The sequence below is a fragment of the Carcharhinus amblyrhynchos genome, chromosome 28 (genome assembly GCF_965287045.1).
Source record: "Carcharhinus amblyrhynchos chromosome 28, sCarAmb.v2.hapA, whole genome shotgun sequence".
NCBI lineage: Eukaryota > Metazoa > Chordata > Chondrichthyes > Carcharhiniformes > Carcharhinidae > Carcharhinus > Carcharhinus amblyrhynchos.
In genome coordinates this window covers 23,356,841-23,428,929 of record NC_137351.1, presented here as the reverse complement: position 1 = coordinate 23,428,929, position 72,089 = coordinate 23,356,841, and the positions used below count along the sequence as shown (strand labels likewise).

At 43.3% G+C, this 72,089-nt stretch overlaps 1 protein-coding gene across 1 annotated transcript; it reads left to right on the top strand.

Annotated features, from left to right (window-relative positions):
• Nucleotides 1-36,812: 36,812 nt before the first annotated feature.
• lysmd4 (LysM, putative peptidoglycan-binding, domain containing 4) lies at nucleotides 36,813-70,743 on the top strand. The gene is made up of 3 exons (XM_080214291.1): nucleotides 36,813-37,027; nucleotides 63,894-64,180; nucleotides 67,045-70,743. The coding sequence occupies exons 2-3, from the start codon at nucleotides 63,905-63,907 to the stop codon at nucleotides 67,615-67,617; spliced, it is 849 nt and encodes a 282-aa protein (XP_080070417.1). The 5' UTR covers nucleotides 36,813-37,027; nucleotides 63,894-63,904; the 3' UTR covers nucleotides 67,618-70,743.
• Nucleotides 70,744-72,089: the final 1,346 nt, after the last annotated feature.

Genomic DNA, 72,089 nt, shown 5'->3' with positions numbered 1-72,089 from the left:
GACATGGGGATAATGTGCAGACTCTGCAAGATAGTGACCCAAGCCGGGAATCAATCCCAGGTTCCTCGCACTGTGAGGCAGCAATGCTAACCACTGTGCCAACATGTCGCCTAAATATCATGCAATTAATTCTCTACATCAAGGTAATGTGGAGTTAACCCTCATTTATTACACAGAGTGTACCCTCAATACTGCAGTGTGCACCACTGTGAGAATAACTTTTCTTTCGTGTGAAAGTTCAAATACTAAGTACAGTACATCAGTGTTAATGCGAGACAATGAATAATCCATGAAACAGATGGACAGTAATCCTTCTAATACACACTTATCCTGTGCTTTTGCACTGTAAGTAATTGTAACACAAAGACTGGAGATTAAACACCATATTCAGCAGGCTGCTTTGCAGATACCTTAGCTCCAATGGCTTGTCTTGAGCTTTGTAACATATTAAACCAAAAAAGATATCAGTTTTCATTAGTGTACATATTTTGCAATTCACGAATGTCATAACAAAATATTGTTTGTGGGTATTTATTACCACTGCCTTAGCAAATTAACTCAATGAAAGGTCAACATTTCGGGAATAACAATTTAACTTGCGCACCAAAATACAGCATTTCTTTCACATTTCTCGGGCAGTGCTATTGACTAAGGAGTGGGCCGTCCTTTATTTTTTGCCAACCATAACTTGGTCCTCACGGCAGCAGTGACAATGTAAGCAAATGGTCTTACAGAGCTGTATGTAATCAATACTTGGATGACTGCCAATTATTAAATGCAGCTCGAAAGGCATCGGTAAACCTGAAGCTTTCATACCCTAATAGTTTTTTGGTGGTAAATGGATAGAAAGACTTTTATCCTCATCAGTTTACTAAGAATGCCAACTGAGCCATTCCATTACAGTTAAAAAAGCCAAGGAGTAACTATGCTGGTCAAAATTCAGGTTTGTAATATAACACAAAAGGAAATCATGCATCCCTTGTGTGACTGCAAAACAATTCAACAATTGCAGGCACATATAAGTTTCAATATTTTTGTTCCCTTGGAAAACTTCATCTTTTCTGTCAAGTCATCAGCCTAATCAGTGGCTTTACCCACTGATCCCAGCCATTCAAAGTCAGATAAGGGAGAGTAATCCACTACAGAGGACTTAAAGCTAGAAATCTGCTCGTCAAAATTACCAACTTCTTTAAGCTTCATTGAAATTGTTCAAACAATCTCAGGATTTACTGATTGTGATATAGTCTGTGCTATTTCCTAGTTTAGCTTCTTTCCGCGAATAATCAAATTCTATTAAAGCGACTGACCCATTCACCGATCTTGCTTTATTCTGGTTAAATTCAGTGTTATTGACGCGTGATGACAGGACCAGCTGAGCCAGGGCCGGCCTCGTAATTAGTCGCAATGATTGGACTATTTTAAGCAGCGTGAAACAGTTCCATTGCTGCATGTCATAATAACCAAATTATATCACAAAGTGCAATACACTTCACAAATCAGAACTGATAGCAACTCGCGAACGGGAAAGGAAAGCACCATCATCTCTTGTAAAACTTAATCTAGTTTAGCAGCGCTAAATGGGAACTTTTCCAATGCTAAGTTCTTGTGTTGAAATGCACCATACCTCGCTAATATATCTTTGGTTAATGGTATTGTGCCCTCAAGTCCAAAGAGATGCTGAGAGTGTGGGAATGGATACAGCACTTCTTGTGGTAGGGAATCTTCTTCAAGATGGGCCAACAATGAGCCTCCTTGCATCAATCTCTTACGATGGTCCATCAGAGCAAAAGTGGTAGATTTAATCAGTGCAATTGAGGGGATTAAACACAACAGTGCAGAAGAGTCGCTTTGAGCATTTATAATCATTTCACATCTCCTGCTCTCTTCCACTTGCTTCTGATCATCTCTGAATTGTTGGCTTTGCAGAGAAAGTAGTAAATATATATGGCGGGATTTTCCAGCTGTGCTCATCCCAAAACCGGAAAATTCTGCCCGAGGTCAATGGACCTTTGCATGGTCCTGTCCCACCCACTGTGATTCCCATGGCAAACGGGACGGGAAAATTCTGTCCATAGTCTGTAAACAAAATCATTGCTCTGTCACTATTTTCCCCAATGTTGATTGCATATTACTATTCCAATTCTCTTCCCACACCTAGTGCTGCACTAAGGCAGACTTTCACTTGTTTCCATAGCTAGTAATTCCTGGAACAAGTCACTACTCTGGCACCAGGGGTTTATAGCTTGAGGGGTGCCATTCCACCTCAAACATGGCTGACCATGACCCTCTCCTGTTCCTACTGCCAGCCATTGGCATGTTTGGAAAAATTTGCAAGTTGACACTCAACCCGCTTGACCGCGTTATGAACGCACCTTCCTTGGCCACCAAGTGCTGGGGTGGGACTCGAACCCGGAGCTTCTAGCTCAGCGGTAGGGATGTTACTCACTACATCACGAGACCTCGGCATATTATTATGGCTGGGGTTTATGGGCAGCACGGTGGCAAAGTGGTTAGCACTGCTGCCTCACATTGCCAGGGACCCGGGTTTGATTCGTGGCTTGGGTCACTGCCTGTGTGGAGTCTGCACATTCTTCCCATGTGTGTGTGGGTTTCCTCCGGGTGCTCCGGTTTCTGCCCACAATCCGAAAGACATGCTGGTTAGGTACATTGGCTGTGCTAAATTCTCCCTCAGTGTACCCAAACAGTTGTCGGAGTGTGACTAGGGGATTTTCACAGTAACTTACCTGCAGTGTTATCTAAGTCTATTTGTGCCACTAATAAACTTTAAACTAACTACAACGTTGCACACACTCCTAATTAGGATTTGTAGCCTAGATGCCTACTGTGATTTCAGAATTCAAACTCAGATCTTCAGCAGGGATTACAGATTGCTGTGAGGATCTGCTTCTCTCTCCTCCTCCGCTGATCCCTCTTGTTTCATCACCGAATAAAACAGGAACTGCTCCTGTAACACTGGCCTGTTATAATTTAATTAACAGTTTCTTTGACGACCTGAAGCATTTCTTGTGAAGCCTGTGATGCACATTGTGTTGCTCTGGTACTTAATCAGTCTCATCTTCTAGCCTCTTGTCTCTCCCCCATTCACCAGGAGTTTTTACTAAGGGCACCTATTTATTACCCCCAGTTATTCTATCACTTGTGCCCCTTCTCTTTCTCACCAGGTAATCAGACACGAAGACATGAAAGATGCTGGATAAGAGATTTTGAGACGACATTCTCCAATCATAAGAAAGCAAAATACCTCAAATTATCAAATTTCCAAGAATGATTCTAGCACTGAATGAATTCAATTACATGGATTGTTTGGAGATTGGGATTGTGATATATGTGTATATATATTCTACATTGGGTTTGGGGTACAGGCTGCCCCTTTAAGAGTGTGGATCAGGTGACCTCAGGACAGTTAGCTCCTCCCAGTGTGGGGCCTTGTTGGGCTGCCTTAGTCCTGACTGTGAATGAGTGTCCACCTTAAATAGAGAGCTCCCAGTATTTGAGTCATCAAGCCTACTTTGTGATCCTATATGCACCCATAGTCCATCTGGGCATACACAATAAGATTGTGTTTTGGGTCGCCAGAGAAAGTGACTGAGGGAGGTACAATAGCAACATTTAAAAAGCATTTGGATGAATACATGGATGGGAAAGGATTGGAGGGATATGGGCCAAATGCGAGCAATTGGGATGAAATGGGAGGGCACCCTGGTTGGCATATTTCAGTTGGGTCGAAGGGCCTGTTTCCATGCTGTATTGCTCTGACTTTATGATTCTAAGACTGAGAGGAAGTTTGACCGTGGTGTGCATAATCATGAGGGGGTCTGGATAGAATAGATAGAAAGAAACTATTCCCATTGGCAGAAGGGTTGAACACCTGAGGGCCCAGATTTAAAGTCATTGGCCAAAGAACCCAAAGATAACATAAAGGAAGGAATTTTTTTAAGGCAGTGAGTGACTGCGATCTGGGATGCATTGCCTGAGAATGGAAGGGGGCAGATTTAATCATGACTTTCAAAAGGGAATTGGAGACGGACTTGAAGGGAAAATATTGTAAAAACTATGTGGAAAGAGTGGGTTAGCAGGATGAGCTGAATTGCTTTTCAAATGGGTTGAATGGCTGCCTCCCTTTCCTATAACTATTGTACAGTTCTAAAGTGCAGTCCCACCTTTAACCACTTTGAGTGGTTAAACAGGCAAAACATGGCATCCGAAATTCAAAATTCCACCCAAAAAATAACCCAGGATCAGAAAAACATCTTTGATGTGCTGAAACCTATATCCCAGCTTTAAATGTGCCACCTCTGCCCACTGACCAATTCAGCATTGTGCTTTATTGGAAACTGTATTTTCGCTCACTCTTCAGCTTGTTCTCCAGAGAGTTTCCAACAAAACTTCAAACAGAATCAAAATGCATTGAGAGGAAATCTAGACGAACCACCTGTTACTGCCAAAGAATGTGAACTACATGTTAAACTAAAAGTAATGCAAAGCCATATTGTAATGGGATAACTGGAGGATGGGTTTGAGGTACTAATGAAAAAGCTCTTTTGACCACCCTGATAAGATCGTTGATATTATTAGGCTGAAGCTAGGCTGTCCAAACATTTGATACATTTCTTACAATGAATGGTATTAAACAAAGCCCTGAATTTCGCAGAATCATAGAATCCCTACAATGCCATTTGGCCCATCAAACTGCACCAACAACAATCACACCAAGCCCTATCCCCGTAACCTCATGTATTTACATCGCTATTCCGCCTGACACTAAGGGACAATTTAGCATGGCCAGTCATGGCCTGCACATCTTTGGACTGTGGGAGGAAACCCACTCAGACGTGGGGAGAAATTACAAACTCCACATGGTCACCCAAGGCCAGAATTGAACCCAGGTCCCTGGTGCTGTGAGGCAGCAGTACTAACCACTGTGCCGCTGTGCCACCCACAATTTGTTCCAAGAATTTTCAGGCCCTTTCTCACAACTGTACTGGATGATACCATGACAGAGTGGGTGAAAGTTATCCAAGTACAATTGCCAACAAATGGCAAGTATTCTCAGACCCAATACAATTCAGGTCAAAATGAAAAAGAAGCAATACATCATTCTACCTTTATTCCCAGTTTACCATCCTGTTCCCTGTAATCTATCAGCCTTGGAGTGTGGGGTAAGGAGATCAAAGTTATCTACCATATTACCCCTGGATTGACCTTACAATGAACATAAGATTATGCTGGTAACATAAAGCTGTTTGCGGTGAACAGTTTTGCATGCATAGGCATCATATTGAAGCTTCCCGTACAGTTAAACAAGGAGCTCAATACTTATAAACAGGTCAGTACAGCATAAAACCACCTGTTCAATGTTTAGATCAACCTGGCCAGGATAAAGTCACATTTATGGAGCTGTTGCTTCTGTGGTCCAGTTAAAGTTTTTCAAAGTTTATTTATTAGTCACAAGTAAGCCTTTCATTAACACTGCAATGAAGTTACTGTGAAAATGTCGCCACATTCTGGAGCCTGTTTAGGTACACTAAGGGAGAATTTAGCATGGTCAATGTACCTTACCAGCAAGTCTTTCTAACTGTGGGACGAAACTGGAGCCCCCGGAGGAAACCCACGCAGACATGGGGAGAATGTGCAAACTCGGCACAGACGGTGCCCTATCCGGGAATCGAACCTGGGTCCCTGGCGCAGTGTTAACCACTGCACCACCATGCCGCCTCTATTTGCATTGTCAAATAAATAACTATCCAAAGTATGGTGATCTGAAATGTTCTCCAGTATAACCTGAAGAAAAGACTTAACACTTCTAAAAACCTGAAGCAATTTAGCCAAAATTAGTAAATTTGTCATGAAGTAGATCTGAAATGCATTGAGGCCAACAGAGTGTGAACCTAGGAGAAAAATGAGGCAGCAATAGTTGGCAAACGGACAAGGGAAATGAGATATGTGGCCATTAAAGTGTGCCATTGGACTATGGAGGGGATTTTCAGTGACTTCATTGCAGTGCTAACGTAACTGTACTTGTGACTAATATATAAGTACGGAGCCACACACACAATTAATCTTTCTTACAATTGTCAAAGGTTTTATACATTTGTTAATTAACATTGTCAAATGCTTATTACATTATAGCCGAACCATGCACAGAATAAGATACTTATTGGGAAGTGTCCCGTGGTCAGCAACATACCTTTTATTAAAGAATCTTAACGATACATTAGTTTCCTCAGACAGTAACAACTATGTCCATTAACCAAACAAGAACTAAATTCATTGAACACAAAGTGACGTTGAAGTTAAATCACAATTATCATGCAGGGAAACACAACAGCTAAATATCTCCTCACAGCACAGTTCCACAACTGGCGAGGAAATAACGTCCAGGTGATTTGTTTTTCAGGTGATGTTGTTGAGAGATAAATATTGACCTAGGCACTTATTGGGAAAATATTTCTGAAAGCGTTTACAGAATTTTACGGCCTTGCGTGGGCGAGATGGTAAATCCTGGCCCGAGGCTAATGGAGGTTTCCATTCTGGGAACATTGACTGCCCCAATTCCAGGGGGTGGGGATGTGTGGGGGCGGGCTGGGGGGTCTGTTGAGGGCGGGGCAGGGGAGCGTGTGTGAAGATGATAGAGTTTCAGCCTTTGCCTGGTTAGTTCTGTGGATTCTGTCCTCCATTCATCTGCTTTATCCATTCAATTCTTAGCAGAAGACAGCCAACTGCAGGTAGATGTTTAAGGAGATAATTAAGTCCTGAGAAATTTCTCCCTAACCCTCAACTAATACTGCCAGTTTTACCCTTTGCAAATATCAGCAAGTATTTCTTCCTCTGTGTCTGTGAACACATTCTGTCCTCACTTTTGAGCTGAAATGAGAACGCATTGAATGTCCACCCATTAATGTTGATGCAGTATAGCTTTGAGGCCTAAATACTACAGTGTTGAGTGGGCCTAACAACCTACTTTTCCGAATGGGCAGGATTTTCCAGCCCATCCTGCCGACGGGATCTTCCATCCCTGCTGAAGGTAAACCACCACACCCCCATCCTCCTCCCGGCTGCAGGTTCCCCATTGGCAGAGCAGGCAACCCACACAAATCACCGTGGATTTTGTCGGGACTGGAAAATACTGCTGGCAGCCAATGGCGCCTCCATGATGGAAAACCATGCTGTGAGGCAGCCGGAAAATTCCAGCCAGTATCTCCTTTTTGTTGGTTCGGTGTGTATTGTTGCCTGGTAACCCTCTTGCAAAGTGCCTCAGGATGTTTTATCATAATAACAAAACGACAGTAGCTGCAAATTATTGAGTGTTGTCTCAGTACAGACTACCGAGGCAGCCATTCTGTGATCTACAATCTATATCCTCTTGCCAAAATCTGATTCGAGCCTTTCTCCTGTTTAATTATTGGAGAAGATAATATACTCTATTTTCATTGCAAACATTACCAGGCAAATTTGACAAAATGCTGTGGTTTTAATTTCGGCTTTAATCAGGTGTGTATGCCACTAATTGACATGTGGGTTGCACTCAAATAGCTAATGGCTCCATTATCAAAGTTCAATGTAAGAGGTCACAAGGTCACAATATCCTCTTCATCAGAGATCAATTATCATGCAGTCAGTTTTGGATGACTAAGTCCATCAACATTTCGAAGAGAACTTGCAGCTTTAATGCATTTAACCATGGGTCAACTGCATGGTTAAATATATCGCTGACCTCCTGCAATCAGAGGTCACCGATGTTGGTTTTTCACACAAAGACTAAAGTAATTCTGTCAATTCCAGTGAACTTTGCAAGCTTCGGTCGAAGGTGATGAAAAGGGAGCAGGCTAACATCAAGAGATCCTAAATATCCCTCAGCTCAGGGACTGAGTTCCAAATGAACCCTAGAGGTTTATTGGCAGCTGGAAGATGGGATGTTAGATAGTGAACCTCAAAGATGTGCTAAAAAGAAAATGGCATTTGAGGGCATAATTACATACACTTGGCTCACGTTCCCGAAAAACAAATGGATTTGAATTGAGGATGTTAGTATTGATTTATTGCAGTAATTATAAATGATGGGAAACATTGCCATGCAGTTTTTACATCTGATTGCTCACAACCAGTATCAACACATGTTGTGGGGCGAGATCCATGTTGTAAACTCTGAGAAGGAACTCACTGCGAATGTACACTCCTTTGGGCGACATCTCGGCTCCATTATCACATCTGAGTCAGATGTTGTGGAGTAATGTCCCACTCTAGACTCGAGCACATCAGCTTAGCTGACTCTTCTGTACAGTACTGAGGAACAATGCTTCATTATTGGGTACTTTTTCTTGTTTGACCCCTTAAACCAAGTCCCTGCATGTCTGCTTAGGTGGGCAGCATGGTGGCATAGTGGTTAGCACTGCTGTCTCACCAGGGACCTGTGTTTGATTCCTGGCTTGGGTCACTGTTTGTGTAGGGTCTGCACATTCTCCCCGTGTCTGTGTGGGTTTCCTCTGGGTGCTCCAGTTTCTTCCAACAGTCCAAAGATGTGGGGGTTAAGTTGATTGGCCATGCTAAGTTGCTCCTTAGTGTCAGGGGAACTAGCTAAGGTAAATGCATGGGGTTATGCAGATAGGACCTGGTAGGATTGTGGTCAGTGCAGACTCAATGGGCCAAATGGCCTCCTTCTGCACTGTAGGATTTAATGATTCTATGTTAACAATCCCATGGTACCTTATTAGTAGGAGCACAGAGTACATGAATAAGGAGCTTATGCTGAATTTATACAAGACAATAGTTAAATCTCTGCTGGAATATTGCATACAATAATATTCTGTGAGTCACACTATAGGAAGGATGTGAACACATTCGAGAGAGTGCAGAAGAGGTTTACAGGAATGGTTCCAGGAATGAGAAACCTCAGTTATGAGGATAGATTGGAGAGGTTGGGACAGTTCTCCTTGGAGAGAAGAAGGCTAAGAGGAGATTTGGTAGAAATGTTCAAAATCAAGAGGGGGCTAGGCAGAGCAGATAGGGAGAAACTCATTACAGGATCAAGAATGACAAATTTAAAGTGATTTGCAGAAGAAGCAAATGTGATATCAGAAAAAAGCTTTCACGCAGTGAGTGGTTAGGGTCTGAGATGCACTGCCTGGGAGTGTGGCGGAGGCAGGTTCAATCCAGGCATTCACGAGAGCATTAGATGATTATTGAATAGAAACAATGTTCAGGGGTATGGGACAAAGGCAGCAGAATGGCACTCATGCTCATTTGGAGAACTGGTGCAGTTTCATGGGCCAAGTGGTCTCTTTCTGCGCCGTAACATTTCTGATTCTATTTGGAGAACATGGCATTCCCCTGGGTCCTCAACATTCTTGCCTTCACTAATGCTTTCATAAACAGATGACCTATTAATTTGTTAACTTCCTATCCATAGGGCCCTGCTATAAGTCAGTTGTTGCTTTCACCTACATAACAGTAACTGAACTTCAAAGAAAAGCTGTGACGAACATCACAATGTCCTATCGCTGTAAAAATACAAAATCTTCACAATTAATGCAAATATGCCTGTTTAAAAAAGCAAACCATATTGTTGGTATTAGTTAACATCTTATGTTTCCTCAGTTATATTAACAATCTATTCACTAAAGAAAATGAGTTGCTTTGATGGTTTATAATGTTTGAAGAAGGTTAATCCTCCTACTCCCAATTTTCCAGAGATCGCAGCTGACTTGTAGATATTGCAAGGGGGCACAGTAGCACAGTGTTAGCATTACTGTCTCACAGCACCATAGACCTGGGTTCAATTCCAGCTTCAGCTGACTGTACAGAGTTTGCACATTTTCCCCATGTCTGCTCGGGTTTCCTCCAGGTGCTCCAGTTTCCTCCCACATTCCAAAGATGTGCAGGTTTAGGATTGTCCATGCTAAATTGTTCTTCAGCATCAGGGAGATAAGTAGGGTGAAAATGTGTGGCTATGGGGATAGAGCCTGAATGGGATTGTTGTTGGTACAGGTTCAATGGCTTGAATGGCCTCTTTCTGCACTGTAGGAATTCTATGATTAGTTGAGTATAAACAATGAAAACTATTGCAAACTCCTACACTTTCCTCTCCTATTTTGTATTGTTTGGGATTCTGAAGCAGATCTGCATCTGTCCAGCATAATGCCTGATGTGAAGGGAGACTTTCACATTGAATTAGTACAATGACTAATGCCAACCTTATACAGGTTAAAGTTTGAAAGCCAATAGTCAGCAAGCTAGTTAATTCAGTACCTCCCGGCAGATTTGAGACATCTCTTAACGAGAACAAACCCTGGGGCTTGCTCATGCCTCAGCTCAGTCAGAACAGCGCCAGATAAATTGGCAAAATTGTAACAATAGTACTGGTGTATCAAGTTAGATCTTTGAAATATACGCTTCCATGATTTTGTTTTGTTTTGCAGATATTATACACAGCACTTGCTGAGCTATTTCAATGTATTTTAATATTTCTGAGCTAGGGGTTGGGGAAGGATCTTGGCTGAAGGGATGCCTTGAGCAAGGACCTCATTACAGACAGCCAGAGGGACGAGCAGTGTGGCTTGAGGTAGCACAGGAGATGACTAGTTTCCAGTGGATTTGACATCTTGACTGAAATGAGATGAAATCTCACAATTGGGCTGTTGTAGCTTTTATTTATGAGGTTGACACAACAGTATGGAGTTATATTTACACATATGTGCATATTATTGTTCGTACAAAGTATAAAATACAAGTGGAGAATCTCCCATCTATATGCTTTGTGTGTGCGTGCGTCCAAGAGTACAGGTGAATTCTATCTGTCCCGTGCTCACATCAAATTGAATCATTCCATGTTATCAAATATGGAAAGTCACTGTACATCAACCATTAATGTGAGAGCTTCAAGTTTCTAAGTGTCCAGGTCACCAATAACCTGTCCTAGTCCCAAAAGAGAAAATGTTGGAAAAATCTCAGCAGGTCAAGCAGCATCTGTAAGGCGAGAAAAGAAAGAGAGAAAAGGATCTGTCCTCCACACCGACTCTATAGTTAAAAAAGCCCACCAATGCCTCCACTTTTCTCAGAAGGATAAGGAAATTTGGCATGTTCGCTACAACTCTCACCAACGTTTACAGACGCATCATATAAAGCATCCTTTCCAGATGTATCACAGCTTGGTATGGCTCCTGCTCTGACCATGATCGGAAGAAACTATAAAGGGTCGTGAACGAAGCCCTAATTGCCTTTGTTTACCTTTCAGGGTTTCAGTGCGCCAGTGTGAGCCAAATAAACAACAATATAGAGGGCCTTTAATGTAATAAAATATCCAAAGGCGCTAAGAGGAAACAAAATTAAATATCGAGCCACCTAAAGGGATATCAAGGGCAGGTGACCAAAAGCCCACTCAATAAGGTGAGTTTTGGGCTGCACCTTCAAAAGGAGGTAGAAAGGGGGAGGTTTAGGGAGAGGATTGCAGAGCGGGTCGGCAAAGGCAAATGTGCCAGTGGTGAAGCAAAGAAAATCGGGGATGCTCAAGAGGTCGGAATTAGCCAAGTGCAGAGATCCAGGAAGGTTGAGGAGCTGAAGGAGATGACAGAATTCAGGAGGGGTCGGACCACTGCAGGATTTGAAGGCAAGAAGTTTAAAATGGAATCATTGCAATACTGGAAACCGACATAGGTCAGCGAGCACAGGGGTGGGAAGTGAACTGTGTGAGTTATGGTATGGGCAGCAGACCTCAACTTTAAAAGCCAACCTAAGATAAAGAACTGAAAACTGTACAGAGTGAACAGATTCCACGGGTAATCGTGACATACGAAAAGTACACGGCTTATCACTGAGTATGTTTTGAAGAATTGGAACACGTTAGCCAATTTGTGCTGCATAAAACAGCACTCTCTCTGTGAATTTTAGCCAGGACTATACTCAAGATCATAGCGAGACTTAAATCAACAACTTTGTGACCCAGACACAAGAGCTTTATTAACTGAGCCTGAGTGACATTTATTATTAGCAGTTCTTTTATCCTTTGATGGGATATGGACATCACAAAGCCAGCATTTGTTGTCATCATCCAAAATTTAATTTCCTTTGAGAGGTTTTAAAAGTCAACCTCTTGCTAATAGGGGGTCAGATCACATGCAGTCCAGAGTGGGTAAGGATGGCAGATTTCCTTCCCTAAAGTGCATTAAAGATTTTTTTTTAAGTTTAAAGTTTATTTGTTAGTGTTACAAGTAGGCTTACATTAAGACTGCAACTAAATTATTGTGAAAATCCCCTAGTCGCCATACCCGGCGCCTGTCCTGGGAGAGAATTTACATGGCCAGTGCACCTAACCATCATGTCCTTCAGACCATGGGGAGAAACCAGAGCACCCCCATGTAGACACAGGGAGAATGTGCAGACTCCACACAGACAATGACCTAAGCCAGGAATCAAACCCAGGTCCCTGGTGCTGTGAGGCAGCAATGCTAACTACTATTCCACTGCGCCACCACACTAGTGAACCAGATTGGTGTTTTACAACAACTGATAATAGTTTCAAGGTCACTGTCACTGAAACCAGTTTTATACTGGAGGTTTTTGATTGAATTCAAATTCCACCAGCTGCCGTGGTGGGATTTGAACCCGTGTCCCGAGAGCTTCAGTCTGGGCCCCTGGATGACGAGTTCAGTGACATTACCGTGATGCCACCATCTCCCCTTAAATACATGCAGCACACAAGAAGTGAAGGAAACAGCAACTTTATACTCACAAACTGTACAAGGGAAAAGTACTGCCTGGAAAAATGTAGTTAAAACTTATCAGAAGTGAAAACTATCTCCACTGATCCAATTTAAAAAAGCTCTAAAGTACAATTTCTTGAAACTCTAAACTATTAATGATCACAGAGAACTAAATTCACAAAGTTGCACTTAGGAGAAAGGTCACAAGAATTCCTTTATAGAATCCCTACAGTACAGGTGGAGGCCATTTGGCCCATTGAGCCTGCACCGACAGCAATGCCCTATTGTCATAACTCCATGTATTTACCCTGCTAATCCCCCTGACACTAGGGGGCAATTTAGCCTGGCCAATCAACCTTCCCCGCATACCTTTGGACTGTAGGAGGAAACCGGAGCATCTGGAGGAAACCCACGCAGACACAGGAACAATGTGCAAACTCCACAAAGCGACCCAAGGCTGGACTTGAACCCTGGTCCCTAGCACTGTGAGGCAGCGGTGCTAGCCACCATGTTGAAACATGGCTCTTTATTAATGTGTCTCTGAGGACCAGTTTTCTCCTTTATCCATTCCTCCATGAAGGATATAAACCCATGAGCGCTGGCCCTCATTACGACATTCAAGTGACCCTTCTCCTGACACTGAGCATTGACAGTTAGTCTATCACAGCTTTGTTTAATCTCCCTCGTACACATACATCCTTCCTCATCCTTTCAGCTCAGTGAACCATAGGTCAACTGCATTGCCAATCTGGCAGAAAATAGCCAACTGTAATTCAACCAGGAATTGAACCTTGAATCTTCTGGCTATGCACGTCTCGAACCAGATTGTGCATGTACCCACTAAACCAGGGGGTAGGTCATTTCCTGGCTTTTAAAAGTTACTTAAACTTAATTAGGCATGCTTCAAATAACATTAAGGTAATCAATTTTTCAGCAAGTTCCACCTTTATTCAAGTAAAGTGAAAGCAATTTATAAAATTAAATTGACAATGACCAATAGTTCACTGGAAGAAATGTTCAGCTATTTTAATACATTAAAAAGGAAGCAAATAAGAAGGTCTTGAATATATCTCATTTGCAATACTTCTTACAAATGGGCTACTTCTGCAAACTGAGCCCGGAATTCTCTGACCTCGCCCGTGGCTGGGATTCTCCAGTCCCGCTGCAGAGAATGGAGTTTTGACTGTACACTAAATTCTCCATTCTCGCTGGCAGCCAGTGCAGGGCAAATGAGGTCGAAGAATCCCAGTCTAAATCTAGCAGTGACATCCCAACTTAGTGGCACTGAAATTTTCCACCTGTAACTAATAACTATGGGCAGCAACCTTGTACCATGGCGGGGCTCAGAATGAAAGGTTGTCTGAAGAGCGAGACTAAACACAACACACCGTCCCCCTGTTTATCCTGTTCCTCAGTCACAGCCAGCCATTCAGTCCATCAAGTCTGCTCAATCATTTATACTGTGTGAGAAGAGAGTGCTGATTCATTGGCAAGTAGACTGTGATTGGTAGAAGCGTTACCATGGAGAATGCACCAGTTAATGGTGGCCGAGAGTTAACTGCCAAGCATTATTTGAACATTGAAAACAGGCAGCTTGACTCTGATTGGTCGAGGCGATGCCAGTGAATATGTTGTTTAGCTGAAACAGACACAACATGTGTACAAGTCCTTTCTTCCTACAAAGAATAGGACTCTATGAATTAATATCCAGTACATGCAAATATGCCACACTGCGAGACCAATTGACAATCTCAAAGTGGTTGCTAGTGTCATTCTTATTACACTGTGGATTATTCAGAAAATGCTGTCCAATTACGGAATCACTTCTCCCTCCACAGATGCTGTCAGACCTGCTGAGATTTTCCAGCATTTTCTGTTTTTGTTTCACATTCCATCATCTGCAATATTTTGCTTTTAGCTTAGTGAGTAACTAATGTGGTTTAATGCTCCCCTCCTGTGGTCAGCTGCACTTACTGCATCTTTACATTCATAACACTCAAAGAACATATAGCCTTCACGTCACTTAGAATGCTGGCAACTTGTTCTTTGGGCACATTAGGGCTGAGGTCGATAAAGCCTCTGGGTCCAGTATAATGTGGATAAGAAGCATTGCCATCATATATGTCACAATCAGAAATGCAATTTTAGATGCAGTGTCTTTGAGTGTAACTGACATTGTTTCCAATTTGATACTTATAGTAAGAAAGCAGCTGTCTCAAAGATAGATTTCATGTTAAAAAAATTAGCACAGCAGAAGCTTTGTTATTATGAGAATAATAATAATAATGGTTATAATTGCTGTTTGCATTAGACGCTGTTTATGTGATTAACATTAAATAAATATGCCTCATTGGTTTAGAGCCCAAGTCTGGCCCTGTACCATCTACCCAAGTTGTGAACATTTTTAGAATGGAAAGTGTTATAATTCAAATAAACTGGAGTACAGGAGCGTTGGTTTTCATTTCATGAAGCCTGTACATTGTGTGGAAAAAGGCACATTTGCTTTGATTTAGTCTGAAAGGAGTGAAGGGTTATTGCTGTACATTTCATTCTCCATTACTGACACTGCACTGCGCAGTATATTGCAGGCTGTATACTATGGAGTGAGGCTAAATTTGAGCCATCAAGTGGACAACAGGAGAATTGTGCACTGTTTTGGTGTCTTTACTTGAGGTGAGATGTAGTTGCATTGGAGGCGGTTCAGAGGAGGTTCACGAGATTGATCCCTGCATTCTACAGGCTAACCCTGTCAGCCACCACAGCTCAGCGTGAACATGTGTGCTCACTGTTCCTTGAGATCGGTCCAACTCTTGGTAGTAAATATGAGTGATTTTATTCATGCTTCATACTGCAATGATGAAGCAGTTGAGGATGGCATGGTGGCATAACGTTTAGCACTGCTGCCTCACCGCACCAGGCACCTGGATTCGATTCCAGCCTTCGGCGGCTGTCTGCGTGGAGTTTGCACATTCTCCCCGTGTCCATGTGGGTGTCCTCCGGATGCTACGGTTTCCTCCCCCAGTCCAAAGATGTGCAGGTTAGGTGCATTGGCCATGCAAAATTGCCCCTTGGTGACCCAAGATGTGCAGGTTAGATAGATTAGCCATGGTGAATGTGTTACAAGGATAGAGTGGGAGTAGAGGGCCTGGGTTAAGATACTCTGTCAGAGAGCTGATGCAGATTTGATGGGCTGAATGGCTTCTTCTGCACTGTAAGTGGGGGTCGAAGATCATAATAGGTTGAGCAGTTTAGGCTTATACTCTCTAGAGTTTAGAAGAATGAGAGGAGATCGAATAATATACGATGCTAAAGGGGATTGACAGAGTAAATGTAAAGAGGCGGCACAAAAGCACAGTGGTTAGTACTACTGCTCCACAGCTCCAGAGATGTGGGTTCGAATCCTGCCTCAGGTCACTGTCTGTGTGGAGTTTGCACATTCTCCCCGTGTCTGTGCGGGCTTCCGCCCACAGTCCAAAGATGTGTGGGCTAGGTTGATTGGCCATTCTAAGTTACCCCTTAGTGTCCTGGGATGCATAAGTTAAAGGGATTGTGGGTAAATATGTAGGGATATGGGAATAGAGCCTGGGTGGGATTGTGGTTGGGTGCAGACTCAATGGGCCAACTGGCCTCTTTCTGCACTGTAGGATTCTATGCTTCTAGGATGTTTCCTCTTTTGGGACAATATAGGACGAGAGGCCATAGCTTTAGAATAAGGGTTTAAAACACGGACAAGGAGAAATGATTTCTCTCAGAGGGTCATGAATCTGTGGAATTCATTATCCCAGCGTTCAGTGGATGCTGGGGCATTGAGTAAATTTCAGGAGGAGATGGGCAGATGTTTAATTAGTAATGGGTTGAAGGGTTACGGAGAATGGACAGGAAAATGGAGTTGAGGCTGAGATGAGATCAACCTTGATAGTGTTGAATAAGCTCAAGGGGCTGAATGGCCCACTCTTGCTTTTCGTTCTTACGTCATCCTTCCTCATCTGTTCCCATCTGGTAGATGAAATTTAGCAGAGAGATGTGTGAAGCAGCACGGTGGGACTATGGTGCCTCACAACACAGGGGCATGGATTCAATTCCCAGCTCGGGTCACTGCCTGGGTGAAGTTTGCACATTCTCCTCATGTCTGCGTAGGTTTCCTCCAGCTTCCTCACGCAGTCCAAAAGATGTGCTGGTTAGGCGCATTGGCCATGCTAAATTCTCCCAGAGTGAGGCAATTTGGGAATTTTCATGGTAACTTCACCGTAATGTTAATGTAAGCCTACTTGTGATAGTATCACTTAAGCTAAACTTAATTTTCGTAGTAGGAACAAGGAGAAACATTGTAACATAATTGTTGACCATATTTGAAAATAATTTATCATTCCAATAACAGACCATGATTGTTGGAAAGGAAGTTGGCTCATCCCACACACTTTTCTGAAAAGTGACGAAACTTATAGCCCCTTTGCAACCTGTAAAAAAATACGATGAATAATGCTTTATATTTTCTAGGTCATTAGCCTTGACTCTGAGTGTATTTTTTAAGAGTCAATAGAAACATACATAGAAGATAGGAGCAGGAAGGGGTCATTTGACCCTTCGAGCCTGTTCCGCCATTCATTACAATCATGGCTGATCGTCCAACTCGGTAGCCTAATCCTGCTTTCTCCCCTTAACCTTTGATCCCATTCACCTCCAGGACTATATCCACCTTTTGAATACATTCAATGTTTCGGCATCAACTACTCCCTGTGGTAATGAGCTCCACCAGCTCACCACTCTTGTCTCCTCTTCTCCGTCCTGAATGGTCTACTCCGAATCTTCAGACTGTGACCCCCGGTTCTGGACACCCCCACCATCTTGAACATCCTTCCTGCATCTACTCTGTCTAGTCCTTTAGCATTTTGTAAGTCTCTATGAGATCCCCCCTCATTCACCTGAACTCCAGCGAAAATCCCCTAACCTAGTCAATCTCTCTTCATACATCACTCCCACCATCCCTGGAATCAGCCTGATAAACCTTCGCTGCACTCCCTTGAGAGCAAGAATACCCTTCCTCAGTCAAGGAGACCAAAACTGCACACAGTACTCCAGGTGTGGCCTCACCAAGGCCTCTGTATATTTGCAACAACACATCCCTGCTCCTGTCCTCGAAACCTCTCGCAATGAAGGCCAACATACCATTTGCCTTCTTTATCACCTGCCGTACCTGCATTCCTCATTATATCGCGTCTCCGTATCAGTCTCAGGCCTTCACATAGACATCATCAGCAAAGTCTGAAGCAGGTACCCCATATCCCCAGTGAGACATCCCTGCACCCTGGTCTCCTCCTCAAAGACCTGCGGGACATCAGAACTCTTCAATGTGGAACTGTCCTGCACACTGCCAGGATGTCTGGAGCAGACGTGTATGGTATTCAACTGATAGTCAAACACCCACTGCACATTTATTGAATAGAAGCCCTTCCTGTTCATGAATCTTCCTGGAGTCTTCACCAGGACCTTGAGGGTGATGTGGGGGTGCAGTCTAGAGCCCCTTACACATCTGGCATCCCTGCGATGGCAGTGGATCCTGCAGCCTGAGCTTCCTGCTGGGCCTGGTCCAGATCAAATTTAATGTACTGCCCAGCCCGGGCACACAGGGCATCGGTGTCCTCCTTGACACACTTGTGGACAGATGGTTGGGAAAGGCCACAGAGGCCTCCACTGACAGTCTGGAATGACATTGTGGTGGTGGCTGTCACTTTCACAGCCACCGGGAGTGGGTGACCCTGTGCCCCGAGGTGACAGGTCCTGCAACAAATGGCACAGGTATCGCATTGTCTCCTTTGGGAACTGGATTCGTCGGTGGCACACAATGTCCAAAAGTTGTTCAAAGGACACTCACTTGAGGAACTGCCGGGGTCTCCGCTCCCTCCTTTTCCTGCCCCAGTCCCTCAGGGTGAATAGTGGCCACGTACTGCCTCTAGTAGCCATCTCCCTCTACTCCTGCAAGTGGCAAGACTTGGGTCTCCTGTGTCCGCAATTAATCCTCCTGCCTCTCCTCCTCATTTCCAGTAGCAACCAAAAGAACAGCGAGATCAATAGGCTGCATTGTAAACGCCATCTCGTCACTCTGAAGGTGGGTGGGGAGCAATGGGAGGGAAACGGGGGGAGGGACAGGGGGGATTTGGGGAAAGAGAGAGACAGATGGAGAGGTTAAAGAACTCTGCTCACCCCCAAGCCAGCAATACACATTCCCCATATCCCCCCACAAACCCCCAGCAACGCACACTCCCCATAGCCCCACACAAACCCCCAGCAACGCACACTCCCCACAGCCCCACACAAACCCCCAGCAACGCACACTCCCCATAGCCCCACACAAACCCCCAGCAACGCACACTCCCCATAGCCCCACACAAACCCCCAGCAACGCACACTCCCCATAGCCCCACACAAACCCCCAGCAACGCACACTCCCCATAGCCCCACACAAACCCCCAGTAACGCACACTCCCCACAGCCCCACAGACCCCCAGTAACGCACACTCCCCACAGCCCCACACAAACCCCCAGCAACGCACACTCCCCACAGCCCCACACAATCCCCCAGCAACGCACACTCCCCATAGCCCCACACAAACCCCCAGCAACGCACACTCCCCACAGCCCCACACAAACCCCCAGCAACGCACACTCCCCACAGCCCCACACAAACCCCCAGCAACGCACACTCCCCACAGCCCCACACAAACCCCCAGTAACGCACACTCCCCATAGCCCCACACAAACCCCCAGTAACGCACACTCCCCACAGCCCCACACAAACCCCCAGCAACGCACACTCCCCACAGCCCCACACAAACCCCCAGTAACGCACACTCCCCACAGCCCCACACAAACCCCCAGCAACGCACACTCCCCACAGCCCCACACAAACCCCCAGCAACGCACACTCCCCACAGCCCCACACAAACCCCCAGCAACGCACACTCCCCACAGCCCCACACAAACCCCCAGCAACGCACACTCCCCACAGCCCCACACAAACCCCCAGCAACGCACACTCCCCACAGCCCCACACAAACCCCCAGCAACGCACACTCCCCACAGCCCCACACAAACCCCCAGCAACGCACACTCCCCACAGCCCCACACAAACCCCCAGTAACGCACACTCCCCACAGCCCCACACAAACCCCCAGTAACGCACACTCCCCACAGCCCCACACAAACCCCCAGCAACGCACACTCCCCACAGCCCCACACAAACCCCCAGCAACGCACACTCCCCACAGCCCCACAGACCCCCAGGAACACACACTCCCCCCCCTACAGACCATCAGCAGCACACACTCCCCATATCCCCCGACGACCCCCAGTAATACACACTCCCTATACCCCACACACACTCCCAGCAATACACACTCCTCATATCCCACCCTACAGAGACCCCCAGCAACACACAGTCTCCATACCCCCCACACCCCCATACTCCCCATACACCCCTCCCACAAACCTCTAGCAACACACACTCCCCATACCCAACCCCACACACACCCCCAGCAACACACACTCCCCAAACCCCGCACAGACCCCCAGCAACACACACTCCCCAAACCCCGCACAGACCCCCAGCAACACACACTCCCCAAACCCCGCACAGACCCCCAGCAACACACACTCCCCAAACCCCGCACAGACCCCCAGCAATACACACACCCCATGACCCCCCCCCACAACCCAACAGCACACACTCCCCAAACCCCATACAGACCCCTAGCAACACACACTCCCCATACCTCCTCCCCACACACCTCCAGCAACACACACTCCCCACACCCCACTACATACCCCAGCAACACATACTCCCCATACCTCCTCCCCACACACCTGCAGCAACACACACTCCCCCCAAGCCCTACATACCTCCAGCAACACACACTCCCCATTTCCCTCACAAACCCAGTAGCACACACTCCCCAAACCCCCCACAGACCCCCAGCAACACACTGCCTATACTACCCCATACACCCCCCAGCAACACACACTCCCCATACCCCTCCACACACCCCCAGCAACTCACACTCCCGAAACCCTCCCACAGACCCCTAGCAACACACATTCCTCACACGACCCCCCCCCCCCCCAGCAACAGATCCCAGAATGGCAACGCAGCCCTGACCATTCCCACCATACCCCCCCAGCCCCCAACCATTCACAAACACATACCTAGAACCCATGCAGTAGTGGGCACAGACAGTGCTGCTTGCCAAGTCCTGAGGCTGCAGCACTGCCACTTCAGAGAGTTTCCCATCCCCCACCTTCAACAATGCTTGCTGTTGCCTGCACTAGGACCCACAGTCAGCGCTAAGACACAGGGTCAGCGCGCCCCACACGCCCTCCACACATTCACGTGCACCCCCAACCCCGAAACGCAACATAACCACCATGAAACAACCCTCTCTGAGCAGCATGGAGCAGTTTAAAAGCAGAGACTTACCTCCTTGCTCACTGATCAAGTGCCTGAAGGCGACTTTTATACATGCGGTGTTTTCCTGAGTGATCCAGCTGTAGTGAATGAGGCAGGTGAGCTGGGACGATTGAGAGTAAAGTTCGCCAATTAGATTGTGATGAATGCAAAAAAATGCAAATTGATGTTTTGCCCTTTTGGGCGAGCTCCCCGATCGCATTGAATTTTTTTCTCAGTAAAATAGGAATGGGCGCGAAAACGGGCGCCATTCCCACAAATTGGATAATTTTACAACATTTTCCTGCCGCAAAATGGGCGCAATGATGTCCTTGAACGGAATTCTCTGACCTCGCCCTGGGATTCTCCAGTGCTGCTGCTATGATTGGAGATTTGGCTGAGTGCCAAATTCTCTGTTCTTGCTGGCAGAGGGAGCGGGATGTGTGAGACCGGAGAATCCCAGCCAGAGGGTAGGATGCCCAATTGTAAAATACTGTGCTTCAGTTAAATTCCTGTACTGTGATAGAGAGAAAAGTTTAAAATTTTAAAGTTTATTTACTATTGTCGCAAATATGCTTACATTAACACTGCAACCAAGTTACAGTGAAAATCCCCTAGTCACCACACTCCGGCGCCTGTTCGGGTACACTGAGGAAAAATTTAAGCCAATGCACCCAACCAGCACGTCTTTGGACTGTGGGAGGAAATGGGAGCACCCGAAGGAATCCCACACAGAGATGGGGAGAATGTGCAAACTCCACACAGACAATGACCCAAGGCCGGAATCAAACCTGGGTCCCTGGTGCTGTAAGGCAACAGTGCTAACCACCATGCAAGAATTAGTTTTGCAGCGTCTAATCTAGCAACCAAACAGCTTCATTAAAAAAAAGTAAACTCCGTCCCATCTTACATATTCTATAATTTCTGTGTTCTATCATTTCACCTGAATATTTGGAGAGACCAGGCGTTGACTTTAAGTTGGATTTTGGTTACTGCAATTCGAAAATAAACTTCCTTGGGTTGGGATCTAAAGTTTATATAACCTAGATTCATATTTGGAACTAACAATTGGTTTCAATGGAGGGTGTTACCGCATTTTGACAATGCATTATTAACATGAATTTCCTTGGCCAGTACCGCTGATTTGTGCAATGATAACTATTTGTGGTTGTGGAATACACTGCCAAAATATTTATTCAGCAAAATTTGATTTGACTTATTATTTGGTTTGATATATTATTGTCACATGTATTAGCATACAGTAAAAAGTATTGTTTCTGGCACGCAAGACAGACAGAGCATACAGTTCATAGAGAAGGAAGTGAGAGAGTGCAGAATGTAGTGTTACAGTCATAGCTAGGGTGTGGCGAAAAATCAACTTAATGCAAGGTAGGTCCACTCAAAAGTCTGACAGCAGCAGGGAAGAAACTGCTCTTGAGCCCATTGGCACATGACCTCAAACTTCTGATTCTTTATCCCGATGGAAGAAGGTGGAAAAGAGAATATCCGGGATGCATGGGGTCCTTAATTATGCTGGCTGCTTTGCCAAGACAGTGGGAAGTGTAGACAGAGTCAATGGGTGGGAGGCTGGTTTGCGTGATGGATTGGGCTACGTTCACAACCTTTTATAATTTCTTGCGTCTTGGGCAGAGTGGGAGCCGTACCAAGCTGTGATACAACCAGAAAGAATGCTTTCTATGGAGCATCTGTAAAAGACGGTGAGAGTTATAGCTGATATGTCTAATTTCCTTAGTCTTCTGAGAAAGTAGAAGCATGAAAATGAAAGAAAGAGGGTGGAATTCTCTCATGTTCCCATCGGTGGGTTCAGTGGGGGGAGGAAGGGTAGGTGGAATTTGGAAGGAAGTCCAATTTTACAGCAGCGTGAACTTCCCACAGGATTTTCCAGTGCAGTCCACCAGGGAGGATCAGGAACCCTCGGAAGCTGGCGTGAATCTGATTTGTATCCTGCTGATGAAATGCAGATGAAAACCTGACCACCCTTGCCTGATGCATCATGGCAGCGAAGCAAAGCACATCTGGAATGACACGGCTTGCAGATGTGCAAACTCGGCTGAAGAAGCCGAGGCTTCTTCTGAGCTCAGGACGGAGGCCACCAGCAGCAACTTGAGACGCGGGAACGCCACAGCAGCCGCATCTTCCGTATTTGTTATCTGGATGAAATCCATTTTCCAGCCTCGGAATGTTCCTTGAGATCCTTCGGCATTTCCAGGAGGTCCATCTTCATTCTTCAATAGTGAGTCAGTGACGTTTTCAATGACATGAGAGTAGAGCACGCACAATCTGGCCTGCCCCACCATGGAATACGATGCAAAACACCCACTTACATAATTGATAAGATCAGGGCTGGAAGATATGGCGTGTTTTTCCACCAGCCTCAATAGTTGTGTAACCTGTGTAACTTCCAATGTCAACTCTCATGGGAAGAGAGTAATTGGCAGTCATGATAGCACAGTGGTTAGCACTGCTTCTTCACAGCTCCAGGGACCTGGGTTCGATTCTCAGCTTGGGTCAATGTCTGTGTGGAGTCTGCACATTCTCCTCGTGTCTGCGTGCGTTTCCTCTGGGTACTCCGGTTTACTCCCATAGTCCAAAGATGTGTGTGTCAGGTTGATTGGCCATGTTAAATTGACCTTAGTGTCCTGAGATGCATAGGTTAGAGGGATTAGTGGAGAAATATGTAGGGATATGGGGGTTGGGCCTGTGTGGGATTGTGGTCAGTGCAGACTTGATGGGCCGAATGGCCTCTTTCTGTGCTGTAGGGTTTCTATGATGATTTCTATGAGTCCTGAGAGAGCTTTGGCCTGTTAAAATTTGTTAGGTTTCTGAGCATTGGAGTTGCAGCCCCACTTACTGAGTGGAATTTTCACTCCTGAGACCAAGTCCTGTGATGGACATAGAAACAGGGAATGTTTCCCACCCTGGAGGCCACTGGGAATTTGCACAATCCTGGCTTATGAATTATACATTGCGGGGGTGGGGCTTTTGACGACCTTTCACAAAGTGAGCTGGACTAGATAGCTTACACTCTGCCATCATATCAGGTGGCATTTTGAAAGACATCTGGACATAAATGAGGCAGCACTGATGAAAGACAATGCACCTCCTGAAGAAAGAAGATGGATCTCCAGGAACACTCTGATGCTGGAAGATGGACCTCCTCAAAAACTCTGGAGCTGGAAAATCCACCTGATAGATGCTCCCACCACCCCATCCATTGCTGTGGTGTTCCAGGGTCCACACTGACTGCAGGTTTCCATCCCAAACTCCAGAGGCAACCCCAGATCTCCTTCAGGTAAATGCCGATATGTACACTCAAGTTGATCCAGACATATTCCAGGTCTCACAACTGCCCCCCCCACCCCCCCGTGCTTACAGTGCAGACAATCAGGCCTGGTGGGGCAATTGCGTTGGATCTTCAGCTGCATCCCATTAGTAGGATGTAAATTAGATACAGCCAGACTCTGGTGAGAAGCGTGATCAGCTTTGACAAGAAGGAATAGACCCACTGTCATTTTACAGCAGTGTGAAAACGATTATTGGAGCTCCGATACATTGATTTATTATCGTCACATGTATTAGTATACAGTGAATAACATTGTATCTTGCACACTATACAGGCAAAGTATACCGTTCATAGAGAAGGAAAGGACAGGGCACAAAATGTAGTGTTACAGTCATAGCTGTAACAGAGCTGCAGAGAAAGATCAACTTAGTGCGAGGCAGGTCCATTCAAAAGTCTGATGGCAACAGAGAAGAAGCTTTTTTGAGTTGGTTGGATGTGTCCTCAGACTGTTGTATTTTTTTCCTGACAGAAGAAGGTGGAAGAGAGAAGTCCGGGGTGCCTGAGGTCCTTGATTATGCTAGTTGTTTTGCCGAGGCTGCGGGAAGTGTAGACAGAGTCAATGTGTGAACCCAGTTCCCCTCCACCAACTCATCATCAAACCAACCAGAGCACAGGAAATTTCTGCCCACAGAAACTACAATTTGCTGTGAATGTAATTCTGATGAAGCCTAAAATTAAACACCCCGGGGAGAGGATTTTCAGCCAGTGATCGTCACGGGTGAAAATGGCAAGTGGGTGGAATTTTCCGCGAGGACGAAAGAGTGGGAACATCATTGAAATTAACATAGTTAAAGGGATTCTGTAATGTATGTACCCGCTGGTAAGGAAATCCCCCCCCCAACCTCGCCAACGTGAGGTTTACAACAGCTGTTGAAAAACAGGAAGCGGTCGAGGGGCACAAAGGTAAGTATAATCTCCTCCCATGGGGAGACAGCCCCTGTGACAATGCTACCCTGGCACTGCCAGGTTGGCACCAGTAGGATGGCAGTAGCAGGGATGGACCCTCTGGGGGATCCCATTGTGGAGGGAGTTCCCCATATATATGGGGGAAGATTTGCATCAATTTTTGTGGGAGGGGGGGACTGCCCAGGTACTTGTGTGGGGGGACGGGTTGCCCCAGTGCTTGTGGAGGGGAGGTTCCCCCATTTCATTTAGGTGAGGGAGGGGGTAATGTTTTTCTATATCAGAGGTCGGCCGCAGTTTTCCAGCGTTCCCAGCTCTCCCAGGCCCCGCCTGCCAGTGTGATGTTGGAAACCACACTCCTAGATTTTCAGGGCAGAGAGTGCCAGAGAATCCGGAGAGAAAACTCAATGGTGCAGCTGGAGAGCTGCACTCCGGTTTACTCACCCTGCCAGCACTCAGTGCAACATTGTGCCCATCCCTTCCAGAAGATTAGCGTTCTACCAGTACCTGCTTTAGCTGGGGGTTGGAAGATGTATTATTGGAGTATTATTTATTGAGCGATGGTGATATGGCAAAAATTCTAGCATTACATATGGAACCTACCCTGCCACAGCAAGTCTGAGTTTGATTATAAAACATAAAGGGCAGAATTTTACTGGCATGTCCGCCTGAGATTCGTACGATCCCACCGGAGGCCAATGGAGAATGCCATTCTCCGAGCCTCCCCACCTCTGGAATCGGGATAGGTGTGCCAGTAAAATTCCAGCTACGCACCCCAAAACCAGAAATTCCCCCCGACCTCAATGGACCTTTGAACCGGCCACCAAATTTTCTGCCTCACCCGCTACAATTCCCATGGCGGATAAGATGGGAAAATTAGGCAATGCTAATAGTAGCGTAAAGCTAAGATAGCAGAATGTGTCATGAGGAGGACCAAGAGCAGAGCTCAGTGAAATCAAGACTGAAAAACAAGTGACAGCTGGCCCTGTGGGAGAGGGGGTGTGGTCCTGGGACAAATCAAGGAAACAAAAAATAAACAAAAAGGAGGTCAAAATGGAGAGAAAAGTTCACAGTCTAAAGTTGTTGAACTCAATCCTCTTAATCCTTGTTATAATGCCTAGTCAATAGGCGAAATTCTATGCTATAATTTCCTAACTTTGCTCGCTGGGTTACAAAGATGACATTCTAAACGTTTGGTGTCTAATTACATTTCCTCAATATCAAGAATTATTGTCACATACGACCTTTCATTTTACCTGTTGTAATAAATTCCTTAGTGACAACGTGGAACATTCCAGATCATCAGGAAATACCTTGGTGAATACTAGTCCCATCTACCCTTTACGGCATTTCAGTAGCCTTCTGGTTTAAAATACAATTCAGGCTCACTTTGATAATAAGCATACCTGCATATTAAAAGAAACATTTGCTTATTAAGCAAACAACAATTTCGGGAGTTAATATATTATCACACTTTTATTTGATGCGATTAGACACCTCAAAAATAAGCTTCCTGTCATTCCTGCAATCTATCCTGTGAGGTACATGTCTGTATCTTTATTCATATTATTTTCAATTGTAATTATTGCCAATTAAAATAAATTTAAATGCACACTTTGCTAATAAAACATCACTGGTTAAATCTAACAATGATGAAGACTGTTTTAATTGGTATTAGTTATTATACAATAAAACTCGTCACCTTACAAGGTGTCCATCGATTATTTCCTAACGTCACCATTCAAGTGAGATTGCCAGAGTAAGGGTAGGCTAGAAAGGACTGCGGTGAGGAGAAATTTCATCACTCAGAGGATGGTGAATCTTTGGAATTCTCTATCCGAGAGAGCTGTGACATTAAGACAGAGATCGATAGATTTCTAGACATTAAAGGTATCAAGTAACTTGGGGCTACCACAGGAAAATGGGAGACAAGCCAAAATCTAGTTGAATGGCTGGGTAAGCCCGAGGGTCTGAAAGACCAACTCCTGCTTCTGTTTCCTACATTCCAATAATCATTGAATGAGGCAATTCAGTACAGTAGGATAATGTGAGCCATCAGAAATGCTAGTCATAGAATCATAGGATTATGTTAAAGAATCCCTACAGTGCTGAAGGAAGTCATTCTGTCCATTGAGTCTGCACTGACTCTCCGACAGAGCATCCCAGTAATCCCAAACGTTTACCCCAATAATCCCTCTAACCTGCACATCTTGGGACACAAAGGCAGGGTGGGGTTACCATGTCTAGCTGGAGGTCAAGTGAAGGGCTGAACACTGGCCTGCCACCTTTGGGATGGAGGGAAATCCTCGAAGGATTTAATGTATCACTTCAATTCATTCACACAACCACTAAAGGAGCCAATGGTACAGGCTCTCATCCAGATGAGGAGAAGGAGCACCCATCGTTATTTGGCACAGTGCCAGGAGGAGAAAGGGCCTAAGCATTAAGAGAGACAGTGGAGCCTCAAGAAGATCAAAATGTTGGTGAACATGAACCACTGCAATGGCGAGCATTAGCCCGACAATGGGTTTATTGCCAGAGGTGTTCTTATCTAGAGATAAGTGGAAGGAAATGCCAAAGGTACCCTCTCATGTCCCACGATGTGGTTGCTCACAGCTCTCCAGTGTAAGCTGTGGCTGCAAGCACTCTGGAGGTTTAACGTCCAGGCCCACTATCAATGAATATGTGTCCTGATGCCCTTCGACCCCATGGGGTAACGGCAAGGCAGGATACATCGAGCCCAGACCACCAGAGGATTCACTGCTTTTTTCTGATGCATTTCTAACAAGCTCAGAATGGTAAGATCACACATTTTTACCTGCCCATGCCCTGCTAGTGGGAATCACCCCAACTTTCCTGTCCACCATCGGACATAGTGAGCACAATGGAAAATTCTGCCCATAAAATCAGCAGACAGGAAGGCCATTCAGCCCGTCAAATCTGCTTCGGCTCTTTCAGAGACTAGTCCAGTGTGCCACACAGCCCCATTCGTCATCCATATTTACCCCTGCAACTTATCTCCTTCAGCTATTTATCCAATTCCCTTTTTGAATTGGTTCCACCATCCAAACAGGAGGGAGAAACAGTGTTTTGTTTGTCCAATTAACAGTTTATATTCAGTGATCTACTGTCTGGTGAACGTAAGAAAGAAAAACCCCAATAAAACCTGGAAATGCGGGGGACCAGTAAAAGCTATTTGAACTGGCCTTGTTTACTTAAAATAAAACTCCAGCATTAGTGGTGCCAGTCCGACTGATTCTTGCTGTGATTTGAAAATTTTTGAACTGTTTTTTCCCTTTCTGGAAAACAAAGGAACAAGTTTCATTGTAGGACATTCCACTATTCTAGGCTTGCGAAAGAACTTGTCTCCTGTGATTCTTGTGCATAGTTCTCACTCCCACATCTCAATAGTGACACATTCATTGATACAGGACGCAGACAAACATTCTCCAGTTGGGCTTTATTCCTCATTACTTTACAATAGAGTCGGTGGGCAGGATTTTACAGCCTCGCAAAGGCAAGATCGTAAAATTCCGACCGAGACCAATGGAGTTTTCCGTTCTGGGAACCTCCGGAATCAGAGAAGGTGGGGTGGTAGAGTTTTGGCTATAGAGTCGTAGAGATATACAGCATGGAAACAGGCCCTTCAGCCCAACTCATCCATGCCGACTAATTTTCCTAAACTGAACTAGTCTCTGTTGCCTGAATTTGGCCCATCTAAATCTTTCCTATCCCTGTACCTGTCCAAATGTCTTATAAATGTTGTAATTGTACTTGCCTCTACCACCTCCTCTGGCAGCTCACTTCATACATGCACCATCCTCTGTGTGAAAAAATTACCCCTCAGGTCTCTTTTAAATCTTTCCCCTCTCACATTAAACCTGTGCCCTCTAGTTTTGAACTCCCCTACATGGGGAAAAGACCTTGGCTATTCATTTTCCTCCGGGTGCTCTGTTTCTTCTCACACTCCAAAAATGTGCAGGTTAGGTTGATTGGCCATGCGAAATTGACCCTTAGTGCCATGGGGATTAGCAGGGCAAATATGTGAGGTTACAGGGATAGTGCCTGGGTGGGATGGTTGTCAGTGCATGCTCGATGGGCCAAATGGCCTCATTCTGTATGGATTCTATAAGTGAAGGTTTTGTAACTGCATTGTTGTCTCAGCAGCTGTGATGGCTCCTGCAGTTGACATGCAGGATGTTGGTTTTCCCTGGTAAACTTGAACATGGAACTAGGTGGGGGTCAGAGAAGAGGGTCTTTATTCTGCTTCCAAGGAACTGCATTGTGGCCCTTTCTCAGCCTGGATGTACATTAATTTGATGGCTCTGTTTGTTGGTCCCTCTCTCCCTGTCTGATAAAGGTCAGCTCTGAAACTCTTTGTTTTGTAGCAGGTTGCGATAATTTTGACAGGGAGTAAAGATAGCCACTGTATCATGTGACCCTGTAACAAATGCCAAGTCAAAACAAGGCCAGGAAATCGTCCTACCCCTAAAACACTCAAGGACCTACCATTTATAAAAGGTGTTAACTGCACCAAACAGAAATAAGGTCATAATAAATAGCAGCAGGAGTAGGCCATTTGGCCCACCAAGCCTGCCCCACCATTCAGTAAGATCGTGGCTGATTCAATTGCAGCCTCAACTCTACTTTCCTGCAATTTAGAATCCATACAATGCAGAAAGAGGCCATTTGGCCCATTTTGTCCGCACTGACTCTCCAAAAGAGCATCCATTCCAGGTCCTCTTCTCCTCCCTGCCCCCATAACCCTGTGCGTTTATCAAGGCCAATCCACCTAACCCTGCACATCTTTGGAGTATGGGAGGAAACTGGAACACCCAGAGGAAATCCACACAGACATGGGGAGAACATGCAGACTCCACACAAACAGTCAGCCAAGGCCAGAATCGAATCCAGGTGCCTGGCGCCGTGATGCTGGAGTTCTAACCACTGTGCCGTCGTGCCACCCTCAATTGCTTCATTATTGCAGTATGAAGCATGAATAAAATCACTCAAACTTATTAAGGGCGGTATGTATTTCAAGGAACAGTGTGCACACATTTCCATGCTGAGCTGTGGTGGCTGACAGGGTTAGCCTGGAGAATGCAGGGATGTGAGAAGTCAAAGTGGACACAATCTGGCTCCACACTGGTTCTTTGCAGCTTAAATGTAATCAGCAAGCCTAACACTAAAATGTGTATAAGACAAGAGTGCTTGACAAGCATTGGCAGCAGTGGGCTTGGAAAATAAGACTGAAAAAAACATATTTAGATAAATGATTTGTTATTCTGACCCCTGGTTGACTCTCATTTCATTGAAATGATGAAAACACTAAAAGCTATCCACGCTCCCAAAAATGTGAAATGAGTGAGCTGCTATTGAATAAAAACCAGAGGAAATAAAAAGCAAGGGAAGTATGTTGGTTTACTGTAAATGTGTTAGGATTGTGTTTCATTTTCGTTTTAAAACATTGACATTATACAAGCTGGGGTATCGGCAGAATCTGTAAGAGGAATGCAGGTTGTTATGACATGCCTATGATCCACTTTGTTTTCTGATTAACTACTACATTGCGCCACAAAACGAAATCAAGGGGCTCTGTGAACAGATTTTGAGAATAAAACTCTCCCCACAATCTCCATTGGGTAAAGCTTATTGAAAATTCTCCCAAAACTATTTGAGCAGGAATACTGCAGTAGGTGGGTTCAGCAGTTAAGTCTGCCAAACTTGACCTGTAGCTGTAAACTTTACACCATTGCAAATAAATGATAATCAACAGGAAATGGCATCCAGTACAGACGTGTCTGTTAACTGTTGAGATACTTCCAATCTCCGACATTAAAGGCCTTTTGCCCAGTTAATTAGGATGACTGCACCCATTTTCTGATTGCATTCTTTCGCAATCCGTGTGTTCGACATTACTCCCCTGTTCCTCTCCAAAGCTGTTAGACTGTAATTGTTACATTCTCATTTGAGAAGACAAGATAATGTGCAAAACAACTCAGTGTAAAGTTGGAAAAAAGGCACCTTAGAGATTACTAACGATGCGTAACTTGCCGGCAACAAGACTAAAAGTATCATTAATCTGTGGAACTGTCTTCCCCAGAAAACAGTGGAGGCTGGATTATTGACCTTATTCAAGACTTAGTAGGACGGATTTTTGATACCTTTTGCAACGTGGGCATCACTGGCTGGGCCAGCATTCGTCACCCGTCCCTAACTGCCTTTGAACTAAGTGGCTTGTTTGGCTATTTCAGAGGACATTTAAGGTTTAAGACATTGCTGGGGGTCTGGGGTCACATAGTGGCCAGACCAGGTGAGGAAAACAGATTTCACAGCAACACAACACAGCACGGGAAACAGGCCCTTAGGCCCAACGAGCCCGCGCCGCCTTCCCATTGTCTCAGTGACCTATTCATGATTTTAGTCTACGCCTAATGTGCGAGGATCAGGGAGGTCCAATATAGGGACAATTTGTTACCCAATCAATCAGCCTAAAAGCACATCTTTGGGATGTGGGAGGAAACCGGAGCACCCGGAGGAAACCCACGCAACCACAGGGAGAACGTGCAAACTCCCACAGACACAGGCCCAAATCCATGTGTCCGCACAGCAACAGAGATAGTCTCTGAGCTGTCATGTTGCCCTCGAGATGGTCCAGTTTAAGCACACTAACAACATGAAGCAATAGGCAACTCCCGAAGCAGCATCCAAGAGCAGCCCACTACAACCTGCCGCATGCATGCCCCTTGCTGGTCAACAAGGTGGACTTAAATGCCTGTGGAGACAAAAATTCATTATTAAATTTCCTTCACAGAACCACAGAATCCCTACAGTATAGAAGGAGGCCATTTAGCCCATCAAGTCTGTACTGACCACAATCCCACCCAGGCCCTATTCCAGTAACTCCCATTTACCCTACTAATCCCCCTGACAATAGGGTCAATTTAGCATGGCCAATCAACTTAACCCACCCATCTTCCTAGAGGGCATTAGAAAACCAGATGGGTTTTTACAACAGACAACAATGGTTTCATGGTCATCATTCGACTTTCCGTTTCAGATTTTTTAAAAATTCAATTCAAAGTTCATGAAGTGGTGAGATTTGAACCTGGGGTCCCCAAATCCCTGGATTTACCCTGAGTCTCTAGATTACTAGTTCGGTGCAATACCACTACATCTCAACCTCCCAAGGGAGTCAAGGGTTACACGTGGCAGACAGAAAAATGGAGCTGAGAGCAAAACCAGATCGATGGTGATATTATTGAATGGCAGAGCAGGCTGGAAGGGCTAAATGGCTTATTCCAGCTCCTAAATCGTATGTTCCTAAACTGGAGTATTTGCTGAGCCAGCATTAGGCCAGAATCTATCACTTATCGGCATAATTTGTCCTATTTATTTACAAATGCTTGAGTGCAATACCTTACAAAAAGTTATTGATAATTAGCAGAGATTGCACCCCTGCAATCCCGCCAAGCCCCAGACTTAAATGTAAACCGAAGCTGGTCACATTTCTACAAAATTCTGCACAGTGCCTAATTTTTGGACTAATTGGAGTGGTGCAATAATATCCAGCTAATATTTCAGTTTGATGTGGTGGAACTTCATGATAAAGTGTTATGAGATGTCCTTAGGTGCAAAAGATTTATATAAATGCAAATCCTATCCTTATACTCCAATTCCAAAATGCAATGAAAATGACTTGTAATGTATTGTACCAATGCACAATTGATAGTGCACTGATGATGTTCAGTCATACACTTAATGAAGGAGAAAGGGTCGAGGGCTTCAGGTTTTTAAGTGTCCAGATCACCAACAACCTGTCCTGGTTCCCCTCATGCCAACACTATAGTTAAGAAAGCCCACCAACGCCTCTACTTTCTCAGAAGACAAAGGAAATTTGGCATTTCAGCTACCACTCTCACCAACGTTTACAGTTGCACCATAGAAGGCATTCTTTCTGGTTGTATGACAGCTTGGTATGGCTCCTGCTCTGCCCAAGACCGCAAGAAACTACAAAAGGTTGTGAATGTAGTCCAATCCATCATGTAAACTAACCTCCCATCCATTGACTCTGTCTACACTTCCTGCTGCCTCAGCAAAGGAGCCAGCATAATTAGGGACCTGACACACCCCGGACATTCTCTCTTTCATCTTCTTCCGTTGGGAAAAAGATACAAAATTCTGAGGTCACGCACCAACCGACACAAGAACAGTTTCTTCGCTGTTGCCATCAGATTTTTGAATGAACTTACCCTGCATTAAGTTGATCTTTCTCTACACCCTAGTTATAATTGTAACTCTACAATCTGCATTCTTTCCTTTCCTTCTCTATGAATGGTATGCTTTGTCTGTATAGCATGCAAGAAACAATACTTTTCACTGTATAGTAATACAGTGACAATAATAATAAAACAAATCAAATGGGATCATCGATGTATCTCTTGATACTTTTTTTTAAATTGCATGGGGTATGAGTGTTGCTGCTAAAGCCAGCATTTACTGCCAATCCCTGATTGCCTTTGAAGGGAGGCTTGTTAGGTCATTTCAGTGGGGCAACAAGAATCAAACACACTGCTGTAGCTTTAGAGTCACATGTAGGCCAGACCAGCAAATTTCCTTCCCTCATGGACATGAATAAATCAAATGGGTTTTTACAACAATGCGACAATAACGGTGGCATGGTTGCAAAGTGGTTAGCACTGCTGACTCACATTGCCAGGGACCCAGGTTTAATTCCAGCCTTGGGTGACTGTCTGTGCTGAGCCTGCACGTTCTTCCCATGTATGTGTGGGTTTCCTCCGTGTGCTCTGATTTCGTCCCACAGTCCGAAAGACGTGCTGGTTGGCTGGATTGGCCATGCTCAATTGACCCTTAGTGCCAAGGAGATTAGCAGTGTAAATACGTGGGGTTACGGGGATAGGCCTAGGTGGGATTGTTTTCAGTGCAGGCTCGATGGTCTGAATGGCTACCTGCACTGTAAAGATTCTATGATGATTCTAACAATAGTTTCATGATCACCATTGCTGAGAATAGCTTTGCATTCCAGATTATTAATTGGATTTCAATTCCACCAGCTGCCACTGTGGGATTTGAACTTTTGTTCCCAAGACATTAGCTGAGCCTCTGGATTGCTAGCCCTGTGACATTACTGCTGCACCAGCACTCCCTGCTAATTGTTCTAATTCAAATTCAACAATTGCTTTCATTCAGATAAAGGTTTCCCATTATTACATATTCAATGCTGCACAACGAAGTTATCCAGTTTAATGTACAACAATAGAAAAAGGCTGAGGCCCCATTATCGTTCCTCTCTCAGGCCAGTTAGCTTAGTATCAGTAATAGGGAAAATACTGGCATCTATCATAAAGGAAGTGATAACAGCACGCTTAGAAAATATCAATGGGTTTAGACAATGTCAATATGGATTTCTGAAAGGGAAATTATGTTTGATAAACACACTGGGAGTTTTTTGAACAAGTAACTAGCAGAACAAATAAGGGAGAACCAGTAGATGTTGGGGGGGGTGTATTTGGGTTTTCAGAAAGCTTTTGATTAAGTCCCACATGAGTGGTCAGTGTACAAAATTAAAGCATGTGGGATTGGGGGTAATACATTGGCATGAATTGAGAATCAGTTAGCGGACAGGCAACAGACAGTAGGAATAAATCGGTCTTTTTCAAAGTGGCCAGCAGTGTCTAATACGGTTTCGCAGGATCAGTGCTTGTGCCCTGGCTATTCACAATATATATCATTGATTTAGATGAAGGAACCAAGTGTAATATTTCCAAGTTTGTTGATGACATGAAACTTGGTGGGAATGTGAGTGGTGAGAGGGATGTTAAGAAGCTTCATGTGACGTAGGCAAGTTGGGGATGATTTTCTAGCTCTTCCGATTGGCGAGATCTTTTGGTTCCGCCAGTGGCAAGCCCACTCTGTGGGTTTCCCGGCAGCGGGGATGGAGTTTATGGGAAATCCCATTGACAGACTGGACGCAGGGATGTTGTTTTCTCTACCTGGGCCTGGGGGTTGTAGTCTAGAAAAAGGGGATCACAGTCTCAGGATATCAGGTAAGCCATTTAGGATTGAGATGAGGAGAACTTGGGGGTAGTGATCCCATGTAATTCTCTGCCACAGAAGGCTGAAGAGGCCAAATCACTGAATGTATTTAAGAAGGAAATAAATTCCTAGACTCTAAAGTGCTTCAACGTGTATGGAGAGAGTGCGGAAATATGGAGTTCAGATAGAGGATCAGACATGATTATATTAAGTTGCAGAGCACGCACAAAAGGCCTACTCCTGCTCCTATTTTCTATGTTTCTATGTTGTCTGCTGCTTTAGTCATTATGTCAATTATTCCATTGGACCTCTCACGGCACCTTTTTCCTTGTCTTTCCCTCGCCTTTCAAACATTCTGATGACCTTTTTGACTGTGTTTTTGCTCAACACGTGTCCTTGCTATCCAGCATCAAGACAGGACCAGCAGGGATTCTATAATTCTATTTGGAATTTGATTTTCTATAAATCACCATGAAAAATTCAAACGTATTAGACTCATAGGACAGGATTTTCTGGCCGCGCTCACCACAAGACCAGAAAATCCCGCCTGAGGTCAATGAATCTTCAGATGGCCCTGTCCTGCCCGCTACAATTCCTGTGGTGGGTGAGATGGGAAAATTCTGCCCATAGAGTCATAGGGAAACAGGCCCTTACACCCAACTTGTTCATGCTGACTGAACTAGTCTAAACCGAAGCAGTCCCATTTGCCGGCATTTGGTCCGTATCCCCTAAACCTTTCCCCGTCCTGTCGTGTCTTTTAACCTGTCTCCACCATTAAATGCATCATATGTCATTCCTGGGGTCATGGTGAGTGAACAAGCCTGATTTCAATGCTGCAGCCCCCTCACCAGCCCAGCTAGCCCCTTCATCAACTCAGCTTGCACCGCCCCCCTCCCCCCCCTCCCTTACTAGACACACTCAGTAGCCCGGCTTGCCCGTCACCAGCCCAGATAGCCTCTTCAATAACACAGCACACACTTCACTGGCCCAGCTAGCCCCTTCACTAGCCCACCCTGTCCCCTCAGTAGTCCAGCTAGCCTCCATACTAACCTAATTTGCCCCTTACTAGCCCAGCCAGACCGCTCACTAGCTCAGCTCGCCTCCACACTAGCCCAGTTTGCCCCTCACCAGCCTTGCCAACCCAATCACCATGGACTCTCAGGGGCTCCAGGAGCCACAGCGCATGCGCCGCCTCTCACCCAAACATGCTGGCTAGGTTCTGCCCACCGCCGCCTGCCATTGGCCAGTTAGGCGGTGACCGGCAGCTGACCCTAACCGTTGATAGGTTGGTCCGTCTGTCAATCAGAGCCGGGGGCTCGGTGCAGCAGGGTAGGATGCGAGGCGTTGTTATTGGTGCTGGGCCGCGGGCCGGCGGAGAGGGCAGTGACGGGACTGAGTGAGGGGGAAGAGGAGAAAGGGAGGCCTGCTACGGATGTCTGAGGTGGGGCTAGGCCCAGCCGGCCCCTCGATGTGAAGGAGGCGGCGGCGAGGGAACCCCTGAGTCCCGGGATGGGCCGCTGTGCCTGAGCTCGGATGGCGGGCTGGAGTGTGGTGAGTAAAAGCTGCTGCCCTCCCCCTCATCATTCCCTCACCCCTCCCTCACTCCCTCTTTCACTCACTCTCTCCCCTCATTCCCTCACCTCCCCTTCCTCAGTCCCTCTTTCGCTGAGTCCATCAATCACTCCCTCACTCTCTCCCTCACTCACTCCCTCTTTCACTCACTCCCTCCCTCGCTTCCTCTTTCACTCACTCCCTCCTTCACTCACTCCCCCCTCCCTCACTCTCTCCCTCACTCACTCACACTCTCTCTCCCCCTCCCTCACACTCTCTTTCACTCTCTCACTCACTCACTCACTCCCTCTTTCACTCACTCCCTCCCTCGCTTCCTCTTTCACTCACTCCCTCCTTCACTCACTCCCCCCTCCCTCACTCTCTCCCTCACTCACTCACACTCTCTCTCTCCCTCCCTCACACTCTCTTTCACTCTCTCACTCCCTCACTCAACTCACTGTCTCTCTCCATCCCTCACTCACTCTCTGTCACTCACTGATGATGGGCTGGGGAATTAATTTACTGAGGGGATTGATGTTGCCTGTACTTGGGATGTGATTTTTTTTATTGCCAGCTCCCTTGGGATACAGTGAAAAGTATTGTTTCTTGTGTGGTTGTACAAAGCATATTGTTCATAGGGTATGTAGATGAGAAGGAAAGGAGAGTGTGCAGAATGTAGTGTTACAACATGTAAGGGTGTAGGGAAGGTAGGTCCATTTAAAAATGAAAAAGCTTCTTGAGTTGGTTGGTACGTGACCTCAGACTTCTTTTTCGTGATGAAAGAGAGAATAAAAGCAAAATACTGTGGATGCTGGAATCTGAAACTAAAACAGAAAATGCTGGAAAATCTCAGCAAGTTTGAGCATCTGTGGAGAAAGACTAGAGCCAACATTTTGAATCTAGATGACCCTCCGTCAGAGCTCTGATTTGACAAAGGTCATTTGGACTCCATATGTTAGCTGTTTTCTCACCTTATAGATGCTGCCAGGCCTGCTGAGATTTTCCAACATTTTCTCGTGATTTCAGTGGCTGGTTTGCGTGATGGACTGGGCTTCGTTCACAAGTTTCTTGCAGTCTTGGACAGAGCGGGAGCCATACCAAGCTGTGAATCGTCCAGAAAGTTATCCCCTCTGTTCCCCAGCCACTAAACATTTGGGTGAGGTTACCTTAGAGTTTTTGGCCTGAGCACCCGAGGCTTCGAACAGCACAAGATGTGTGGGAAGGTGGAAAATACACCGTTCAGCATTATCTAGAGAAGGAAGGTTTGAGTGTATATATATTGTAGTGTGCTATACAGACTAAACATACCATTCATAGTACATTATATAGATATTCACTTAGTATCTTACTGAAAGAGGCAGGGTTTGATAGAAGCCCAATTATATAAACATCACTCAGAAACTTCTAGAGAGAGCGAAACGGGGTTTGATTGTATAGCCCAAACAATGTATATTCACTCAGCATCTGAAGGGATAGAGCCCAAATTATAAATATATCACTCAGTATCTATAGAGTGAGGCAGAGTTTGATAGTGAAAACCCAAACTACATTTACATCTCTCAATGTCTAGAGACAGAATGAGGGAGGATTTGATAGTATACCCCAAATTATATATACATCATTTAGCGTGTTCTAGATGAAGAAGCCTGAGACTCCGAAAGCTAGTGCTGCCAAATAAACCTGTTGGACTTTAACCTGGAGTTGTGAGACTTCTTGCTGTTCTTACAGTGGTCCCCAACATGTTTTAAGTGGTTTCCTCAGTGTTCCCTGAGACAAGTAACTAATGTGCCCTTTCAAAGACTTTGCTGGTCTTCATCTCAGGAGACAATTGAGAAGTTGATGTCACTGGTGTGTTTACCTTTTTATCAAAACACCTGGTAGATTGATTTGTTTGATTCAAAGTTATTATAGTTTGGGGAAATTGGGTTTTATTTGTCTGTATCTTGCGTATAAATGTTCTTTCTCAATGGTGCTGCATTCATGATTAAATATTTGTGGTTATGTAGTATCTTTCATAACTTCAAGATGTTAAGAGCAAATAAAATTCCCTTAAAGGATAAGGACTTGTAATTTGGAGAAATGTGGCAGCCTGTTGCACATGGCAAGGATTCGACAGCTATGAGGTAGATCTCATTAGGCAATGGCAGATAAGGAACAACGCTTCACAAGGACACCGAGAGAATTCCCAACTCTTCTTTGGGAAATTTTACATCCGCTTGAGGTTTATCATCTCATCTGAAATACGGCACTGCGGCGTTCTGGTGGCACCGTACTGTTAGACTAGGTTTTGTGCTGAAGACTCTGAAAAAATGCTTGTACCCATAATGTTTGACTTGTAAGTGTGATCACTAAGCTAATGCTGACATGCACAGTTTTGCAAAAATTGTTGTCGTGAAAAGCTGGGTGTTTCAGAAGATGTGCCAGCTTAAGGGAAAGTGAGTTTGTCAGCTTTCATTAAGTTGTCTCAGAAATCAAGCTTATAATTTTAAAAATCACATACATGTGTGAATATCTGACAGCACAATTCATTTCAAGTGCTAGCTTGATGTGAAGCATATGTGGTGTCACTAATGAGTGCATTGTGCTTGATAATGGAATTCTCTGGTGAAATACAAAGCACCCTGGCTTTTCAGCTCCTCTAATGAAATAGGAAGATTTTTACAGATTGATTAGCCTGTTGAGATTTCTTTGTCATTGTGTATCATCTGCACCATTTGTGTGTGCTCAGTCAGGGGATCTCAGTTGAGGCAAAAGTTGGACTGTTTGATTAGGGCTAATGAGGGACAATTTGATGGAATTGGAATCCAGTTTGTTGTTGAGTTTCTCCTGGTGGAAGAATGTGGATGTAGGGAACATAGAATCCTACAGTGCAGAAGGAGGCCATTCGGCCCATCAAGACCACAATCCCACCCAGGCCCTATTCTTGTAATCCCACATATTTTCCTTCCTGATCCCCTGACACTAGGATCAATGACCAATCAACCTAACTAGCACATCTTTGGACAGTAGGTGAGAAGGAGATCCAAGTTCAGCTGTGACACCCCACATCACATTCACTTACAAGTTAAGTTAGCACTTGCGTGAGACATCAAGTAGACTATTCGCACTTATAAAACTGTACCCCAAATTGGCATACGACTTTGGAGAGAAGGAAACAAAGTCAAGTTACTTCTATGTGATTCAAAATATTATTCATGTTTTCAATAAATAAGCTTGCAAGTGTTTAAAGTGCTGAATTTAATGAAAAGAAGTGTTTCATTATTTATTGATTGGTTAGTCATATTAGGAGTCTTTTTTTCTAGTTTTGAACAAACCTTTAATGAATGCATGTTAGATTTCATGGTGTTATGTAGTAAGCATTAGCATTTAAACTTGGTGAAATCAGGAAATGGATATGAAGTGAAATATTTGATGCTACATATAATTCAGTGGCATAGTGGTTAGCACTGCCTCCTCACAGCACCAGGGACCTGGGTTTAATTCTGGCCTTGGGTGATGCTATGAAGTTTGCACTTTCTCCTCCTGTCTGGGTCGGTTTCCTGCAGCTGTTCCAGTTTCTCCCACAGTCTAAAGATGTGCACATTAGGTGGATTGCCCATGCTAAATGCGTGGGGTTATGGGCATAGGTCAGGGAGGTGGTGGGCCTGGTGATGCTCTTTCAGAGTGTCAGTGCAGACTCAATGGGCCCAATGACCTCTTCCTGCACTGTAGGGATTCTATTATCTGCTCAGCTGCATGTTTCAATGTAGCATGCAAACTTCTCAAATGTTTTTGGTGGGGGGAGTCAGATGTGGGTAAGGATATCTGCCATTATAGTGAAAACATGCATGAAGAGTTCTCACCCAATACAGTTAAACAATGAATGAAAAACAACAGAAATATCTAAATGAATATAGGGCAGAAGGAAGAATTCAGAACAGCTTCTTCATGACCTATATTAAAAGCAGCAGACTCTGTACAAAGGCTGCATTTCAATTTGTCTTCATTATCTACTAAATTGTAAAGTCAAAACAATTTGCACATTCAGAAACATTCTCATACAGAAAAAAATCTGGCCAAGATATTGTGACCAGCTGCAAAGGAACAGTGCTCGTTCACCTTGCTGATGACTCCACTAAATTTTGAGCAGATACTTGCTCTATTCTAGGATCTGATCCAGCACTGCATCCTCTGCAGGGCATCCAAGCCCTTTGTGAACAAACCAAGAAATGACAAAGCTCTTCAGACGATCAGATTAAGAACCGTCACTGAGATAAGAAGGAAGAATAAATTGGATCTAGATCGAGTACAGAAAGTACAGTTTGGGCAAGACAGGTGGGCGGAAGAAATAAAGATGATAGAAATACAAAAAACAAAATCTCCAGTATTAATGCTGAAGGAATGAGACTCCACATTTGTCATTCTTTTTTCCGGGCCAGAGAAATTGTTTGGCAGCAATTATCATTTATCACACCATTAAAAATTATTTTACTCCTAATTCCTGACCCCCTAACTTTTTCTCGCATCTTTAATACAATCTGGTGGACAAGTATCCCACGTCCAGTGTGTATTATCTGCAAGATTAATACGTTCCAACCTGTGGAGGAGCAGGATGTGTATGACAGTGACTTCCAGATTTCCGCAACAATTGCATATGTGTAGATGCCGGATGTTGTTATCCAATTTCCTCTTGTTATAATGGTGAACACTGATAAATTCACCATTATTATCTCTAGTAAATTCCGGGCTTATTTGTTGAACTTATGTATGCAACATTTGTTTTGAAAGTGAAAGAAATAATTAAAACATAAATAGAAAGAGGAATAGACTCTGAACCTGCTGCAGTATTTATGAGATCATGTCTGATCTTTTACCTTAACTTCATTTTTCCCCCTTACTTCAATTGCCCTTGACACTCTCAATATCCAAGTGTTGAAAAATCGAATTGTATTGGGTTTTGTGAGATGATGTTTGTAGTTGGTGCATTTAGGAAAAGGAAAGTTTGAAGGAAAGAAATCCAGTTGTGCAAATGTAAAAATAGACATCCAGTTTTGTTTTACGCTAGTGCAGTAACTGGACATTTTCAACCTTGATCCAAATAGTATCAAATAATCAGAGTAAGATTACTTTGCGCATCTTTGAATACAATAAACCAGTTGTAATAACTGTGCACAAGTATCTTATTCATTTAATATCAATGAAATCCTTCTCTTATTATGTCACAGGAAAATGCAGAGTGTCAGTCACAATGGTAACAATGAGAGTCAGCACATGCAGAGTTTAAATTAAAAAAAAGCCCTCTGCAGTTCTGTTTTACAATGAGAAGAATAGTAGCATTCAAGGTACAGTAGAAACTGTTCTCTCACAAGCTTCAGTGTAATTCTGAGCTTCCTGAAACTCCTTGAACTTCACAAAATAATTTAGAAATAAATTAGAAAAAATGAAACCAATATAAAGTGTCAACAGAGGAATTTCTGGCCTTTTGGCTGAGTTCTGCGTCAGTTCCCTTTGTAGGTTCAGACTCTGATATAAGCTTCAGTAAATTTGCCTGCATTAGGGGAGAATGCAGTAAAAAGTCTGACAACACCAGGTTTTAGTCCAACCGATTTATTTGATGATAGACTCACAAGCTTTCAGGTTAGTCCCTTCGTCAGGTGAATGGAGAGTTCTGGCCTCAGACAGAGCATATAAAGCACAGACAGTTTAGAGATTACTGATTAGAATGCAAATCCTTACACCTAACCTGCTGTTCAAGACCTGAAGTGGCTGACAATGTGAGTGGAAGGAGCACTGATCACAGGTACACTCACATTGTCAGCCACTTCAGGTCTTGAACAGCAGGTTAGGTGTAAGGATTCGCATTCTAATCAGTAATCTCTAAACTGTCTGTGCTTGATATGCTCTGTCTGAGGCCAGAACTCTCCATTCACCTGACGAAGGGACTAACCCGAAAGCTTGTGAGTCTATTATCAAATAAATCAGTTGGACTAAAACCTGGTGTTGTTTACGCCAGTCCAACGCCGGCATACCCACATTAGGGGAGAATGGCCTGTGGACATTTTCTTTCTTTTTGGTAAAGCCAGCATGTTTAGAACATAAAGAAACGACACCAGGCAATGTTTTTGTCTGGTGTTCATAACCTGCATTGTTTCCGCTAATCCCAGTGCGAGTCAATATATTTAGGATTTTTTTAAGCTACGTAATTTCCTTCCCAAGAAGCTTGAGGTCTACCTTGGCAGCTAGGTTTCACTTTGTAGCCCCCAGCTTACTGGCATCTCTTGTCTGCTCCGATTGAACTTGTGAAAGAAACAAAACCTTTGTACATGATTTTGGGTTTTAAAAGAATGATCTAGTAGGAGCGTACAATTTTGGAACATGATTTTAGGTGATAAAGTTTACATTGGGTATTGGGAAAACAAAGGAATGAATGTTATTTTCAGTGGAACTGCCCAGCAGCATAAATATTGCTTGTGTGAAAAGCACCTTGGTAAGTTAGATGCAGAGACCAGTCAACTTAAACAAGATCTTACTTCCAGATAGTATGTTAGCCTTGTTCTAGTTCTATACTGTTATACCATAACCATGGCTCAACAAAGAAAATTTAAACCCGTTCTGCTGGTTTTGATAAAGCTGTAGGCTTCAAGAACAAAGTTCTATTCACTTATTGAATTAAAACCTATATACTATACTCACTATTGTAACCTTTGTAGACATTTAATTATGTGTCTCCTTGTACATGTGTGTAGATTGGTGTCTGCCACTGTTGAATTAACTTGAAATGTGGTTTGATGGTGTTGGGAACACATTGATACAGGTTACTTGTCATGTTCAGTGGCGTAGCACTCGTTCAGTAGTTTAAGTTTTTAAGTTTATTTATTGGTGTCACAAGTAGGCTTACATTAACATTGCAGTAAAGTTACTGTGAAAAATCCCCTAGTCACCTCTGGCGTCTAAAATCCCCTAATCCCCTCTGGCGACTGTTTGAGTACACTAAGAGAGAATCTTGCATGGCTAACACACCTAATTAACATGTCTTTTAGACTGTGGGAGGAAACATGAAGGGAACCCACGCACACACGGGGAGAATGTGCACATTCTGCACAGCCAGTGACCAAAGCCGGAATTAAACCCATTTCCAGGTCTGTGGATCTGTGGGGCAGCAGTGCTTGCCACTGTGCCACCGTGCTGCCCAGTACTAATTTTGCATGCTTGATCAATATGTACTGCCATATTGCATGCTTGATCCCATACATCCAATTATAAAGTGTAAAAGATCTATTTATGGGGTAAAAAATTTTGACTGACTTTTAATGTGAGTACAGCATCTCGGGCTGAAAAGTGGGAGGATCAATTTATGTGCTGCATTTAAATGTAAAAACATGATTTTGAGGCTGAAGAAATGGAGTCACCTTATGTGTCAGGTTGATTTAGATGCTGAAGTCTACCATATTTTAATTTTGATAATCCCAGACACATGTTGGCTTGGTATTATCATTGGACTATTAATCCAGAAACTCAGCTAATCTTCTGGGGACCTGGATTTGAATCCCATCATGGCAGATGGTGGAATTTGAATTCCAAAACGAAACATCTGGAATTAGAATCTACTGATGACCGTAAACCATTGTCAATTGTCGGAAAAGTCCATCTGATTCACAGATGTCCACTTATGGCCACATATGATTCCAGAGCCACAGAAACATGGTTGACTTTCAACTGCCCTCTGAACAAAGGCAACTGGGGATGCGCGATAAATGCTGGCCGAGCCAGCGATGCCCATGTCCTGACGAATTAATGAACAACTACTGTGGTCAGGAAGTGGAGATTAGCAGCACAGCAGGATTCCTGCTCCGTTGCAGATATGTTTATTATTATTGTTACATGTATTAACATTGAAAAGTATTGCTTCTTGTGCTATACAGACAAAGCATACCATTCATAGAGAAGGAAAGGAGAGAGTGCAGAATGTAGTGTTACAGTCATAGCTAGGGTGTAGAGAAAGAGCAACTTAATGCGAGGTAGGCCCATTCAAAGGTCTGATGGCAGCAAGGAGGTTGCTACGTGACCTCAGACTTTCATATCTTTTTACTGAAGGAAGAAGGTGGAAGACAGTACGGCCAGGGTGTGTGGGGTCCTTAATTAAGCTAGCTGCTTTGTCGAGGCAGCGGGAAGTGTTGACAGAGTCAGTGGATGGGAGATTGCATGATTGATTGGGCTACATTCATGACCTTTTGTAGTTCCTTGTGGTCCTGGGCTGAGCAGGAACCATACCAAGATGTATGCATCCAGAAAGAATGCTTTCAGTAGTGCCTCTGTAAAAGTTGGTGAGAGTCATAGCTGACATGCCAAATTTCCTTCATCTTTTGAGAAAGAGAGGCATTGGTGGGCTTTCTTTACTATAGCACCTGCATGGGGGGACCAGGACAGGTTGTTGACGGACACCTAAAAACTTGAAGTTTTCGACCATTTTTACTACAGGCAAGTATTTCAACAACACAAGCATGCCAAAAGGTAGTGGCAATAGGCAAATGATATATTTACAAGTGTTATGAATTCAATTCATTGTGTCTTTGGGTGCTAAATTTGTAGTCTTGCAGAGATTGCAGCATTTAAGCTACAGAATGTACCAATGTTTGTTACATTAGATCTTGCCTATCAACAAGAGTGGGACCTCTGGGAGTATTTTGATAGATTACCAGATCAGTTCAAGGGTTAGTGACCAACTCTTCATGAGATGATGGGCCATAATATCCTGGATTCCCAATGTCAAATTTGGGGAGTGCCCGAAAGATGCACTGGAGAATCCCTCATGAAAGTTGCAGTGTAAGGGTTTACCCGGCAGTTGTCCAGAAGGCTAACTTTCCCTCGACTATGGAGCTGGGAAGTATCAGACAAAGCAATTTTAAATAGCTATCTGAATGATTCTGCCACTTTTACAGCCGTAGTTATTCTGAAAGGAAAAGAGTTCAGAGTAACTATTTTAAACATAGAGGCTGAGTCCCTCATGGCTTGCTCCTGATTCCCCAAGGGACCATCTGACCAAGCATTCTTTCCGCCCCCTATGAAACCCAATGAGGTGGACCATTATTAAAACCATCCAAGTGGGAGTGTCCTTTGGAGAGAATTCCAAGGAGATATCTTTTAAGTTGAATCTGGGAATGCCTTGTGAGACAGAGTTTCAACAAGCTTGTTTGACTTGGTGTTTACTACCATCTGGATGGGTTGTTGAGAAAGCCACGGTCTCTGTTTTAGTTGCATTTGTCATTTAATCTGTTGTGTGGTATGTTTGACCATACTCCATCTGTCAAGTCACATGCACCTCATACTTAGAATCACATGCATATTGTAAATTGCTTTATCTTCCTGAACTTGCATAGTAAAACTTGTTATTTGTTGAAAACCTGTGAAATCTTGCAGCCTTATTCCAAAGGCATGTCTCCCCAATCTCAATCTTAATCTACTTTTAAAATGTTATTAGTCCCTAACTGGGTCACTTTACCCATCTCGCCTCCTGAATTTTTCCAGGTTTGGACCAAGGATCATAACATGAGATTATCAGTGTATGTAACTGCAAAGAGGGAGAGGTCCAATTACATGACTGGTGGAACTGATTTAAATTACAGCCATTCTCAGATATATTGTTTATCATACAGTTCATCATACTCTACCTTTTATCTGTCATATTATTCATCATTGGGTGAACAGTGGTGTTGTGGTATGTCACTGAACTAGTAATCAAAAGACCTAAATAATGCTCTGAGGCCATACGTTTAAATCCCATTTTGGAAACCAGTAGAATTTCAATCTAATTTTTAAAAAATGGAATTGAAAGCTTGTTTCAGGCAATGGTGATCATGAGACCAATGTTGATTGAACTGAAAACTCATCTGGTTTGTTAAAGTCCTGTGGAGAGGGAAATCTGCTATCCTTACCTAATCTGGTCTATATGTGACTCCAAACACACGGCAACATGGTGGATTCTTAACTGCCTTTAGTGATGGACCACAAATGCTGGCCTTGACCTTGAGGCCCACATCCCATGAAAGAGTTAAAACAAATACTGTCCCATTACTTTGTACTAATGTATAATTTTCTGTTCAGACCAGACCAATTCAAGTCGAGCATTGGAGTTTAACACAAAATAATGATTGAATTATGAAGAATAACTATTAGTTGTCCAAACAGTAAGGCCTGCTGGTCAACAGTTCTGCCACGCATGCGGAACAGGAACATAGAAGTTGGCCATTGAACCCAGCTTGTCATTCTGTGGAATCGTGGCTGATTCACATCTCAATTTTATGTACTCATCATTGCTCCATTTTCCTGGGTTCCCTTATCTGTATGTACAGTGATACTATCTCAACGCTGCACCCTGCAGCAGATGTTTTGGTAAATCGGTAACTCCTAAGTTCTGCAACAAAACTGAGATGATTTGTCTCCTATTTACATTATGTGAATGTACATAGGTATATTGTGATATAAATTACACCGTCATGTTTATGGTTTCCTACTTGTCCAACTTCTATTATTTTTCTTTATTCTGGTGACAATATGTTAATCTCACTCATTGTTTGCATACTTTCACAGCCTGAAGTGTAGTTCGAGCTATTGTATCTCGTTAGCTTTGCAAGTAATTTATTACTGCGGCTGAACAATTAATCAAATAAGAATGTAGGAATTTTACAGTTATGTACTTAACTGTGTATTCCACGCTGAATTCTAGGGCCCAGACCTTTGTGAGTTTGAATTTTTTTTGAAAGATAAAATTTAGCAAGCAGCATTGTCTGAGTTGATATAGGAAAACCTTACAATTTATTAATGTCACAAGTAGGCTGACATTAACACTGCAATGAAGTTACTGTGAAAATCCCCTAGTCGTCACACTCCGGCTTCTGTTCAGGTACACTGAAGTAGAATTTAGCATGGCCAATGCACCTGACCAGCATGTCTTTCGACGTACTCCTGTTATGGAATAATAGTTCTAAAAGTCTAAATGAGGAGTACAGTTTACAGTCGAATCATCTATTGGGAATAGTGAGTTGGTGGTGTTTATTGCAGTGGATAGGTTTCAACTGCAATATTGAACTGGGTGGTAAAAGGTTTTCTGCAGCATTACTCCTTCCTGATGCACCTGAACTCACCTGAAGATGTGATGATCACCTGGAGCCTGTGTAACAGAAACAGATTCAGTAGTAACATTTAAGTGACAATTATATAAGTAATTGAAGAGAAAAGAGATGATAGGGAAAAAGCAAGAAAGTGGAGTTGGTTTGATAACTCAGAGCTGGCATTGATTTGATGGGTGGAGTTCCCCCCTTTTGTGTTCTTTCATTCTATGATTTTAGTTTTGATCTTTAACAATCTCAGCCCACAAAGATTGCAAGTCAGATTTAGGGTAAAGTGCCCTAGATTCTGCCTCAATTTTACAGTTTTCCCCAGTTTATTCTATACACAGCATTTTCCCTATGCCACGCTCTTAACATTCCACCTGGAGCCTGTGTGTGTGTGTGTGCGTGCGCGCGCGCTGCTCTGTGTAAGTGAGTCTTACATTGAGCAAATGCTCAAATCCAGCTCCCCACACGTAGATTACCAAAGATGGTTCACTCAATCTGACAACTGAATATTCGCGACATTTTAGCAGACCTGTGCTGCCATTGCTTTCTGAACCTACTGTTTACTTCTGCTTGTGGTTTGAAGTGCAGCTGGCTGATGGAAATAGATGACTCAGTTCACCACACTCTTATTGTGCCGCGCACAAGCTTCCCAACTACACTAGCATCTTCCTTTTATTTCTTGTACTATCTATCCTTCCCTTCTCAATATTATCCAGTAGTAGGCTTTGTCTTGGTGTGGAATTTTTCTTATTGGAATTTTAGTTGCAATTATCTAAATTAATCTCCCAGAGCATGAAGAGATTTTCTGCCTAGCTGCTCCTTGGCAGAATTGATCCCAGAGACAAGAAGTAAAACAGCTGGACCTTTGGAATTATGAAGGCTATTTATAAATAGACCAGCGACGTGCAGCGTGAAGTAAATTCTCTATGTAAACGTTCTGGTTCTAAAGGTCAATGTGCAAAACCACAAATCCAATGAGTATCTGACCTATCAAACTATAGCTTCCTGTACTGAACAACTGGCTTCCCCGCCCCTATTTACAGTGCTGCACTAAATGGTCCAATTTCAATTGGCAGAGTGGTAAAATAGTTGGAGCAATATTACTGTTTCCTGAGATACCAAAACCCACCTGAAGATGTACCATCTCTTTCAGACAGGTTGAACTGTCAATCTGCCAGAACAGATCAGCAAAACAGTTTTCCACTTACTAACCTATGTAGACCTTCATTGAACAAGGCTGAAAGATGAGAAAATGAGTCAACAGTGCACCAGTCAGGAACTTTATTGTCAAGGATGAGTATGTTTACCATGGTTACATGATGCCTTTCAGACAAACAGAATGAGGAATTCTGCTCTGCATCTGGTGGTTTGGGTTACTGTATAGCTACAGTTGGATCTCGGTGATTTAAATCATTTTGGTCTCGCCTCCATAATCCAATAAAGCAGTGTTGAATCAACTGTGTAGAGTGCCACTTTGTTAGATTTCTTGGCATACAAATAAAACATTTGAAACCAGGTAACCTGGTTTACTTTCTACTTCACCTGCTTGACTCTGGCAATTGTATAATTGAACAGGACGAAGTCAGCTGCAGGCCAAACCGTTCAGTGCCAGCTAGCTCCCTCCTCTTCCTTGAAATACATTAATGAATTGGCTGTTTTTAGGACAATCCAGCAACTTTTATGGTCTTTCTTTTATCCAGATGCCAACCCGCAAGTTCAGTTCCTTTTCTACACTTAGCTAAATAAAAATGAGCCTGGACTGCATGGGGAGTTTGGATTTCTCCACTTCCTAATTCTCCCTAGCACAGTGAAACTGAGGATAAGCAGATGATGCTACTGTTGCAGTGCATGCCATATTGTCCTGATTTAAGAGTGCCAGTCGATTTTTTTTTTTAAATGTCTTTTACCTGCTTTAATAGTTCAACTGATTTGATTTCCTCAACAAAAGATTATCTTGGACAAGAGAATTTAATTAAAGATGTGGATGAGGAAATGGAAATTGTATCGATTCTACAAGTGCCAAAATCTCATCTCATTGGGGCTATATGGATCAAGGGATATGGGGGAAGGCGGGATCAGGGTGTTGAATTCGATGATTGGTCTTGATCATAATGAATGGTGGAGTAGTCCAAAGGGACCAAATGGCCGATTCCTATTTTCTATGTATGTTTCTGTGCTACCTTTGAGTTACTTTACACCAGCAGATGAAATAATGATACTTCCATACACTTGGAATGACTTGCATTTTGTTGGTGCATTTAGATTGGAGATAACAGATTTGGAATATTGTGAGCAGTTTTGGGCCCCATACCTAAGAAAGGATGTGCTGGCCTTGCAGAGGGTCCAGAGGAAGTTCATAAGAATGATCCTTGGAATGAAGGGTTTTTCATATGAGGAACGGTTGAGGAATCTGGGCCTATACTCAATGGAGTTTAGAAAGATAAAGGGGGGATCTAAAGGGCGGCATGGTAGCACAGTGGTCAGTAGTGCTGCTTCACAGCTCTAAGAACCTGTGTTCAATTCCCGGCTTGGGTCAGTGTCAGTGTGGAGTTTGCACGTTCTCCTCTTGCCTGCATGGGTTTTTTCCGGGTGCTCCAGTTTCCTCCCACAGTCCAAAGATGTGCAGGTTAGGTTGATTGGCCATGCTACAAATTGGCCCTTAGTGTCATAAGATGCGTAGGCTGGAGGGATTCGTGGGTAAATATGTAGGGATATGGGGGTAGGGCCTGGGTGGGATTGTGGTCGGTGCAGACTCGATGGGCCAAATGGCCTCTTTCTGCACTCTAGGGTTTCTATGATTCTATAAAACTTACAGAATACTGAGAGGCCGACGTAGAGAAGGTGTTTCCACCAGTGGGAGAGACTAGAACTTGAGGGCACAACCTCAGAGTGAAGGGACGCTCCTTTAAAACTGAGATGAGGAGGAATTTCTTCAGCTAGAGGGTGATGGATCTGTGGAACTCATTATCACAGAGGGCTGTGGAGGCCAGGTCATTGATGTCTTTAAGACAGAGATAGGTTCTTGATCAATAAGGGGATCAAGGGTTACGGGGAGAAGGCAGGAGGATAGCAATGAGAATCATATCAGACATGATTGAATGGCAGAGAGACGCGAAGGGCCAGATGGCCTAATTCTGCTCCTGTAATCTTATAGTCTTGTATGAGATTGTCAGCGGCTGTTTGTCTTTACACTACCTGTGTGGAACTTAAATTATTTTGCTTAGGTGGTGAGAGCCCAGTTCATGTGTACATAGCTCCTATCACAGTTCAAGGACTCACTGTCCTGACTTGGAAATATATCACCATTCCTTCGCAGTCGCTGGCTCAAAATAGCATTAGCAATTTTGAAAAACCTGAGGGTCGATAAGTCCCCTGGGCTAGATGGGATACATCCTAGGATACTTTGGGAGGCAGGGGATGAGATTGCGGAGCCTTTAGCTTTGATCTTTGGGTCCTCACTGTCCACAGGGATTGTGCCAGGGGACTGGAGAGTGGCGAATGTTGTTCCCCTCTTCAAGAAAGGAATTAGGAATGACCCTGCTAATTATAGGCTAGTTAGTCTTTCTTCAATGGTTGGTAAATTAATGGAAAAGGTCTGGGATTAATCCAGGATAGTCAGCGCAGATTCGTGAGGGGTGAGTCTTGCCTCTCAAATTTGATTGAATTTTTTGAGGAGGTAACTAAGTGTGTAAATGAAGGTAGAACAGTTGATGTCGTATACATGGATTTTAGTAAAGCAGTAAGGTTCCCCATGGTAGGCTTATGAAGAAAGTAAGGGGATGTGGCAGAAGGAAATTTGGCCGATTAGATAAGTAACTGGCTATCTCATAGAAGACAGAGGGTGGTGGTGGAGGGAAAATTTTCAGACTGGAAGCCAGTTACCAGCATGTACAGCAGGGATCAGCGCTGGGTCACCTGCTATTTGTGATTTTTATCATGACTTGGAAGAGGGGGCTGAAGGGTGGGTTAGTAAATTTGATGACAGCAAGATTGGTGAAGTAGTGGATGAGGTGGAGGGCTCTTGTAGGCTGCAAAGAGACATTGATAGGATTCAGAGCTGGGCAGAAAAGTGACAGATGGAGTTTCACCCTGATAAGCGCGAGGTGATTTATTTTGATTGGACAAACTTGAATGCAAATTACAGGGTCAACGCCAGGTCTCTGAGGCATGTGGAGGAACAGAGATCTTGGGGTTCATATCCACAGACCTCTGAAGGTTGCCACTCAAGTGGATAGAGCTGTTAAGAAGGCTTATAGTGTGTTAGCGTTTATTAACAGGGGATTTGAGTTTAAGAGAACATAACATAAGAACATAAGAAATAGGAGCAGGAGTAAGCCATCTAGCCCCTTGAGCCTGCCCCGCCATTCAATAAGATCATGGCTGATCTGAAGTGGCTCAGTTCCACTTTCCTGCTTTCTCCCCATAACCCTTAATTCCCTTGCTTACCGAAAACCTATCTACCCACGTCTTAAATATATTTAGCGAGGGAGCCTCCACCACTTCAACGGGCAGAGAATTCCAGAGATTCACCATCCTTTGAGTGAAGAAGTTCCTCCTCAACTCTGTTCTAAATTGCTCCCCCCCCCCCCGCCTTATCTTGAGGCTGTGCCCTCTAGCCCTGCTGTCCCTTCTGAGCGGGAAGAACCTCTCCACCTCTACCCTATCCATCCCCTTCATCATCTTATATGTCTCAATAAGATCCCCCCTCATCCTTCTAAACTCCAACGAGTACAAGCCCAGTCTATTCAGCCTCTCTTCATAGCTCAACCCCCTCAACTCCGGTATCAGCTTAGTGAACCTCCTCTGCACTCCCTCCAAGGCCAAAATATCCTTGCGCAAGTGCGGCAACCAAAACTGCACACAGTACTCCAGCTGTGGCCTCACCAGTGCCCTGTACAGTTGCAGCAAGACCTCCCTACTTCTATATTCAATCCCCCTCGCTATGAAGGCCAGCATCCCATTTGCCTTCCTGACTACCTGCTGCACCTGTAGGCTGGGTTTTTGCGACTCATGCACAAGGACCCCTGGGTCCCCCGCACCGTAGCATGCTGCGGCTTTTTGCCCTTTAAGTAGTAGTCCTTCCTACTATTATTCCTGCCAAAGTGGATAACCTCACACTTGCCAACACTGTATTCCATCTGCCAGGTCCTCGCCCACTCGCTCAGCCTATCTAGATCCCTCTGCAGACTTTCTACACCCTCCACACAATTTGCTTTTCTACTTATCTTTGTGTCATCAGCAAATTTCGACACCTTACACTCAGGTCCCTCCTCCAGATCATCTATATAAATGGTAAATAGCTGAGGCCCCAGCACCAATCCCTGGGGCACTCCACTAGTCACCAAGAGCCGTGGGGTTATGCTGCAACTATACAGGACCTTGGTGAGACCACATTTTGAATGTTCTAAAATGCTGGAATTCTCTCCCTAACAGCACAGGTCAACCCACAGCACATGGACAGCAGAGATTCAAGAAGGTAGCTCATCACTACCTTCTTAAGGGGAACTAGGGATGGGCAATAAATGCTGGCCAGCCAGCGATGCCCCATGTCCTACGAATGAATAAAAAACATTTTTAGATGTTAATGCAGTGAGATATGAATTGCAGAGAGATTTAATAATGGCCAGGAGATTCGTGGACCTGTGCACCCACTGTGTAACTAATTTGAGCACAGTAAGTAGTTTCACAACACCAAGTTAAAGTCCAACGTTATTTGGTAGCACGAGCTTTCAGAGCGCTGCTCCTTCATCAGGGAATCTCTTACTGTGCTTACCCCAGTCCAGTGTTGACAACTCCACATTGTAACTAACTTGACACTGCTAAAAATACATTGACATCAGGTTGATCGACATCTGTGGCAAGACGAATTGGCACTCAAAACATAAAGTTGTCCTATTTCTCCATAGATAATGCCCAAACATAGAGCAGATCAGTCAGTTTCTGTCAGAGTGAAGCTGCCCTTTCCAAGGAGTCTTAACACTGCTTTCCTCTGAGGTCCAGAAAAGCACTGGTTCCAGATTTGTAACTTCAACATTGATGCAAAATACACAAATGTAAATTTTGATGTTACTTTTACTTCACAGCTAGCTATTCAATATTGATTTGTGCTTAATTTTGTAAACAGTGGTTGAGAAAGCAAGGTGTTTTAGCAAAAAAAATGCTTGCAGTTGGTTAGCTGTAGATATTGCAAAGTAGACAAATGATTGATTAGCAGCTAAAACTGAACTGAGCTCCTGCTAGTTACAAAAAATGATTTTAATATTATAGACACCTGGATTACAAGGAACGTTAAACAGGGACGATCTCTGTTAGAAACAGCTCACCCAACATCCAGAATCATAGAATAGAATCATAGCATCCCTACAGTGCAGCAGAGGCCATTCGGCCCATTGAGTCTGCACCAACTCTCTGACAGAGGATCTTATCCAGGCCCTCTCCCACACCGTGTACCAATAACCACACATTTCCCATTATCAACCCACTTAACCTGCACACCTTTGGACACTAAGGGGCAAATTAGCATGGCCAATCCATCTAATTTCCAATTGTTTGGAATCAAATCAACCTGGATTTTCTGTTTATACCAATGTGATTCATAAGAGCATAAAAATAGGAGCAGGAGTAAGCTATCTAGCCCCTCGAGCCTGCCCCGCCATTCAATAAGATCTGATAGTGGTTCAGTTCGACTTACCCGCCTGCTCCCTATAACCCTTAATTCCCTTATTGGTCAAAAATCTATCTACTTGTGACTTAATCACATTTAACGAGATAGCCTCCATTGCTTCATCCAAAAATCCTGCATCTTGGCTAAAGCTTGCATAGGCGATTGTTGTTATCTGCTACTCGTGGAATAAGAGCCATGTTGGAAGTGAAAGATCACCAAGAGGAATATATAACATGAAAACCGAATACGATGGATGTTGGAAATACACAGAAGATCACGCGTCGTCTGTGAAGAAAGAAACTGAGTTAACATTCCAAGTCTATGCTTTTGCATCAGAGCTGGTGGGAAAACTTAGAAATGTAACAGGTTTTAAGGAAATGAAAGTGGGGAAGGGTGGAAAAAGAACAAAAAGGAAAGGTTAAGTGGAAGACAAAAGAAATTAAATGGCTAAAGGAAGTGTAATTATCAGAATAGTGATCTGCTGCTTAAAGCAAGTGAAAAGCAAGAGTAAAACTAAAACTTGCAAAGAGAAAGGAACCAGAAGGGGGCAGAGTCTGAAATTGCTGCGCTCAGTACTAAACCCTAAAGGCTGTTAAGCTCAAATACCAAAACCACATATTTCGATTCAGCACTTAAGTTGAACTTTATTAGAATACTGCAGGATGCCAAGGACAAAGGCCACCCTGAAAGCAAGACGGCAGATTAAAGTGGCAGGAAATCAGAAGCTCAAGGTGATGCTTGCAGATTGAATGAAGCTGTTCTACACAGCAACTGACCTAACTGGCACTGGGTTTGTCCAAATTAGAGTGGACTACATTGTGAGTATGAGCACACTATCCTAACCTTAAAGTGCATGCAAATCACTTTTTGCTCAGAGGGTTTGGGAGCTTGGTCAGTGAAGAGGTAAAAGGCAGATGCTGCATCTCCAGTTCTTGCATGGATTTATGCAATGGGAAGGGAAATGCTGAAGTGGAGAAGGAAAGGATGGGTTTGGTGGTAATGTCACACAGATGTGACAGAAGATGATCTGTTGAGGCTGCGAATGAGGAAGCTGAGGACAAGGGCCAGCCTATCATGGTTTTTGGGAGGGTGAGGGAGGAGTGAAAGTGTAAGTGTGAGAAATGGGACAGACACAGTCAAGGGCCCTGTCAACTCTGGTGGAGTGGAATCCTCATTTGAGGAAAAATGAAATCACATCAGAAGTACTGATGTGGAGATTGCATCATCAGATGTGGTCGAAACTGGGAGAATGGAATGGAGTCCTTGCAGGGAGCAGGGTATGATGAGGTATAGGCAAGATACTGTGGGTTTCAGTGGACTTGTAATGAATAATCGTTGATCATCTGTTCCAGAAATGGAGACCAACATGTCAGAAGGGAAGAGTCAGAGGTGAACCATGTGACAATAGAGAGAAGGATGGAAATCTGAGACAAAGCTGATAAATGTTTCCAGTGCAAGACAAAAACAAGAAAAGGCATTATTACAGTTGTCTTTGATAGAGCGGATTAGCATTAGAATGAGGAATGTTTCACGTAGCCCAGGAAAAGACACAGGCATATCTAGGATTCATGCAGGTACCAAAAGGAAAAGTGTGGAGTTAAAGGAAAAGTTGTTCAACACGGGAACAAGTTCAACCAGGCAGAGGAGGGTGTTGGTGGGCAGGGACTGGTTGGGCCTCGGTTCAGGGAAGAAGCAGAGGGCTCGCAATGTCCAGTTGGAAATAGAGGTGTGTGGAAATCGGCTAGTTAGGACAGAAAATGACAAACTGTCAAAGTGACTGAAGGCACGAGGAGTCACTGATGTAGCTGGGAAGAGACTGATCAAGGCGATGAAAAGCCAGAGTTGGGAAGAAAGAAATCAGTTCAGTGGGCCAGAAACTGGCTAAAATAATAGGCCTACCAGGACAGATAGTTTGTCCATCTTGGGATGGGGTTGCAGGCTGTAAAGGGAAGCTGAAGCTCTCTAGAGGAAATTAGTTCACTGAAGACCTGGGGCCATGGCTTGATGCAGTCAGTTCATGTTCCAGGGGGAGGTAGGAAGCGTTGGAGAGTTAGTATTTAGCCTCGGCAAAGTAGCAATAGGTTCACCATGCAACAACCACGCCACTCTCATTAGTTGGTTTAATAATGTTAATGTTAGACCCAAAAGAATGGAATGCAGCAAATTCAAAGGGAAAGAGGTTAGATTGAGTGGGGAGAGTGAAGAAACTGAGATGACTGGTACTGTACTGACAGTCCTTGATGATAGCGCTGAGAGAAAGAAAGGGGAGGTCGAAGTAGAAGGAGAATACTGGAGATAGTAAAACGGTCTGAAGTGCAGAGTCTTGGCCAAGGATGTGGGTGTGAAGGCAACAGGAGAAAAACTCAACGTCTTTTGTGAGCTCAAACTCTATTGAAATAGTTGAGGAGTAGGTGAGATCTTTGCTAAGGACAAATCATTCCGGGTCAGTGAGAGAAAGGCCTGTGAAGAGGAGGATAATCAAAGTTTTACGACCTAATGAGTTGTTGAAGCTTGCAATACTTCAACCCTGAATGGAAGGGGGGAGAAAGTTAACATCGGTTTGACAAAGGATGAAGTGAAACTGTGGACCAGAACAGCTTTGAGATAAATTGAGTCGAAGCTGCTGAAGAGAAATGAGCAGAAGGTGCATGTGACACGCAAAGTGTTGAATGTAGATCTCTCGATGTGGCAAGGACAATGGTTTTAGTAGCAATGCATATTTAAGAGATATCTGTAATCTTGGATTGATTCAAAAAGGGTAGAATTTTAATGAGCATCCACATAGAAACAGGTTGAGTCCAGTGTTATAAATGTCCTAAAATACAATTTACTGATTTGAAATAGTCAGTCAAAATCAATACATAGGATTTAGAAGAAATGCCATTTTTCATGAAGTACATTTTTTTTCCTCAAGAAGTAAAAGTTTCAACTTCTGAATTTTTGATTTGTTTGGTGATAGGGAGGTAGAAGGAGGAGGCATCATATTCCTGAAATTTGCCTCCAAAGCAATTTAAAGAATCATAGAATTGCTACAGTGCAGAGGGAGGCCATTCAGCTCTTTGATTCTGCACCGGAAACAATCCCACCCTGGTCCTGTCCCTGTGACCCATGTATTTAACTTCATAACCCCCCTGACACTAAGGGGCAGTTTAGCATGGTCAATGCACCTAACCTGCGCATCTTTGGACTACGGGAGGAAACTACAGCACCCTGAGGAAACCCACACAGACACACGGAGAACGTGCAGGCGCCGCACAGACAGGCCCCTGGTGCTGAGAGGCAGGTGCTAACCACTGTGCTGGAAAGACTAAATGCCAACACTCCATCCATTATACGTGTTGAGTTTGGAGTTCACTGACTGTAAGGTAGGCAAATGCAGCAACTATTTTGTGCACAGCATCATCCCAAAAGCACTCCTGACATATGCCTTGCAGATGGGAGCCAGGTGAGTAAGATATTCTCCACTTGATGATGAAAGCATCTCTAATAGGATCAACACTTGGCATCCCACTCAGCACCTCCAACATCCCATTCCTGTACCATTGCCACCCAATGTACCTCGATGTACTGCAATAACTCAATCGTCTCAATTCCATAAAAATATAGGAAATAAGACCTGGAGTAGGGCAACAAATGCTTGGAACACCACGACCTGTGTGTTCCCTTCCAATCCACGTGCACTCCTTACTTGGAGCTATATTGTAGTTCCTTCACTGTTGTTGGGTCAAAATCTTGGAACTCTCTCCCTAACAGTACTCTGGGTGTATCTACACCAGAGGTACTGAAGCGGTTCATGAAGGTGGCTCACCACCACCGTCTCAAGGGCTTGGCAAAAAAAATGTTGGCGGCACCCACATCCTGAGAGAGAGAATACACGTAAAAAAAAATTACAAATCACGTAAAAAAAAAATTACAAATGGGACTTTGGCAATTGCATGAAAATGTGAACCAAGATGTGCTCACCATGATTATTGAAAACCATAACCTCTGATCAGGTAACAAGAATGTTACTGATGTGTCATGTAACATTTTACTATAATGGGAAGCCCCAAAGACTGATAAAGAGTGCAAAAGATATATGACTTCTTATTTGCTATCAGTGCCTGGTTGATTTTGGCTATGCTACTGGAGATTTTAACAATTAGGTAACTGGGTGTGGTGGATCTTGTTCAAGTGGATATTGTGTAATTGTTTAGGCGGAGATGTTTATGGAGATGTTGGCAGCAGTTTAGGAATGGGGAATAAGGATTACATTTCAAATAATTCCCTTCTGTTAACAAAGTAGTCTTTCTCATCAACACTCCCCAACCCCAGCTTTCTTTGAAAGATGTACATCAGTGTATGCAAAATTTTGTATGAAATAACCTTGGTCATAGGCTAAAGGGATGACCTGAAGCAAACATTAATTTTTAACTGTTGACTGCAATAGTAGAGATTTCTCCCTGACTCTTAAGTTAGGGTGGCATGGTGGCACAGTGGATAGCACTGCTGCCTCACAATGCCAGAAATCCGGGTTCAATTCCCAGCTTGGGTCACTGTTTGTGCAGAGTCTGCATGTTCTCCCCACCTCTGCATGGGTTTCCTCCAGGTGCTCCGGTTTCCTCCCACTGTCCGAAAGACGTGCCAGTTAGGTGGCCGTGCTAAATTCTCCCTCAGTGAACCCGAACAGGCGCTGGAGTATGGCGACAGAGTAATTTTCACAATAACTTCATTGCAATGTTAATGTAAAACTACTTGTGACACTAATAAATAAACTTTAATTATTCAAGCCATTGGTGGCAGTTCACCCAGGATGAGGCTAGCCCATTGCACTTTGGGTGTGCTGACGCCTGCGATGTCCCCAAATGTGGGATACTTGACTGCAAGATTTATGGCATCAGCTGTTCAGAAATAAGGATGTCGCCATGTTCCCAAAATAACCATTGGAATTAATACCGATTACAGTTCGGCTTCAGTCAACAAAGTACAGAAATTTAATAATTAACACCAAACTATTTTTAGTTCCCTATTCCAGGGCATGGAGGGTTGAAACATTTTCTAAAAGCCTAATTTCTGCATTAACCACCAATAACAATCAGTCTTCTCCAACGTGCTGAATGAGGCAATTTTGACTGATCTGTCGTAACTTATGATAATGAAGTGCTCACAGATGGGGAAAAAAATCTTCAAATTGAGAATCTGATTTCAAACATGTAAAATAACCTTGGTATCTATGCTCTATACTGTCTGAGAATGACAATCGAACTGTTCCTGTAATGTCAGTTAACAGCAGCAAAATACTTGCTTGCACATGTGACCTTGATTTGTGACTTTTCTCAATTTTTACACCATAGAAAATTCAGCAATAAGCTGATTTCATATATACACCAATATATGAAGATTTCACTATTGCCCGATTTTTATCTGCTATACCACACCAGGTTCCACTGGTCTGTCATTCCCATTTTCATTGACTTGTGTTGACTATTTGCTGCCAGTTCCTCAGATTTAAAATTCGTATTGTTATTAAATTGTTCTGCGGCCTCACTCCCCCTAACACTGTAACTTAGTCTAGACAACCCCTCCACATCTCCCCTCCGTGCAACACCACACCACTGCACCCCCCCCCCCCCCCCCCCCCCCCGCAATAAGATATCTCCCTCCTGTTTCTAAGTATAGCCTTCTGTTGTCCTGTCATTAGTAGGGGTACCTACTTTCGACTCCGCTGTTCCTCTTCAAAACCCAACTCTTCAATCAAGCTGTAAGAACCACCACCCAAATCCCTCTACATTTTGGCTTGGTGCCTTTTTCCCCATGTCTCTATGAAATATCTTGGGACATTTATCTGTGTTAAATTTGCCATATAAATGAAGTTGCTGTTATTGCAGTCTGACTAAGTTAGTTACGTAAACTCTCCCCATTTAGTAAAAAGTTCCACAGCTGCAACTCAAACTTGTAAAGTCTGGTGGACTACCCTAAAGAAATAGTGCTTTCCCAAGTAAATAGCAAAGCTAATAGAAAACTTTATCCTACATGTAAAAATGTTAGTTATTGCTGTATGTTAAACCTGTTTTCCAATCCTAAATGCAGTTTGACTATTCCTGTGGGTTTTACTGCCCATCATACAATGTGCACAATATTCTGTGTTACAAAATAAGCATTTCAAAACTATGAATAGACAATAACTTCATTTAAAGACTCCCTGGAGATGTATAAACAAAGAAAAGCTACACATTATATGTTGGTCGTGACTTCCTGATAGGCTGTGTAGATTTCCATATTTGCATTTTAGAAGGAACTTGTTAACTCATTGTGTAATAATAGTCATAAATTATACTCTGTACGTAGCTGGATGCTTAAATAAAGGGATGCATGATTTAAAAGTTAATTTCACAATAACATAGTCCCAACCAACGAACAAAGAAAATTACAGCACAGGAACAGGCCCTTCAGCCTGCCAAGCCTGCGCCAATCATGCTGCCGGTCTTAACTAAGACTCCCCACCCTTCTATTCCCAACCTATTCACGTATTTGTCAAGACACCCCTTAAAAGTCAGTACTGTATCCGCTCCCACTACCTCCTCCGGCAACGAGTTCTAGGCACTCACCATCTGCGTAACAAAAAAAAAATCTGCCTCGTACAACTACTTTAAACCTTGCCTCTCGCACCTTAAACCTGCGCTTATCCTTTCCTTTGAATGAGACACTAAATTAAAGACATGTGACCCAGTCTTTCAAATGGGTGTTAAAGATTCCATGATATATTTTTTAACTGTACCAGCATTTTTGCCTCTAGAAATATTCTGAAGAATAGCTGGTTGATTCACCTCTATAGTGTGCACAGTTTCTGCCATGTTTGCTTATGTAACTGCAGTCATTACACTTCACAATAATTGATTATCATCTCAGAGCTGTTTTATGTACAGAGTGTTCTAGCTTTTTTTAAGCTCAATATCTTTGCACAAGATACAAAAGTCTGAGGTCAGGTACCAATCGACTCAAGAACAGCTTCTTCCCTGCTGCTGTCAGACTTTTGAATGGACTTACCTTGCATTAAGTTCATCTTTCTCTACACCCTGGCTATGACTGTAACACGACATTCTGCACTCTTTTCTTTCCTTCTCTATGAATGGTATGCTTTGTCTGTAAAACATGCAAGAAACAATACTTTTCACTGTATGGTAATACATGTGATAATAAATCAACGTAAAGTGGTAATTTTTGACATCTGATCCTACTGGTATTTATTTTTACGCTTTCTCTTGCTTTTAATTGATACATTTAGTTATAGGTGATTTTGCTTCACTTGTCGAAGGAACCAGGTCAGAGTTGGAACACGAGGGTGACGTAAGATAATCGGTAAACCTGGAAGTAAAATATCAGTGAAGAGTACCTGTACTGGTGGTGTCATTTCAGTTACAGGAATATATGCTATTCATTAGAACATGGGTAACAATTTATGAGGAGTTATTTGAAGCCTGTGAAAGTGTTTTAACTCTTGTATTGGGATTGTGATGTTAGTGACAATTGTTCTCCTGTCAACTTCGTTGCCTTATGCTCTTCTGTGACGCTAAAACTGTATAATCTAAATTGTCATGAATACAAAAAGAAAGTTTGCAGTAACACACTGCAAGTGGTAATGTGATATTACTGAATTATATTTCCACTGTTATTAACACTCTTTAGACCTCCAAAAGTAAATGCTTCCACTTATTCCATATTAAGACATTGGTGTAGTTTAACAAATTTCAGGGAACCAAGATTTTAGTTTGGATCCAAGAACGAGGGACTTGGTTTGATTAAATCTCATTTATGTAACTTGGAAACCGGTTACTTATAAACTTTTGAGAAATGTATTAATATTTTTAGAATTTGTATCTTGTATTAATAGTTCAACTACATTATAAATTCTGATATGCTTACTGTACTAATGTTTCAATATTGACATTTCTTTTGAATATCACTCTTCATCACCATCCTCTGTACAGTCTTCTTCCCTATTTTAGCTATCCATTATTTTGTTACAATTCAGTCCATTATTTTCAAAAGTTAATTGCACACTTGGGTGCAGGCGGCCATTTTCCTGCACTTGACTTCCCTTCTCTCCAAGGTCCTCCATTATTTTTCCATGGTTTGCCACATCAACTTGGCCTTTCCATGCCAACCCTTATTCACGTTGAAGCTTAAACGTTCATTTTCCTATCAACAATCTCCTTATGCAAGCTAGGATAACCACAACCCACATCCTTGTTTTGCAAGGATGTAGATTTTAATTGACAAAGGCTTTTAACCCTTCCCATGTCATTCAGTTGTTACAGAAGCTGATTTCTGATTTGTGTACTGCAGTGATTCATAACAAACAGGTATATATCACATATTCAAAAGCTCCACCAGCAGCTCACCAGCCTGGCTGCAACTTGGAAGATGGCACAACAGAATCAAATTTGGCAATTTTGCAAGCTATTATTGGAATAAATTTAGCACAAAGCATACAATATAAACAAAGTTTGAAAAGGGGTAAAAGGAATTTTGAACATCCCTACATTCCCAAAGATCTCTGTTTTGCCTGTACTGTATTAACAATGAGATAAATTTGAAATAGCTTTGCCAGTTCCTGATAACCCCTTGATTTTTGAATTCTGGTATTTATGTTAGTTTAAAAATGAAACAAGAGAATGCCTCTGAGTTCTGTATTCGTACAATATTGTAGTCAAGTACAACTGCCTATGTTCACGTTATTACACAAAACTAAACTTCCTTACTCTTGGCGCACTTTGGGTAGCGCCCCTGTCTCTGAGTCAGAAGCTCCGGGTTCAATTCCACCCAAGGACTTGATGGCCAAAGAGGGTGCATTCATAACGTGGCCAAACAGGTTGAGTGTCAACCTGCAAAACCTTCCAAACATGCTAATGACAGGTGGTAAGAGTGGAAGAAACCCCTGGTCAGCAAACTTGATATGGAATAGCGCCCAGCGTCAGACCAGCGAGCTGTTCCGAGAATTACTAGCTGTGGAAACAGATCTGCCTTAAAGCACCACGAGGTGCAAGAAGAGAATTGGAAATAGAAGCTTGCAGTTCAGAATACAAGATTTACTTGAATAAACACAAGATTTAATTTTTGTTTCTTACAGGTATCAATAGTATGATGAGACTGAAAGATGGGCAGACAAGATCCTTCCAGGCACCTGTAGACATTCATGCTTCACAAGATGGCCAAACTTATCTATTTGGAAGTGATACAGCAACATCCGATGAGTCGTCTGACGAAGACAAGGAAAGAATTGAACTGCGGCCCAGAGGTCGAGAGTGTCAGTGGCCCAATGTCACTGAGGGCAAGTCCCGCAATACAGTGTTTCTTGTTCGAAAGGTTGTTGACGGTGACAACCTTAATACTTTTGCTTTGCAGTATGGCTGTTCGGTAAGTGCAAGTCAGCCAGAACTTCGCAATCTGATTGCACGCAAGCAAGATAATCTCCTTTTTATAGGTCACAGTCACAATGAAAGCGTTTTATAATTGGGTCAAATAACATTAGCCATCTAACCGCTGGTCATTTACCTGTGTACTTTGCAATCTTTCTGTCCCTTTTAAGCTCCTTCATTGCCACACTGCTGTTTCACTGATGTAACTGTCGGTCTGTCTTGGCGTGGATATGCCGGCATTGGACTGGGGTAAACACAGTAAAAAGTCTGACGACACCAGGTTCAAGTCCAACCGATTTATTTGATAGTAACCTCACCAGCTTTCGAGGTTTCCCTCTTCTTCAGGTGAATGGAGAGTTCTGGCCTCAGACAGAGCGTATAAAGCACAGACAGGTTACACATTACTGATTAGGATGCGAATCTTTACACCTAACCTGCTGTTCGAGTCCTAAAGTGGCCGACAACGTGAGTGGAAGGAGCTCTGATCACAGGTTAAAGAGATGTGTATTGTCTCCAGACAGTACAGTAAGTGAGGTTTTGCAAACCCAGGTAAGTCACGGGGGTTACAGTGTGACATGAACCCAAGATCCCTGTTGAGACCGTCCTCGCGTGTGTGGAACTCGGCTATCAGTCTCTGCTCAGCGACTCTGTGCTGTCGTGTGTTGCGAAGGCCGCCTTGGAGAACGCTTACCTGAAGGTCAGAGGACAGCGCAGAGTCGCTGAGCAGAGACTGATAGCCAAGTTCCGCACACGTGAGGACGGTCTCAACAGGGATCTTGGGTTCATGTCGCACTATCTGTAACCCCCGTGACTTGCCTGGGTTTGCAAAACCTCACTTACTGTACTGTCTGGAGACAATACACACCTCTTTAACCTGTGATCAGAGCTCCTTCCACTCACATTGTCGGCCACTTTAGGACTCGAACAGCAGGTTAAGTGTAAAGATTCGCATCCTAATCAGTAATGTGTAAACTGTCTGTGCTTTATACACTCCGTCTGAGGCCAGAACTCTCCATTCACCTGAAGAGGAGGGAAACCTCGAAAGCTGGTGAGGTTACGATCAAATAAATCAGTTGGACTTAAACCTGGTGTTGTCAGACTTTTTACTGGGTCTCTCTTGGCAGCAGGAATCATCCAAGTAATAAAACCTTCTTTAAGAAAAATGGGTCTGGGTTCTGTGGGTCTCATTGGGATGAGCAGAAGTCCTGTTTGCCACTTTATGGAAAGTCCACCCTAAAATACCTCTTTCCTATTATTCTTCTCAGTTTACTTTAAACTTGTATATTATCCACTTAATAGGTCTTACCCAGGAGGTGTTCATTCACTTTGTTACAGCTTAATTGATTGCAAAACACTTTGGGCATCCTGAGGTAGTGTAAGGTGCTAAATAAATGCAAGCTGTTTCCTCCTATTAATACTTTTAAACAAGTTTAGTTTATAATCTTCTCACAGACACAGATTGTACAATACAACCCGCCTTCAGTGCGGAAGGGAGTTCCTGCTGTGTGCTTTACCACTCCTGCTACCGGTGCAAGAAGTGTGCTGATGTACTTGTGGAGTGATCAGGAAGCTCTGTCAGAATTTCTTTTATTCCTGCTGAGGTGACGTTCTGTATTTCAGACATTTGCACTTAGTTTGTTGGCTGGGACCTGATGCTAGTTGAAATGGCAATTACTGAGAGTTAAGTAGAGGCTTACTGAAAATATTCTTTTATGATAGACTTGCAATTAATTAGCTCAGAAAGAATGAGGTTGTGGCTTGTGTATATGATATAAGCCCCTGAAGGGGAATTCTTATAGATTTTGCAACATTGTCTTAACTCATCAATTTGAAAATGAGAAGATCTCCAGTGTTTTAATGAAAACCTAGATATTGTGCCTTTGTATGATTGTGCCAAAATGAGACTTGGACCCAGAGACTCTTAATTTTTGTTTGCAGATAGGGTTTAGACAGCAGTGTTCTTTAAAGTTTATTTATGCTGTCCCCACGATGCACATGTGGTATTAGTCCCATAACAAGGCCTACATCCTACCTTCCGGGGTTAACAGGAACGTTGCTTTGACACCCTTCAAGGTGTGATGTCTTTTATATAAAGTCTCCCCATCATTAAAACATGGGCTCATTACTGGCTGTCAAAGATGAAGACTGCTAAGAGATTTAGTTTTGCTGAGCCTTATGGCGGAGTTCTAAACTTTCTTTATTGACTGTCCAAATAATTGGTAACACCCTCTTCTGTGTAATTTGAAATCTCTCTAGAGTTGACTTTTCTGCTGTTTTCCCAACCTTCCCGATGGGGAAGTGCAGAACTAGGGATCACGGCCTGAGAATAAAGGGCGAGCCATTCAATACTGAGATGAGGAAGAACTCCTTCACTCAGAGTTGTGAACCTATGGAATTTTCTACCACAGAAAGCTGTTGGGATCAGTTTGGTAGCTACGTTCAAGAGGGAACATATCTATGTGGTCCTTGCGGCTAAAGGGATCAAGGGGTATGGAGGGAAAGCGGGATTGGGATGCTGAAAGTACATGATCAGCCATGATAAATATTGAATGATGGTGCAACTCGATGGGCCAAATGGCCTACTCCTGTATTTATTTTCTGTATCTATCCTGTCTGTGCCAGATGAGTCTTGGCCTGATTAACTTTATTCTTCCACTTTAAAGTTTCAAAGGCAAAACAAAATTCACCTATTTTAAAGGCTTAATTATGTGCCAAATAGGATTTATTTTTACATTTCCAAGCTGGAAAAACTACTGTCCTAAAAACTTTCAATGAATTATGAACCTTGCGTTGAAAAATTGGAGTTAGGTTTCCAAAAATACTTCATTGGATTAACAGAAACTTTTATTTGCTTGCAATTAGGTTGCAGACCTCAAAAGAGTGAACCACCTCATTAGAGAGCAAGACTTCTTTGCCTTAAAAACAATAAAAATTCCTGTGAAAAAGCACAGTTTATTGACAGAAGGACACAAAGAGGCAAAACGGCAACAGGCTGTCTCTAGAAATAACAGAACCTCTCCACTTGTGGATGGCTGTGCTGCGGCAGATCAAGGAGCAAATGAGAACAAGTTGAGTGAATATTTTGAGGAAATTGACAAGGATATTGAGAAAATCATTCAGTCTACAGATCAATGTAAAGATCGCTTGGAAGAAGTGGTTTATTGTCAAACCCCCAACGGATTTAACCCGACCCCGTTATCGCCAAAGGATGTACATCATGGTGCCGATTGGGGTATTCGGTGGTGGAATGCTGTGGTAATCATGCTTTTAGTGGGTATTATTGTCCCAATATTCTATGTGGTGTACTTCAAAATTCAAGAGACTGATAATGCTGTGGACCCAACAGCTCCTCTAATGGCTGGCACAACAATAAGGACAAACGGCACTATCTCAACCACGGTGCAATCCAGAATTGAAACACTTTCAAATGGGTGAATGCGACGGACTTAATTATACGTTAACTTTTTTCATCGGGTAACTGTACACAGTTACTGGCTGGAACATTTGAAGTCATTGGTTTTGGATCAGTACAGATGGCATGCCTGTACCAGTGCAGGGATGTGTATTCCATTGTTAGACCTTTACTGTGACACTGGAGTTGTTTTGTACAGATCCAGTGTATGTCCTAAACTAAAGTTTGTATCTCCGTATCATTTCCTAATAGCAATTCTTTGCAGTACCCCTACAGGGCATTTATTTACTCATGATAGTTTTGTAAAATCCTACTGGTAGAGTTTGTGACTAGTTTGTCATGAGTAGCCAAGCAATTTCTTTTTTGCTTCCCTGAAGATTTGATGACTTTTGCTGAATTCAACACTTGTAAACCATGGACTAATCAAACAAAGTGCAATTGATAGTGACAGCTGTGCCTCTGCTAGTACTCTGGAGAATTATGGAAGTACTTAATGGATGAGAACAGAATTAAGTTAATGTCACACATTTTACAGTGGATCCCAGTGCCAAATAATAGCAGCTCTCTAGTTTTGTACCTACAATTTTCAGTGTTTAAATCTTGAAATATTTTTAGTGACATGAGCTGATTTACAGTAGTACTAGATTGAGTACATTGTGTTTGAAAATTGATGCTAGCTGACCAGTACATAACTATTCCACTTTCATGTGCCAGTCACGTCCAGAAAGGTTGTTCGCATTGTTCATGACTTAATGTTCAGCTGGCATCGTACGGAGCCTTCATTTTGTCATACTGGCTATTGATTTTTGATTCTGGTTCATTCTGTTTGGAGAGATGATGCATGTTTTCTGTTTTCCCTTGATTGATTAACTTTAAATCTGGATCGTGTGGGTACGAACTGCAGAGATCCAAGCAGAAATGATTTGTCATCTGCTGTGGCGAAAGAAGTAAACTATTAATCTAATTTTAAGTATTCCAAAAAAAAAGGCTGCATGCAAAAATTGATGCCTGAGATAATTGGCAGTAAGAATTAGAGCATGAAGAAAGAAAATTGGCATTTGGAAAAATTCTCATAAGTAACTTCATAACACTGCATCCTTTTTTCCTTTGTTTTGTAAGTGGTTAAATAATCTTCCTCCAGTGTTTTCTTCCTTCAATATTTGCACATTATACATTTAAAAATATTGCTTTTGCTTTAAACCGATGTGATTCAGACAGTATTTTTTTTACCTTTTGAGTTTTTGAAGCAGCCAAACATACGTTACATTGTATGACGTTTTGCTAGTTGAAACCTCTCGCTGCTATCTTCTGCTGAGACAGAAGCTTTCAGAATGGTACAACATTTTCCATGGAAGTTACTTGTGTATTAAATCACTAAGAGGTATTTATTTTTGTGCTGAACTTCTGATCTTTGCTGTGTCTATTTTGGTCACAGAATTAGGAGATGTTAATTAAGCAAAGAAATGATAATAGTCCAAGTGAATGCAGGCGGACATCACTTGGCCTGCAGTATATTCAGACGTATTTATCTGTAACCATAAAATGAGTGACAACCAGAATACATTTGATTTTTTAAGCCTGTTCATACAGAGAGGTGATGAATCCCCAGTGACGATTGTTCTGGGGTTTGCAATTAAATAGTCTTTGCACTGAACATGATTTTTTTTTTTAAAAGCAATTCTTTGGAACAAGATATTTTGCCAAAAGACCCACTTAGCAGGCCAGGTGACACAGATCAGTTGACCTCCTGTCAATAGGAGGAGAGCTGCTAGCGATCATAACGGAAGTTATGAACTAATCTGAAATCGTTAACATAAAATGTAAATGGATTAATCAAATTCTTCCAAGGAATTACCAAGCATATGGGCAAAGAGAATGCAGAAGGGGCTGTATGTTTTAACCTTAGGATTTTTTTAATAGAGTGCCACATTAGAGCCCTGTTACAAAGTTTAAGATCTGTGATCAAGGGTAAAGTTGCAGCATATTTAGTGTGGCTGCAGGTTAGAAAGCAGCGAGTAAGAGTAATTGGATTGGCAGCATGCCTCAATGATTTGGCTTAGGACCCCCTCCATGTACACAAGTTTTGACTATGGGTATTTCAAAATTTGCCAATAGTTGTGAATCCCTGAGGGTAAAAAGCTGCAAAAGAGAAATGCACAAAGCTGCAAGAGGGCATAAATGAAAAGTAATGATGCTTTTCAAAACCTTAGGGTATCCTGAAGTGCCAGCGCTTTAGGAATGCGATCACTGTTGTAGTGTAAGGAGCAGATTAAGGAAGCATTTGGAAAATTAAGTTTGTGATGATTTTAAATATGGAGTTTGCAGGGGGGAGAACAAAATTGAAAACCTACCTTCAGTGAGTTCAGGTCAACAAATCCTTTAAATGCAGGATTGGTGCACACTTAGAAACACTAAAAAGCAGACATTAAAATGAGTCAGAGATTCTGGCTTCTGAGAACGGGCATGCTGAATACTAATCCAAGGATATAGTGATGAATCTGTACAGACCTTAGGTTGCAGTTCGAATGTGCCATTTTGGGCACTCAATTATAGAAAAGATTATGAAGCAGTGGAAAGATTGCAATGAAGTTTCATCGGAAAAGCTAAGAGAAAGCTGACAGGAGATATTAAAGAAGTGTTCTGATTTATTCACAGATCCAAGGGAGTAAATACTAAAATATTAATTTTCAATGGTTGGCGAATCAGCAACAATGGGGACATAAATTTGGCATTGTATGAGAGAAATAAGGAAGATGAAAGGACTTTTTTTAAACATACAATGGATTGTTAGACTGGAATGCAATACCAATTAAAGTTAAACAAACCTGACATTTTAAAAGGGAGGCACTTGAAGGGAAATATTAAGGGATATACAACAGGGATGCAAGGTCTGACTGTGTATGTTTGGCATTGAACTGACCCAGGCATGATGGGCTGAATGACCTTCTGCAAAAATTTATGTGGCTTTTATTTAATTCATTCAATTTTAGTTGTGTTGGGGGTGAGGGGGGAAAGGCTCGGATTATCAAGGAAGAGGTTTTTGACAGCAAACATTTATTGTTGACATTACATTGTTAAATCAGTTCCCAAATAACCTTACAGGTAAAAGTGTACCTTTGTTCGAAAAAAAAATAAAATGTTAATATGTCTTCCTGGGTGCTGAGCACTTGATTTGTGTTGATTTTTAATACTTTTATTCCTAGCTTTTGGAATAATTGTTGTTTGGGAGCATGTGTTTCACCCCCATCCTCTCAACTCCCTCTTAAAGCACTCTCACCCGTCCAAAGTGAGATTAGTTCATTTAGCACTTATCAAGGATCAGGCAGGGGCCTTCCTACTTGTTGTGATGCAGCTATAATGTGAAAATAGATATTTATACGATGCTGTGATCAAAACCTCAATTGCTTGGACAGTTAATTAATTTTCTGTACTGCAAAGGATACTCGACTCATCTTGAATTGCATTTAGAAAATTTCACGTGAGGTGATGTATTTACCACTTCAGCCACAGCAGGAGCCCCACCAGTGCTATCCTTACGCTTGCAGAAAGAGAAAGTCAGATCTGGGTTTTTGAGGTACGTCTGCATCTCTCCAGTTAGTCGTGATGTGGAGATGTTGGTGTTGGACTGGGGTAAACGCAGTAAGAAGTCTCTCAACACCAGGTTAGAGTTCAGCAGGTTTATTTGGTTGCAAAAGCCTCTGACCCTTTGTCAGGCATCCCCATTTCAAATTTCACCTCACAAAGGGTCAGAAGCCCGAAAGCTAGTGGCTTTTACTACCAAATAAACCTGTCAGTCAAAGTCAAATGTGTAAATCAACACCCTCCCAACGTATGCCACAATTGCATCCAGGAGCACTGCGTCATACAAGTAAATATTAGTTTACAATGAAAGCAAAATGCTGATTGACTCAGCAGGGCTGGCGGCATCCGTGTGAGAGAGAAGCAGAGTTAACGTTTCAAGTCTGTGTGACTCAACTAAAAAAGCCATATAATTTGCCTGCCAAAATGTTTTGCCTTAAAGTATTCAAGTTGTTGCTAATCACACACTGAAAGAACTGAAAGAATAGTCATAGGATATCTCCTGGAAGAAAAGGCTACCCTCTGTCATGATGTGTCATTCCTTTTGGAAGACGTGTTAGCCTCATTTTCCAATCAGGTGCAGTGCGCACTCAAACTGGGACAATCTATCTCATGCCCATCTTGAATAATGAAAACTAAACATAATTACCAGGACAGGCTCATTTTAATAACGTGTGCTGCAGGTGTTTGAGATGCCTGACCGAGACATCATTTCATATGGATGATGTTGCTGCAAGATGTAAAAGGACTGCAGCATCTTAAAAAGCCAAACATTACTAACGTTTTTTTTGTGCTACCTCTAATAAATTACTATGTCAATGCTCCTCGCCTGGCTTCTTTTCCACTGAGTCTTGGCAGATCTCTTTGGAGCCCAATATTTCCCCATTCCAAAAAGGGACTCCCTAGCCTGTGAAGG

What these genes read in the sequence shown, in the direction of transcription:
- lysmd4 (XM_080214291.1), top strand. Translation starts at nt 63,905, where the DNA reads ATGATGAGACTGAAAGATGGGCAGACAAGATCCTTCCAGGCACCTGTA. An exon ending in CTTTGCAGTATGGCTGTTCG is followed by an intron (nt 64,181 to 67,044) that starts GTAAGTGCAAGT and finishes GCTTGCAATTAG; the next exon opens with GTTGCAGACCTCAAAAGAGT.